Below are 72,089 nucleotides of genomic sequence, written 5' to 3' on the forward strand. Positions count from 1 at the left end.
AGATGATACCAGAAAACTACTAGAGCTAATCAATGAATTTGGTAAAGTAGCAGGATACAAAATTAATGCACAGAAATCTCTTGCATTCCTATATACTAATGATGAAAAATCTGAAAGTGAAATTAAGGAAACACTCCCGTTTACCATTGCAACAAAAAGAATAAAATATGTAGGAATAAACCTACCTAAGGAGACAAAAGACCTGTATGCAGAAAATTATAAGACACTGATGAAAGAAATTAAAGATGATACAAATAGATGGAGAGATATACCATGTTCTTGGATTGGAAGAATCAATATTGTGAAAATGACTCTACTACCCAAAGCAATCTACAGATTCAATGCAATCCCTATCAAACTACCACTGGCATTTTTCACAGAACTAGAACTAAAAATTTCACAATTTGTATGGAAACACAAAAGACCCCGAATAGCCAAAGCAATCTTGAGAAAGAAAAATGGAGCTGGAGGAATCAGGCTCCCTGACTTCAGACTATATTACAAAGCTACAGTAATCAAGACAGTTTGGTACTGGCACAAAAACAGAAATATAGATCAATGGAACAGCATAGAAAGCCCAGAGATAAACCCACGCACATATGGTCACCTTATCTTTGATAAAGGAGGCAAGCATATACAGTGGAGAAAAGATAGGCTCTTCAATAAGTGGTGCTGGGAAAATTGGACAGGTACATGTAAAAGTATGAAATTAGAACACTCCCTGACACCATACACAAAAATAAACTCAAAATGGATTAAAGACCTAAGTGTAAGGCCAGACACTATCAAACTCTTAGAGGAAAATATAGGCAGAACACTCTATGACATAAATCACAGCAAGATTCTTTTTGACCCACCTCTTAGAGAAATGGAAATAAAAACAAAAATAAACAAATGAGACCTAATGAAACTTAAAAGCTTTTGCACAGCAAAGGAAACCATAAACAAGACCAAAAGACAACCCTCAGAATGGGAGAAAATATTTGTAAATGAAGCAACTGACACAGGATTAATCTCCAAGATTTACAAGCAGCTCATGCAGCTCAATAACAAAAAAACGAACAACCCAATCCAAAAATGGGCAGAAGACCTAAATAGACATTTCTCCAAAGAAGATATACAGATTGCCAACAGACACATGAAAGAATGCTCAACATCATTAATCATTAGAGAAATGCAAATCAAAACTACAATGAGATATCATCTCACACCAGTCAGATTGGCCATCATCAAAAAATCTAGAAACAATAAATGCTGGAGAGGGTGTGGAGAAAAGGGAACACTCTTGCACTGTTGGTGGGAATGTAAATTGATACAGCCACTATGGAGAACAGTATGGAGGTTCCTTAAAAAACTAAAAATAGAACTACCATACGACCCAGCAATCCCACTACTGGGCATATACCCTGAGAAAACCATAATTCAGAAAGAGTCATGTACCAAAATGTTCATTGCAGCTCTATTTACAATAGCCAGGACCTGGAAACAACCTAAGTGTCCATCATCGGATGAATGGATAAAGAAGATGTGGCACATATATACAATGGAATATTACTCAGCCATAAAAAGAAATGAAATGGAGGTATTTGTAATGAGGTGGATGGAGTTAGAGTCTGTCATACAGAGTGAAGTAAGTCAGAAAGAGAAAAAGAAATACAGTATGCTAACACATATATATGGAATCTAAGGAAAAAAAAAAAAAAGGCCATGAAGAACCTAGTGGCAAGACGGGAATAAAGACACAGACCTACTAGAGAATGGACTTGAGGATATGGGGAGGGGGAAGGGTGAGATGCGACAGGGTGAGAGAGTGTCATGGACATATATACACTACCAGATGTACAATAGATAGCTAGTGGGAAGCAGCCGCATAGCACAGGGAGATCAGCTCAGTGCTTTGTGACCACCTAGAGGGGTGGGATGGGGAGGGTGGGAGGGAGGGAGATGCAAGAGGGAAGAGATATGGGAACATATGTGTATATATAACTGATTCACTTTGTTATAAAGCAGAAACTAACACACCATTGTAAAGCAAGTATACTTCAATAAAGATGTTTTTTAAAAAAAAAAAAAGTAAATCTGACTAGATGTATAACGAGTAAGGAAACTTGTAGAAGTAATTTTTAAAATTTCAAATGAAGAAAAAAGCTCAGGGTCAGATAGCTTCACTGGCAAATTATACCAAAAATTTAAAGAATAATTGATTTTAATTTTTCATAAAGTCTCCCAAAAAATAGAAGAGGAAGGAATACTTTTCTACTCATTCTATGAGGGCAGTGTTATGACAATACTGAAACCAGACAAAGCACCACAAGAAAACTGCAGGCTGATATCTCTTCTGAATACAGATACAAAAATCCTCAACAAAACACTGGCAAACTGAATCCAGCAATATATTAAAAGGATCACACACCATAACTAAGTGAGATTTATCCCAGAAATGTAAGGTTGGTCTAACATCCAAAAATCAATTAATGTAATAAGCCATATTAATAGAAAAAAAGGCCAAAAATCACAAGATCATCTGGATATCTACATAAAAAGAAGTTGACAGAATCTAACACTCTTTCATGATAAAAACACTCAACAAACTAGAAATGGAAAGTAACTTCTTCAACCTGAAAAAGGGCATCTATAAAAAACCCACAGCTGATATTATACTTATTGTGTGTAAGATTAGTAACTTTCCTCTAAGATCAAGAAAAAAAGATATGCATTCTTATTTCTATTCCACATTGTACTGGAGGTTCTAACCATAGTAATTACAGATCAGTCATCATACCAATGTCTCTTAAAAAGATGGAGTCATACTAGAATACACATGATTAGAATGGAGAGGGGCATTTCCCAGAAGACAGAGAAGGGAGAGAAAAAGGAGTAAGAAGTAACTCAGAAACATCCACTACAATGGATGGTTCCCATTTAAAAAGGACCTGTGTTATGAACAGGGAAGCAAGGCAGTAACATATCTGAGATATGACTTTGTAAGGAGAGGAGAAACATTAAATAATGTTAACACAAACTTATGTACTCCACACAATGTTTGGGAATACCATATGAGGACAGAATATCAATAAATGATAGAAAAGGAGAGACTGAAGAAAGAATATTAGGAAAAAATATATTTTGATCGTTTATCTGTGAGGGCCTCATCTCAGGCGAAGTCAATAAGAATATAAAGAAAGGGCTAAATTAAAGACTTATTTTGAAAGAAGAATCAATAAAAGTTGATGGATGATTGATTCAAGTTTGTGAAAATGATTTCAAAGCTGACATCAAATATATTTGTATTACTGACCAAAAACTGCTAATAGAAATAAGGAATTTATTTGTGTGTATGTATGTTTGGGAGGTCCATCTGGTGGGAGTGAGGGAAGCAAATGAAAAATACTTTTAATGAATTTCTCAAGAGTTTATACTATATTAATACAAAGATTTTCCTTCATTTACTTTTGTATTCATTTATATTTCTCCAAAAATAAGTAAATGGAAATATCAATAGATGAATGAATATATAAATATATGGCAACATTTCTATTTTACTGACTTTTCTATGATACAGCAAGTGAATGTAACCTTTAATTTAGTGAATGCTGCCCTAATGCAACAAAATATATTTGAAATAGAATGCATTCATTCTTCCACTGAGCAAGCTGCTACCTGCAAGCAAATAGGCACTTTTCAATATTGCATCAAACTATAATTTAAGGCCATGAGAGTAACATAATGCTTCTGATACTAAATGTATTCTCACATTCTGTGAGAATTGATTTGACTTTCAAAAGCAGCTGACACCTTGGAAATGGCTTACTTCCTGTAAAAATCCGGTTCTGGGTGTATCTCCATACTTTCTACCTTCTATTCAAGACCCCTAACTTCTTTGACATTCTTATTAGCACTGTTTAGAAATCAGAAATATGCAGAGAAATTTTATCTTCTTCTACTGAAACACATAGATATAGAAGCTACTTCATGTGTTTATTCCCTTTAAGGAAAACTTAACTAAAATGACCGCACATCGTAGCTCAAATAGATTTTGGCTTAATACATAACGTCTTTGTAATTATCTGGTTTTAAAATCATTTAACAGAAATAAATTTGTCATATTAGTTGGTAGTGTCTCAAGTGAGCCAGACTCAGTGACTTGTTTCCAAGGAATAGAACATAGAAAAGGAAAAGTAATAACTACACAGTGAAGACACCTGGCAAATACTACCTTATTCAAGTACCTGAAACAAGTACCTCAATACTACCAGTAATAAATTTTGTCAGTATTTTGCATACCCTAATATAATTTCATGAAAGGCACTTCACCCCAATGGAATTCATCAAAATCCATAATCCCAGTCTAATCATGAGAAAACATCAAACTCAAATTGAGATACATTCTACAAAATACTTGATCAGTACCCTTCAAAAGTACAAAGGTCTTGAGAAACAAGGAAAAACTGAAAAAAAAAAAAATCACAGACTAGAAAAATTAAGGAGAATGATAACTAAATGCAACATGCCATTCTAGATGGGATCCTGGAACATAAAAAAGAATATTAGTGGAAAAATTGTAAATCTGAGAAACTATAGATTAGTTAATAGTACTGTGCCAATTTTAATTTCTTAGTTTTGAAAAATATAAACTGGTTATATAAGATGATAGCTTTGGGAGAAAGCTTTCCTTTTCCTGTTTCTGGCAAGTGGCATGTGTAGATGACCTGCTTGGAAATGTTGCAATCATCTTGCCATCTGTTTGAGGTAGAAGAATGAGAAAGTAACACCACCTTTTGGATTAAAAGCCAACTTTCAATCATCATTCACTGTTGCTTGCAGCCAAAGGCTTCTAATCTGAAGTACTTAACTCATTCAGGCAAAAATCAACAGTCAGTATAGTTTGGCTTGTGCGGCTTACTTGTAGTAAAGTGGACACACTTTTTATATTGCATAAAAACTACAACTAAATAAAAAATCAGGGCATTATTTAGCCTGGTATGCTTAACAAACTGAAATGAGAACAAACAATAAACAAGAGGCATTTTTATGAAATTATCTAAATAAGTTCCTCAAAGAATGACTGATCTAAAATATGTGCCTTCCAAAGACTTTCTGCCTTTGCTTAGGATTGCTCTGAGGATTAAATAATGGGCAAAATACCCAGCACACAGCTTAGCATATGTTATTTGTGCGATACCTTTCATTCAGCTTATTCCTACCCATCCTTTGAATACTAATGTTATATTCAATCTCATTCATTTTACTTTCTTTAAAAGGAACATTCAAGAAATATATATTTTAAACTATTAATGGAAAATATTTAATTACATGGTTTTTGATGATGTTGCTCTTATCAATGAAATGAAATACATTATGTGTTTTATATATTATAGCAACAATTCAAGGGTACAAATATTAATGAAAGTTACAAATAAATATCCCTGTACACCAAAAGGAATGTTTTAAAAATGGTAAAATTTCTTTTGCTGAGAAAAAGGAATTATTTGCATAACAATTGTTATATTTCACAAAAATTGCCTACTGAAATCTTTGTTCAATGATCTGAAAATAAGTTCTACACTCTGAATCTGATAAATTGATACTACCAGTTATAGTCTATCTTGAAAAGTATCTCTTTGGATGGTAAGAAGATGTACATTGAGTGAAGAACACAAGAAAAAACAAGTATTTTTCTAACTTTATCAATATGTACCTCCACCTGTGCAGGATCCACTACATAAGCATAAACCATTAGTGTTCTAAACTTCACTTTATTCTTTAAAAGTGCATATGTTGAGTGTTTTTCTATTAGAAAACATTACAGAGATGGTAAATCTAATTCTTCAGGAAAGAACCCATAGATAACAAAATGTCTCATTTAAACATATTGAGAACTTTTATTGAGCCACATTTTTTAATATGAAGAAACTGTCACTAACTTAGGCAGAATAGAAATTTATTACAAAGCCTCTGATGCATTCTCAGAATCAATGGGAAAGTTAGAGAAAAGGCTTAGATATTGGTAGGAGCAAAAACTTATAAAATAGAAACTACAGAATTGGCGTATATGCAAGAACAGTTTTGCCAGGGAACTATTACCCAGACAAACTCCAGTCTTCTTCCTTTCATACTCCCTTCTGAGAATGTAAAAAATCCAGCACCAACTATTTGCAGTTTGCTCTGATAAGTTATCTGGACAGAGCACTTACAGAGAACAATTATAAGACACAGTTCTTACTCTCAAAACACAATCTAACAAAGACCATTTCTTGCAGGGGAAATAGCTAGTGAAGAATTAACATCAGCTAAATTTACTAAACCCATAGTCTATCATTAACTTGTCTTTTTATTGATTGATATTTTAATCCACCACCTAGATCTTACCATTAACATTTTATTATACACATGTATCCATCTCTTAACATTTTGTTACCATATGTCCATCTATCTATTGACATTCCTCTAAACTATCCATCTTATTTTTGATTCATTTTAAAGTAAATTAATTGCCAGGGCTTATGGAGAATAAGTAATGAAGAGTTATTGCTTAATGCCTACAGAGCTTCTGTTTAGGATGATGAAAAAGTTTTAGAAATAGATAGTGGTGATGGTTACATAACATTGAGAATGTGATTAATGCCCTTGAATTGTACACTTAAAAATGATTATAATGGTAAATTTTATTATACACACACACATATATGTATGCTTGTATATTTTTAAACCCTAAAGCATTTAAAAAATAAGTTGCAGATAATGATGTATTACTCCCTGAGCCTGAATAGCGTGTATGTATTTCTTTTTTATTATTCTTTATACTGTACACATGTTATAGATATTGCTGAGTAGAAAGACTTTTTAAAAGAATGAGCAGTATTCTTTAACTGCAGGAAAGTACTTAAGTGGTTCCTTATGTCAGGAGCACCTACACTCTTTACTTTCAGAAGTTCTACTTCTCTTTATGAATCATCATAACTTCAATTTTCTGAGGAGCCTCTCCCTTGATGCTGCAGCCACCATTAATCTCCCTTTCTTTGAACTTTTTTTTTTTAAACATCTTTATTGAAGTATAATTGATTTACAATGGTGCGTTAGTTTCTGCTTTATAAAAAGTGAATCGGTTATACATATACATATGTTCCCATATCTCTTCCCTCTTGCATCTCCCTCCCTCCCACCCTCCCTATCCCACCCCTCTAGGTGGTCACAAAGCACCGAGCTGATCTCCCTGTGCTATGTGGCTGCTTCCCACTAGCTATCTATTTTACATTTGGTAGTGTATATATGTCCATGACACTCTCTCACCCTGTCACAACTCACCCCTCCCCCTCCCCATATCCTCAAGTCCATTCTCTAGTAGGTCTGTGTCTTTATTCCCGTCTTGCCACTAGGTTCTTCATGACCTTTTTTTTTTTTTTTCTTAGATTCCATATATATGTGTTAGCATACTGTATTTGTTTTTCTCTTTCTGACTTACTTCACTCTGTATGACAGACTCTAACTCCATCCACCTCATTACAAATACCTCCATTTCATTTCTTTTTATGGCTGAGTAATATTCCATTGTATATATGTACCACATCCTCTTTATCCATTCATCCGATGAGGGACACCTAGGTTGCTTCCATGTCCTGGCTATTGTAAACAGAGCTGCAATGAATATTTTGGTACATGACTCTTTCTGAATTATGGTTTTCTCAGGGTATATGCCCAGTAGTGGGATTGCTGGGTCGTAGGGTAGTTCTATTTTTAGTTTTTTAAGGAACCTCCATACTGTTCTCCATAGTGGCTGTATCAATTTACATTCCCACCAACAGTGCAAGAGTGTTCCCTTTTCTCCACATCCTCTCCAGCATTCATTGTTTCTAGATTTTTTGATGATGGCCATTCTGACCGGTGTGAGATGATACCTCATTGTAGTTTTGATTTGCATTTCTCTAATGATTAATGATGTTGAGCATTCTTTCATGTGTCTGTTGGCAATCTGTATATCTTCTTTGGAGAAATGTCTATTTAGGTCTTCTGCCCATTTTTGGATTGGGTTGATTTTTTTTTGTTATTGAGCTGCATGAGCTGCTTGTAAATCTTGGAGATTAATCCTTTGTCAGTTGCTTCATTTGCAAATATTTTCTCCTATTCTGAGGGTTGTCTTTTGGTCTTGTTTATGGTTTCCTTTGCTGTGCAAAAGCTTTTAAGTTTCATTAGGTCCCATTTGTTTATTTGTGTTTTTATTTCCATTTCTCTAGGAGCTTGGTCAAAAAGGATCTTGCTGTGATTTATGTCATAGAGTGTTCTGCCTATGTTTTCCTCTAAGAGTTTGATAGTGTCTGGCCTTACACTTAGGTCTTTAATCCATTTTGAGTTTATTTTTGTGTATGGTGTCAGGGAGTGTTCTAATTTCAGACTTTTACATGTACCTGTCCAATTTTCCCAGCACCACTTACTGAAGAGGCTGTCTTTTCTCCACTGTATATGCTTGCCTCCTTTATCAAAGATAAGGTGACCATATGTGCGTGGGCTTATCTCTGGGCTTTCTATCCTGTTCCATTGATCTATATTTCTGTTTTTGTGCCAGTACCAAACTGTCTTGATTACTGTAGCTTTGTAATATAGTCTGAAGTCAGGGAGCCTGATTCCTCCAGCTCCATTTTTCATTCTCAAGATTGCTTTGGTTATTCGGGGTCTTTTGTGTTTCCATACAAATTGTGAAATTTTTAGTTCTAGTTCTGTGAAAAATGCCAGTGGTAGTTTGATAGGGATTGCATTGAATCTGTAGATTGCTTTGGGTAGTAGAGTCATTTTCACAATGTTGATTCTTCCAATCCAAGAACATGGTATATCTCTCCATCCATTTGTATCATCTTTAATTTCTTTCATCAGTGTCCTATCATTTTCTGCATACAGGTCTTTTGTCTCCTTAGGTAGGTTTATTCCTAGATATTTTATTCTTTTTGTTGCAATGGTAAACGGGAGTGTTTTCTTAATTTCACTTTCAGATTTTTCATCATTAGTATATAGGAATGCAAGAGATTTCTGTGCATTAATTTTGTATCCTGCTACTTTACCAAATTCATTGATTAGCTCTAGTAGTTTTCTGGTAGCATCTTTTGGATTCTCTATGTATAGTATCATGTCATCTGCAAACAGTGACAGCTTTACTTCTTCTTTTCCGATTTGGATTCCTTTTATTTCTTTTTCTTCTCTGATTGCTGTGGCTAACACTTCCAAAACTATGTTGAATAATAGTGGTGAGAGTGGGCAACGTTGTCTTGTTCCTGATCTTAGTGGAAATGGTTTCAATTTTTCACCATTGAGGACAATGTTGGCTGTGGGTTTGTCATATATGACCTTTATTATGTTGAGGAAAGTTCCCTCTATGCCTACTTTCTGCAGGGCTTTTATCATAAATGGGTGTTGAGTTTTGTCAAAAGCTTTCTCTGCATCTATTGAGATGATCATATGGTTTTTCTCCTTCAATTTGTTAATATGATGTATCACGTTGATTGATTTGCGTATATTGAAGAATCCTTGCATTCCTGGAATAAACCCCACTTGATCATGGTGTATAATCCTTTTAATGTGCCGTTGGATTCTGTTTGCTACTATTTTGTTGAGGATTTTTGCATCTATGTTCATCAGTGATATTGGCCTGTAGTTTTCTTTCTTTGTGACATCTTTGTCTGGTTTTGGTATCAGGGTGATGGTGGCCTCGTAGAATGAGTTGGGGAGTGTTCCTCCCTCTGCAATATTTTGGAAGAGTTTGAGAAGGGTAGGTGTTAGCTCTTCTCTAAATGTTTGATAGAATTCGCCTGTGAAGCCATCTGGTCCTGGGCTTTTGTGTGTTGGAAGATTTTTAATCACAGTTTCAATTTCAGTGCTTGTGATTGGTGTGTTCATATTTTCTATTTCTTCCTGGTTCAGTCTCGGCAGGTTGTGCATTTCTAAGAATCTGTCCATTTCTTCCAGGTTGTCCATTTTATTGGCATAGAGTTGCTTGTAGTAATCTCTCATGATCGTTTGTATTTCTGCAGTGTCAGTTGTTACTTCTCCTTTTTCATTTCTAATTCTATTGATTTGAGTCTTCTCCCTTTTTCTCTTGATGAGTCTGGCTAATGGTTTACCAATTTTGTTTATCTTCTCAAAGAACCAGCTTTTAGTTTCATTGATTTTTGCTATTGTTTCTTTCATTTCTTTTTCATTTATTTCTGACCTGATCTTTATGATTTCTTTCCTTCTGCTAGCTTTGGGGTTTTTTTGTTCTTCTTTCTCTAATTGCTTTAGGTGCAAGGTTAGGTTGTTTATTCGAGATGTTTCCTGTTTCTTGATGTAGGCTTGTATTGCTATAAACTTCCCTCTTAGCACTGCTTTTGCTGCATCCCATAGGTTTTGGGTTGTCGTGTCTCCATTGTCATTTGTTTCTAGGTATTTTTTGATTGCCCCTTTGATTTCTTCAGTGATCACTTCGTTATTAAGTAGTGTATTGTGTAGCCTCCATGTGTTTGTATTTTTTACAGATCTTTTCCTGTAATTGATATCTAGTCTCATAGCGTTGTGGTCAGAAAAGATACTTGATACGATTTCAATTTTCTTAAATTTATCAAGGCTTGATTTGTGACCCAAGATATGATCTATCCTGGAGAATGTTCCATGAGCACTTGAGAAAAATGTGTATTCTGTTGTTTTTGGGTGGAATGTCCTATAAATATCAATTAAGTCCACCTTGTTTAATGTATCATTTAAAGCTTGTGTTTCCTTATTTATTTTCATTTTGGATGATCTGTCCATTGGTGAAAGTGGGGTGTTAAAGTCCCCTACTATGATTGTGTTGCTGTCAATTTCCCCTTTTATGGCTGTTAGTATTTGCCTTATGTATTGAGGTGCTCCTATGTTGGGTGCATAAATATTTACCATTGTTATACCTTCCTCTTGGATCGATCCCTTGATCATTATATAGTGTTCTTCTTTGTCTCTTGTAATAGTCTTTATTTTAAAGTCTATTTTGTCTGATATGAGAATTGCTACTCCAGCTTTGTTTTGATTTCCACTTTCATGGAATATCTTTTTCCATCCCCTCACTTTCAGTCTGTATGTGTCTCTAGGTCTGAAGTGGGTCTCTTGTAGACAGCATATATATGGGTCTTGTTTTTTATCCATTCAGCCAGTCTGTGTCTTTTGGTGGGAGCATTTAATCCATTGACATTTAAGGTAATTATCGATATGTATGTTCCTATTCCCATTTTCTTAAATGTTTTGGGTTTGTTATTGTAGGTGCTTTCCTTCTCTTGTGTTTCTTGCCTAGAGAAGTTCCTTTAGCATTTGTTGTAAAGCTGGTTTGGTGGTGCTGAACTCTCTCAGCTTTTGCTTGTCTGTAAAGGTTTTAATTTCTCCATCAAATCTGAATGAGATCCTTGCTGGGTAGAGTAACCTTGGTTGTAGGTTTTTCTCCTTCATCACTTTAAGTATATCCTGCCACTCCCTTCTGGCTTGCAGAGTTTCTGCTGAAAGATCAGCTGTTAACCTTATGGGGATGCCCTTGTGTGTTATTTGTTGTTTTTCCCTTGCTGCTTTTAATATGTTTTCTTTATATTTAATTTTTGATAGTTTGATTAATATGTGTCTTGGTGTGTTTCTCCTTGGATTTTTCCTGTATGGGACTCTCTGTGCTTCCAGGACTTGATTAACTATTTCCTTTCCCATATTAGGGAAGTTTTCAACTATAATCTCTTCAAATATTTTCTCAGTCCCTTTCTTTTTCTCTTCGTCTTCTGGGACCCCTATGATTCGAATGTTTGTGCGTTTAATGTTGTCCCAGAGGTCTCTGAGACTGTCCTCAGTTCTTTTCATTCTTTTTTCTTTATTCTGCTCTGCAGTAGTTATTTCCACCATTTTATCTTCCAGGTCACTTATCTGTTCTTCTGCCTCAGTTATTCTGCTATTGATCCCGTCTAGAGTATTTTTAATTTCATTTATTGTGTTTTTCATCATTGCTTGGTTCCTCTTTAGTTCTTCTACGTCCTTGTTAAATGTTTCTTGCATTTTGTCTATTCTATTTCCAAGATTTTGGATCATCTTTACTATCATTATTCTGAATTCTTTTTCAGGTAGACTGCCTATTTCCTCTTCATTTGTTAGGTCTGGTGTGTTTTGACCCTGCTCCTTCACCTGCTGTGTGTTTTTCTGTCTTCTCATTTGCTTATCTTACTGTGTTTGGGGTCTCCTTTTCACAGGCTGCAGGTTCGTAGTTACCGTTGTTTTTGGTATCTGTCCCCAGGGGCTAAGGTTGGTTCTGTGGGTTGTGTAGGCTTCCTGGTGGAGGGGACTAGTGCCTGTGTTCTGGTGGATGAGGTTGGATCTTGTCTTTCTGGTGGGCAGGTCCACGTCTGGTGGTGTATTTTGGGGTGTCTGTGGCCTTATTATGATTTTAAGCAGCCTCTCTGTTAATGGATGCGGCTGTGTTCCTGTCTTGCTAGTTGTTTGGCATAGGGTGTCCAGCACTGTAGCTTACTGGTCGTTGAGTGAAGCTGGGTCTTGATGTTGAGATGGAGATCTCTGAGAGATTTTTGCCATTTGGTATTACGTGGAGCTGGGAGGTCTCTTGTGGACCAGTGTCCTGAAGTTGGCTCTCCCACCTCAGAGGCACAGCCCTGATGCCTGGCTGGAGCACCAAGAGCCTTTCATCCACACGGCTCAGAATAAAAGGGAGAAAAAATAGAAAGAAAGAAAGAAAGAGGATACAATAAAATAAAATAAAGCTACTATAATAAAAAATAAGAAAAAAAATATTAAGAATAAATTTATTAAGAAAAATTTTTTTTTAATTTTTAAAAATAGATTTATTAATTTTTTATAATAAAAAATAAAAAATTAAGAAAAAATTTATTAAGAAAAAATTTTTTAATTTTTTAAAATAAAAAATATGAAAAAACTTATTAAAAAAATTTTTTTTAATTTTTTAAAAATTATTAAGAAAACATTTATCAGGGAAAAAAATTTTTTTAATTAAAAAAAAAAAAAAAAAAAAAACAACGGACGGACCTATCCCTAGGACTAACAGTGAGAGCAAAGTTATACAGACAAAATCTCACCCAGAAGCATACACATCTACACTCACAAAAAAAAGGAAAAGGGGAAAAATTAATATATCCTGCTCCCAAAGTCCATCTCCTGAATTTGGGATGATTCGTTGTCTATTCAGGTATTCAACAGATGCAGGCACATCAAGTTGTTTGTGGAGCTTTAATCCGCTGCTTCTGAGGCTGCTGGGAGAGATTTCCCTTTCTCTTCTTTGTTCGTACAGCTCCCGGGGTTCAGCTTTGGATTTGGACCCGCCTCTGCATGTAGGTCGCCTGAGGGCGTCCGTTCCCCGCCCAGACAGAACGGGGTTAAAGGAGCAGCTGATTCGGGGGCTCTGGCTCAGTCAGGCCGGGGGGAGGGAGGGGTATGGAGGAGGCGGGGCGAGCCTGCGTCAGCAGAAGCAGGCATGACGTTGCAGCAGCCTGAGGCGCCATGCGTTCTCCCGGGGAAGTTGTCCCCGGATCACGGGAACCTGGCCGTGGTGGGCTGTACTTGCTCCCGGGAGGGGCGGTGTGTAGAGTGACCTGTGCTTGCCCACAGGCTGTTTGGTGGCGGCAGCAGCAGCCTTAGCGTCTCATGCCCGTCTCTGGGGTCCGCGCTGATAGCCGCAGCTCGTGCCCGTCTCTGGAGTTCGTTTAAGCGGCGCTCTGAATCCCCTCTCCTTGCGTGCCGCGAAACAAAGAGGCAAGAAAAAGTCTCCTGCCTCTTTGGCAGCTGCAGATTTTTTCTCGGGCACCCTCCCGGCTAGTTGTGGTGCGCTAGCCCCTTCAGGCTGTGTTCACGCCGCCAACCCCAGTCCTCTCCCTGCGATCCGACCGAAGCCCAAGCCTCAGCTCCCAGCCCCCACCCGCCCCAGCGGGTGAGCAGACAAGCCTCTCGGGCTGGTGAGTGCTGCTTGGCGCCAAGCCTCTGTGCGGGAATCTCTCCGTTTTTCCCTCTGCGGCCCTGTTGCTGTGGGATCCGCGCTGATAGCCGCGGCTCGCGCCCGTCTCTGGAGCTCATTTAGGCGGCGCTCTGAATCCCCTCTCCTTGCGCACCGCGAAACAAAGAGGCAAGAAAAAGTCTTTTGCCTCTTCGGCAGCTGCAGTTTTTTTCCCGGTCTCCCTCCCGGCTAGCACCGAAGCCCGAGCCCCAGCTCCCAGCCCCCGCCCGCCCCGGCGGGGGAGCAGACAAGCCTCTCGGGCTGGTGAGTGCTGGTCAGCACCGCTCCTCTGTGCGGGAATCTCCGCTTTGCCCTCCGCACCCCTGTTGCTGCGCTCTCCTCCGTGGCTCCGAAGCTTCCGCCCTCCGCCACCCGCAGTCTCTGCCCGCGAAGGGGCTTCCTAGTGTGTGGAAACCTTTCCTCCTTCACAGCTCCCTCCCAGTGGTGCAGGTCCCGTCCCTATTCTTTTGTCTCTGTTTTTTCTTTTTTCTTTTGCCCTACCCAGGTACGTGGGGAGTTTCTTGCCTTTTGGGAGGTCTGACGTCTTCTGCCAGCGTTCAGTGGGTGTTCTGTAGGAGCAGTTCCACGTGTAGATGTATTTCTACTGTATCTGTGGGAAGGAAGGTGATCTCCGCGTCTTACTCTTCCGCCATCTTGCCCCTACTCTCTTTGAACTTCTTTAATAGTTTTGCCCTTCTTTGTAGCTCCCACATTAACATTATTTCATTTCATAGTGCTTTTCATTTCAGGTAGAGAGAGAGCATGCTTGCACCGGCCTCAGACCCATCCCCACTGTTCCCATGCCTTGCTCTCCCAGGCTCTCTTGGCTGTTGATAGGTTAAAACAATGGGAAGCAGTATGCAAAGTTTGGAAACAGAGGAAGGGAGAAGCTTTCCCAGCTCGCTGTGCAATCTGGCAGGGTCCCATCCCTTCCTGGCTGCAGCTCTCCCTTGGGCAGCTCCTCCAGTGGTAGAGCTTCCTCTGCCTGGCAGCCTGGGCTTCTGGGCTCTGGTAACACCATCTTATCCCAGTGTCAACCAGTCTACAAGGGTGGCAACCTCCCAATTTTGCTAAATCTCCGGGTTACTTCACTATTCCCTTATTGGCCTCTTCACTCTTCCATTCATCTGCGTAACCAATCCTCTGTAAAAAATGTTCCCTCTTCTGAAAGACCTATTCATTTTCTCATCTAGATCCCAATTGGTATAATGTGTAGTAAAAAGAGTACAGGCTTGGAAATTGGAGAAACATGAGCTTGTTTGTTTTGTTTTGTTTTTAAGTGTAATTGAAATACGGTATTGTATTAGTTTCAGTTATTCCACCTAGTGATTCCATATTTTTATACATTATGAAGTCATCACCACCATAAGCATAGTTACTATCTGTCACCAAAGTTATTACAATATTATTGACTATATTTCCTATGCTGTCCATTACATTCCTGTGACTTATTTACTTTAAAACTGGAAATCTGTACCACTTAATCCCCTTCACCTATTTCCCCACCCAGACACCAACCCCCCTCTGGCAGCCACATATTTTTCTCTGCATCTATGAGTCTGTTTCTGTTTGTCATGTTTGTTCATTTGCTTTGTTTTTTAGTTTCCACATATAAGTGATATCATACAGTATTTGTCTTTCTCTGTCTGACTTATTTTACTGTGCATAATACCCTATAGATCCATCCATGTTGTCTCAAATGGCAACATTTCATTCACTTTTACAGCTGAGAAATATTCCATTGCATACATAATCACATCTTCTTTGTCTAATCATCTGTTGATGGACACTTAGGTTGTTTCCATATCTTGGTTATTGTAAATAATGCTGCAATGAACATGGGGTTGTATATATCTTTTTGAATCAGCGTTTTTGTTTTCTTTGAATAAACACCGAGAGGTGGACTTGCTGAATTGTATGGTAGTTCTACTTTTAGTTTTTTAAGGAAACTCCAAACTCTTTTCCATAGTGGCTGCACCAGTTTACACTCCCACCAACAGTGCATGAGAATTCCCTTTTCTTCACATCCTCATCACACTTGTTATTTCTTGTCTGTTTGATAATAGACATTTTAACAGGTGTGAGATGATATGTCATTGTGGTTTTGATTTGCTTTTCCCTGGTGATTAGTGATGTTGAGCATCTTTTCACTTGCCTGTTGGCCACCTGTACGTCTCATTTGGAAAAATGTCTTTTCAGGTCCTCTGCCCACTTTTTAATCAGGTTGTTTTTTTGATGTTGAGTTGTATGATTTCTTTGTATATTTTGGATATTAATCCCTTGCTGAACATATAATTTGCAAATATATATCTCCTAGTCAGTAGGATGCATTTTATTTTGTTCATGGCTTCCTTTGCTATGCAAAAGGTTTTTAGTTTGATGTAATCCATTTATTTATTTTTACTTTTGTTGTCCTTGCCTGAGGAGAAAGATCCAAAAAATATATTGCTAAGACAGATGACAAAGTGCTTACTGCCTATGCTTTCTTCTTGGAGTTTATGGTTTCAGGTTTTACATTTATGTCTTTAATCTATTTTGAGAGGGCTTTTGGTTTTTTTTTTGTTTTTTTTTTTTTGGTGGATGGTGCAAGAAAGTGGTCTTGTTTCATTCTTTGTTGCATATAGCCGTCCAGTTTTCCCAACATCATTTATTGAAAAGTCTGTCTTTTTCCCATTGTATACTCTTGGCTCCTTTGTCATAGGTTAATTGACCATATATGTTTGGGTTTATCTCTGGGCTCTCTATTCTGTTCTATTGATCTATGTCTCTGTTTTTGTACCAGGACCATATTATTTTGATTACTGTAGCTTTGAAGGAAAGTTTATAAGAAACATGATACCTCCAGCTTTGATCTTTTTTTATCAATATTTCTTTGGTTCTTCTGGATCTTTTCTGCATCCATACGAATTTTCAGATTATTTGTTCTATTTCTGTGAAAAATGCCATTAGAATTTTTATAGGGATTAGATTGAATATATATATTGCTTTGGACACTATAGATATTTTGATAATATTCTTAATATCTTACAAACACAGTATATATTTTCATTTATTTGTGTTGTCTTTGACTGTTTTCATCAATGTCTTATATTTTTCAGTGTACAGGTATTTCACCTAATTGGATACATTTATTCCTAGGTATTTATTTGATGCAATTGTAAAAGGAAATATTTCCTTAATTTCTCTTTCTGATGATAGAGTATTATTAGCATATAGAAATGCAACTGATATGTATACTAATTTTGTATCCTGGAACATTACTGACTTTATTAGCTCTAACAGTTTTTGGGTGGAGTCTTTAGGGTTTTCTATATATGGTATCATGTCATCTGCAAATAGTGACAGTTTCACTTCTTCCTTTCCAATTTGGGTGCATTTTATATCTTTTTCTTATCTGATTGCTGTGGCTAGGATTTGCAATACCAATTTGAATAAAAGTAGCCAGAGTGAGTATCCTTGTCTTGTTCCTGATCTTAGAGAAAAAGATGTTAGGTTTTCACAACTGGACATTATGTTAGCTGTGGGCTTGTCATATATGCCTTTATTATGTTGAGACATGTTCCCTCTATACTCACTTCATTAAGAGTTTTTATCATAAATATGTTGAATTTTGTCAAATGATTTTTCTGCATCTATTGAGATGATCATATAATTTTTCTTTCATTTTATTAATGTGATGTATCACATTGATTAGCAGATATTAAACCATCCCTGGAATAAATCCCACTTGGTAATTGTGTATGATCCTTTTAATGTATTGTTGAATTTGGTTTGCAAGTATTTCATTAAGGATTTTTGCATCTATGTTAATAAGAGATGTTGGCCTGTAATTTTTTGTATTATTATTGTCAGATTTTGGTATCAGGGTAATACTGGCCTAGTAGAATAAGTTTGGAAGCATTTCGCTCTCTTCAGTTTTTTGAATAGCTTGAAAAAGATAGGTATTAACTCTTCTTTAAATGTTTGGTAGAATTAACCTGTGAAGCTGACTGCTCCAGGACTTTTATTTGTTGAGAGTTTTTTGATCACTGATCCAATTTCATTACTAGTAATTGATCTGTTTAATTCTGATTCAGTCATAGAAGATTGTATGTTTCTAGAATTTATCCATTTCTTCCTGCTTGTGCAATTTGTTGGCATATAATTGTTAGGAGTAGTCCCTTATGATTGTTTGTATTTCTGTGCTATCAGTTGTAGCTATTTATTTATTTCTGATTTTATTTATTTGAGTCATCTCTCTTTTTTTTCTTGATGAGTATGGCCAAAGCTTTGTCAATCTTGTTTATTTCATCGTAAAACAGTTCTTGGTTTCATTGATATTGTCTATTATTCTTGTAGTCCCTATTTTATTTATTTCCACTCTGATATTTATTATTACCTTCCTTCTACTAACTTTGGACGTTGTTCTTCTTTACCTAGTTACTTAAAGGTAAAGTTACATTATTTATTTGAGAATTTTCTAGTATATACAGTAGGTCTGTATTGCTATGAACTTCCCTCTTAGAACTGCTTTTGCTATATCCTGTAGATTTTGGAAGGTTATGTTTCCATTTTCATTCATCTCAAGGTATTTTTTAAAATTTCATCTTTGAGTGCTTTAACTCACTTGTTGTTTAGTTGCATATTGTTTAGACTTCAGGTGTTTGTGTTTTTTACAGTTTACTTCCTGTAATTGATTTCATAACTTTGGGGGTGATATGATTTCAATATTCTTAAATTTATTGAGACTTGTTTTCTGGCCTAATACGTGATCTAGCCTGGAGAATGTTCCATGTACATTTGAAAAAAAAGGTGTGTTCTGGAGTTTGGGGATGGAATATTCTGTATGTATCTACTAATACAGTCTGGTATAATATGTCATTTAAGGCCAGTTTCCATTATCGATTTACTGGCTAGATGATATATCCATTGATAAGTGGGGTATTAAAGTCCCCTACTATTTTTGTACTACTGGCAATTTCTTCCTTTATGTCTGTTAATATTTGCTTTATGCATTTAGGTGCTTCTCTGTTGAGTGCAAAAATATTTATCAATGTAATATCATCTTAATGGATTGACTCCTTTAGCATTATGTAATGTCCTTCTTTGTCTTTTGTTTCAGTCTTTGTTTTAAGGTCTTTTTTTCTTATATGAGTATTGCTACCTCAGATTTCTTTTCATTTCCATTTGCATGAAATATCTTTTTCAGTCCTTTCACTCTCAGTCTATGTGTGTCTTTAGATATAAAATAAGTATCTTGTAGGCAGCATAAAAGTGGGTTTTGTTTTTAATCCATTCAGCTACTGTATGTCTTTTTAATTGGAGCATTTAGTCCATTTACATTTAAAGTGATTCTTGATAGATATCTACTTATTGCCATTTTGTTAATTGCTTTCTGGTTGTTTCTGTAGTTCTTCTCTGTTCCTTTCTTCCTTTAGTCTCTTGTTGTTTGTTAAATTTATTTTCTGTTATGTTTGGGTTTCTTTCTGTCTATATTTTTGTGTATGTATTGTAGCTTTTTGTTTGTGGTTACCATAAGTTTAATATCTATATACCTACATATATTAGCAATTTATTTTAAGCTGATAATCCCTAAATTCAAACATGTTCTAAAAGCACATTGAACTCCTCCTGCCCATGTTTTATGTTTTAGATATTATATTTTATATCTTTTTATTTTGTGTATCCTTTAACTACTCATTGTAGTTATACTTGATTGTATTACTTTTGTCTTTTAAGTTTCATACTAGCTTTTTGAGTGGCTGATTCACTGCCTTTACTATACTTACCTTTACCAGTTTGATTTTTTTGTATATTTTCTCATATCTAGTTATGACCTTTTCTTTTCCAGTTAAAGAAGACTCTTTAATATTTCTTATACGACAGGCTTAGTGGTGGAGAAATACGTTAATATTTGCTTGTCTGGGGAAATCTTTCTCTCTCCTTCCATTCTGAATGAATACCATGTCAGGTGGTGCATTCTTGGTTGTAAGATTTTTCCTTTGAGCAGTTTAAATATATCATGTCATTCCCTTTTGGCCTGCAAAGTTTCTGTTGAAAGATCAACTGATAGTCTAATTGTAGTTTCCTAGTATGTGACTAGTTGTATTCTCTTGCTCCCTTTAATATTCTCTCTCTATCTTTAGCCTTTGCCATTTAATTGTGTCTGGCTGTAGATTTTTTTGTGTTCATCTTCTTTGGGACTCTGTGCTTCCTGGAACTGGGTATGTTTCCTTCTCCAGACTAGAAAAGTTTTCAGCTATTTCCTCAATAAGTTTTTTGCCCTTTCCTCTCTCTCTTCCCATCTGGGTTTGCTATAGTAAGAATGTTAATATGTTTGAAGTTTTGCCATAGGTCCCTGAAATAGCCTCATTTTAAAAATTATTTTTTTCACTGTTCTGATTGAGCAGTTTCCACTATTGTATCTTCCAGATTTCTGATCTGTTCTTCTGTGTCATCTAATCTGCTATTGACTCCTTCTAGTTTATTTTTCATTCCAGTTATTGTATTGTACAGCTCTGATTGTTTCTTTCTTATATTTTGTAACTGTTTGTTGAAGTTCTCCCTGTGCTCCTCCATTATTCCCCAGTGTTAGGGGAGCATCTTTATGACCATTACTTAGAACTGTTTATCACTGAAACTACTTATATCTGTTTCATTAGAGGTTTTTATTCCCCCCTAGGATTTTATTTTGTTCTTTTATTTTGTACATGTTCATCTGTCTCCACATTTTTTTGGCTTTCTGTGTCTGTGTCTATAAATCAGGTGAAACAGCTACTTCACACAGTCTTGACGTTGTGACCTTATGTAAGAGTGAACCCTGTGTAGATTGCTTGTTTCAGGCAGTTTTGGCAGCCCAGCTGGTGTTGGAGTGGGCATGGCCTGGGGGTATCTGAGGTGTAGCATGCTGTTGCTTCCTTGGTGGGACGTCTGGAGCTGGTGCAGGCCAGGGGATTCCTGGGGTTCATTGTGCCAAGGTCACCTTGACAGGACAGCTGGAGCTATGGCCGGTGTCCAGGGAGGCTGGGGAACATCATTCTGGGGTGAGCTTGGGAAGATAACTATAGTTGGTGCTGGCCAAAGACATGCTAGGATGAAACATGCTAGGATGGCCTTGGCAGGCTAGCTAGAGTGCCTGGACCATACTCCTGTCTGTGATAAGTGGAAGCAGAAGGCAAAAATGATGCCCTCAATTGATTCCAAACCCAGAGAGAGTTCCAGCTTTTTCCTGCCCATTTGGTAGACACTCTAGAGATAGCAAAGGCATCCCCTTCACCTATAGTCTAGGTGCCCTTTAAACCACTGTTTTTCACTGTTCTCCATGGCAGGCAAGTCTGTGTATGGGCCCATCAGTGATAGCTCTCCTATTCAGTTTATCACATCTGGGCAGGGTTCCCATCAATACTGTGGTTCCTCTATCGTTTGTTGTGCAGCAGCTAGTGTTCAATCATCCCTCAGTTCTTCTTCAGTAAGAACTGCTCTATATGCAGGTGTTGATTTGATGTTCCATGGGAGGAGCTGAGTTCTGGGTCTTTCTAGGCCACCATCTTGGTCTCTATCTCATTAACTTTTCAATTTACCCTTTCTCATTACTCGCTCCCCAAAGTAAATCTACTTAATAACTCCACTCCTCTCTCAACACACCTTTTCCTTTCTTACTTGTTTTTATTTTTATTGAGGTATAATTGGTTTAAAATATTATTAGTTTCAGATGTGCAACATGGAGAGTCAATATTTTTATATATTATACTCCATTTAAAATTATAACAAAATAATGGCTATATTCCCTGTGCTATACAATATATCTTTGTTGATTTTTTATTTTATTCATAGTAGTTTGTAACTCTTAGTCTCATACTCCTATCTTGCCCATCCCACCTTACCCCTCCCCACTGGTAACCAGTAGTTTCTTCTCTATATCCATGAGTTTCTTTCTGTTTTGTTATATACATTAGTCTGTTTTATTTTTTTAGATTCTACATACAAGTAATAACAGAGAATATTTGTCTATCTCTGTCTGGCTTATTTCACTGAGCATAATACTCTCTAGGTCCATTCACATTGTTGCAAATGGCAGAATTTCATTCTTTTTTATGGCTGAGTAACATTCCATTATATGTAATGGAATATTACACACACACACACACCACATCTTCTTTATCCATTTTTTTTTTTGATGTTACCTTTCTTTCACATCTTGGCTATTGTACATAGTGCTGCTGTGAATATTGGAGTGCATGTATCTTTTCAAATTAGTGCTTTTTTTTTCAGATGTATACCCAGCAGTGGAATTGCTGGATCATATAATATTTCTATTTTTAGCTTTTTGTGGCACCTCCATACTGTTTTCCATAGTGGCTGCACCACTTTACATTGCCACTAACAGTGTAGTAGGGTTTCAGTTTTTCAACATCCTCACCAATATTTGTAGACATTTTGTAGACATTTGTTATTTGTAGACATTTTGATGATAGACATTCTGGGAGTTGTGAAGTGATATCTCAATGTGGTTTGGATAGGTGCTTCTCTAGTGATTACCAATGTTGAGCATTTTTCTGTTGGCCATCTGTATATCTTCTTTAAAAAATACCCATTCAGGTATTCTACCCATGTTTTGTTCAGGTTGTTTTTTTGATATTGAGTTGTATGTGCTGTTTATATATTTTGAATATTAATACATTATTGGTCATATCATTTGCAAATTTTTCTCTCATTTCTTTGCATTTTGTTAGTGGTTTACTTTGCTGTGCCAAAGCTTTTAAGTTTAATTAGATTCCATTTATTTATTTTTGCTTTTACTTATTTTGCCTTAGAAGACTGATCCAAAAAGATATTGCTATGATTTATGTCAAAGAATGTTCTACAGACATTCTCTTCTAGAAGTCTTATGTTTTCAGGTCTTATATTTAGGTCTTAAATCCATTTTGAGTTTATTTTTATATATGGTGTGAGAAAGTGTTCTGATCTCATTTTTACATGTAACTGTCTACTTTCCAAGCACCACCTATTGAAAAGATTTTCTTTTATTCATTGTATATTCTTGTCTCCTTTGTCATAGATTAACTGACCATAGGTGCATTGTTTTATTTCTGGTTGCTCTACTTTGTTCCATTGAGTTATGTGTCTGCTTTCTTTTTTTTTTTTTTTTTGGCCAGTACCATGCTGTTTTAGTTACTATATCTTTGTAATACAGTCTGAAGTCTGGGAGGGTGATACAACTTTCTTTGTTCTTTTTTCTCAAGATTGTTTTGGCAATTTGGGGTCTTTTATGGTTCCATATATATTTGAGGGTTAGTTGTTCTAGTTCTATGAAAAATATCATGGGCATTTTGATAGAGATTGCACTAAACATGTAGATTGCTTTTTGTAGTATGACCATTTTAAAAATATTAATTCTTCCAATCCAAGAGCACTGGATATTTTCCTATTTCCTTGTATCATTTTCAAATTCATTCATAACTGTTTTACAGGTTTAAGAGTATAAGTTTTTCACCTCTTTGGTTAAATTTATTCATAGGTATTATTTTTTGATGCAGTTTAAATGAGATTGTTTTTTGCTTTCTATTTCTGATAGTTCATTATTAGTGGATAGAAAAGCAATGGATTTCTGTATATTAATCATGTATCCTGCAACTTTACTGAGTTCATTTATTAATTCTAATAGTTTTTTGGTGGAGACGTTTTGGTTTTCTATATAGAGTATTATGTCACCTGCAAATAGTGAATTTTATTTTTTCCCTTCCAATTTGGATTAATTTTATCTCTTTTTCTTGTCTGATGGTTGTGGCTAGGACTTCCAATATTTTGTTAAATAGAAGTGGCAAGAGTGGGCATCCTTGTCTTCTTCCTGACTTTAGAGGAAAGCTTTCAGGTTTTCACCATTGTGTATAATGTTACTCTGTTTGTCATAAGTGGCCTTTATTATGATGAGATATATTCCCTCTATATCAACTTTGAAGAGAGTTTTTTTGATGAATGGAGGTTGAATTTTCTTAAATGCTTTTTCTGTGTCTATTGAGATGATCATTTCATTTTTATCCTTCCTTTGTTTACTGTGGTATATCACATTCCTTGAATTTTGAATATTGAAACATCCTTGCATCCCTGTAATAAATTCCACTTGATAATGTTGTGTGATCCTTGTTATATATTGTTGGATTCAGTTTCTAATATTTTGCTAAGCATTGTTTCATCTATATTCATCAGAGGTACTGTCCTATGGTGTCTGTCTGGTTTTGGTATCAGGGTAATGGTAGCTCCATAAAATGAATTTGAGAGTGTTTCCATTAGCTTCAGTTTTTTAAAATAGTTTGAGAATGAGAGGTATTAACTCTTCTTTCTTTCTTTGGTAGAATTCCTCTGTGAAGCTGTCCTGTCCTGGGCACTTTGGTTGGAAGTTTTTTTTTTTAATTACAAATTCAATTTCACTATTATTGATTGGTCCGTTTAGATTATCTATTTCTTCCTGATTCAGTCTTGGAAGGTTGCATCTTTCTAGAAATTTGTCCATTTCTTCTAGGGTCCAATTTGTTGACATATAACTGTTCTAGTATTCTCTTGTGATTTTTTTGTATCTCTGTCATATTGATTGTTGTTTCTTTTTCATTTCTTATTTTGTTTCTTTGAGTCCTTTCTCTTATTTTTTGATGAGTTTGGCTAAAGGTTTGTCAATTTTGTTTATGTTTTCCAAAATCATTCTTCATTTCATTGATTTTTTTATTGTTTATTTCAGTCTCAATTTTATTTATTTCCTCTATGATCTGTATTGTTTCCATCCTTCTGCTGAATTTGGGCTTTGTTTTCTGTTTCTTTTCTAATTCCTTTATTTGACAGCTTAGGTTGTTTATTTGAGATTTTTCTCATTTCTTGAAGTAGGCCTCTATTGCTATAAACTTTACTCTTTCAATAGCTTTTATGTATCCCATAGGTTTTGGAAAGTTTCGTTTCCATTTTCATGTGACTTAAGATATTTTCTGACTTTCTCTTTGATTTCTTCATTGACCCATTGTTTTTTTAGTACCCTGTCATTTAGTCTCTAAGTGTTGTGCTTTTCCCATTTTCTTTCTTTAATTGGTTTCTAGTTTCATACCGTTATGTTTGGAAAAAAAGGCTTGATATAATTTCTACACACTTAAATTTGTTGAGACTTATTTGTGGCCTAAAACATGATCTATCCTGGAGAATGTTCCATGTGCACTTGAAAAGAATGTGTATTATGCTGTTTTTGGATGGAATGTCCTGTAAATATCTATGAAGTCCAACTGATCTAATGTGTTATTGAAAACCACTGTTTCCTTATTGATTTTTTTGTCTGGTTAATTGGTCCATTGATGTAAGTGGGGTGTTAAAGTCTCCTACTATTATTGTATTTTACTGTCAATTTCTTCCTTTACGTCTGTTAGTATTTGCTTTATATAGTTAGGTACCCCCTTAGTATGTGCATATTTGTTAAGAAGTGTTAAATCATCCTCTTTTATTGATCCCTTTATCAATATATATTGCCCTTTCTTATTTTTTGTTGTAGAATTTCTTTTAAAATCCATATTGTCTGATATGACTACTGCTAGCCCCATTTTCTTGCTGTTCCATTTGAGTGAAATTTTTTCTTTCATCCCCATGTTTTCAGTCTGTGTGAGTCCTTAGCTCTGAAATGTGTTTCTTGTAAGCAGCATATAGATGGGTCTTGATTTTTTATTCAATCAACCACCTTATGTCTTTGATTGAAGCATTTTGTCCATTGACATTTAAAGTGATTATTGATAGGTATATAATTATTGCCAAGTTTTTACTTGTTTTCTGATTGTTTTGTAGTTCTTCTATGTTCTTTTCATATTCTTTAATTTCTTCCCTGTAGTTTGATGATTTTCTTAAGTGGTATGCTTGCATTCATTTCTCTCAACTTTTTGTATATCCACTGAGGCTTTTGATTTGTGGTTTTTATGGGGTTCATATATGTTGTCTTACAACTCTATCTACTTGTTTTAAACAGGTAATCATTTAAGTTCAGTCTCATTCTAAGAGATCAACATTTTAAAATTTCTTCCCCCATAGATCGTGTTTTTGATGTCATATTTTAAATCTTCATCCATTTTCTGATTATTGTATTTATAGCTGATTTTATAACTTTTTGTCTTTTACTCTTTGTACAAACTTATGTAAGTGGTTTTTTATTTGTGGTTTTCATGTGGTTCTGGATCTGAGCCACCTTTGCTCCTCACAGCTGAGCTCTCCCTTCAGCCATGGTAGCCTTTGTCCCTCTGTAGAGCTGCATCCTAAAGCACACAGAGCCAAAGTGTTTGCTCATCTCAGCCTGGGGCTTGCCAGGTTGGTTGTGGGGAAATAGGCCAGCCTCCCATGCAGTTTCAATCCATCCTCTCTTCCCTGTTTCAGAAGTGAGCAAGCATGTGCACACTCCTTGCAAGCAGAGTCCAGGCATCCCACAGCCCTCCAATTAGTCCCACCAGGCCCTCCAACCAGCCAAGGGGATTCATCCCAGGACTAGGGCGCCCAGTATGGAACTCGAATCACTCACTCTGCAGGGGGATCTCTGCCCGTTTAATCCCCTTCCTCTTCTGAGTCCCCCCCTCCCAGGGACACAGGTCCCAACTTGATCAGTCCTCTTTTCTTCTTACTTGATTCCACGTGGATCTTTCTTACAGCTTTCATTGTACAGGAGTCTTTCTGCCAGTCTCCAGTTAGTTTTCAGTGAGAATTGTTCCACATATAAATGTATTTTTGATGTGTTCATGGGGAAAGGTGAATTCCACATCCTCCTACTTTGCTATCTTGATCTCCTCCTCCCTTTTTTTACTATTTTCTTTCACTTTTCCAGCTGAATTTTCTCCCTACTTTCTTTACATATTAAAGCTCTAAGCAACCATTTACACCAAGCTCAAATCTAACCACTTCCATTAAGGAATCTGGACCATACAGCCATAAGTAACCTCTTCTTTTCATGAATAGGCCTAACTCATTTGAATATACCATGCTCTTGGCACTGATGTCATGCTGAACTGCACTGTTATTATTCATTCCTTTTTGTCTGCATATGCATTTTTCCTCAACCAAATTGCATTCTTTAGGAGAGCCAATTCATCCTCAATTCTTTTTTTACTCCCCTTCTCTCTACTCCATACCTCAACTCTTATTATCATGCCACAAACACCCCCAGTCACATCTATCTATTATACAGTACCAAAGTGCTTTGTAATAAACTTAGTAAATTTTATGCAAACATATAATTTTATGCATAGTCATTAGTATTGACAAGAATGGGAATCATTCAGCCAGCACCCTTTACTGCCATAAAATATAACTGTTAAATTTTTATTTTTCTTGACATTTTTTATTCCTCCTCTTGGGAAGGACATCAAAATGGTTTAATGCATTAAAACTAATTTCTCCTTCCTTTCCTACCTGATTCAAAGCTCTAGAAATCTAAATACCCTTAGCCAGTCCTTAAATGTCTTATAACATTCCATTAAATGCCATGTTCTCTACCCCATAAAAGCCCAATTAACTTTCTGCTTTGCATCTGCCAACACGCTATTGTTCTATGAGCAGTATCTTTGTACATTAAATGAACAATATGCCAATGTGAGTAAGGCAATTATTCCTTATTTTACTGGTGTAATATTTAGTTTGCCTCATGGAAATAGGCACAAGAAGTCTGAGTATTTCAGCCTAGTCAATTGGTATGTTAAAACAATTGCCTTGGGTGTATAAAATTTATTTCTTTGGGTGACATTTAATTTCTGGGAAATTACAGTATTCGTTTATATCTAGTGGATTGCTTATCCATAGAGATTGTTTTCACTGCTGAAAACTCCTTTAATTTATTATTATTTTCATTTACAGTATTTTATTAAAATAATCATTTTGTTCATAGTATAATACAATTATCCATTCTTCTGTGGATTTTAGATGCACTTTATTGCTCAGAAGTTTGTGTTTTAGACATTTCTGATAGAAATTACGGATAATTATTAAACTATTAAGTTGTTGAGGATGTCTAAATCTTCTATGTAAGTAGTTTCTCTTTTAACATCTCAAATACACTACAAAATAAGCATAGTTTTCCCTGACTTCACTGATTATTTTCTTAATGGGTTAAAAGCAATTTACATGCCTGTGTTCTTACACTTAACCTATTAATTCCATTTATTGACTGTGTATTTTCTAGAAAAGCATTTATTTTTATGCTTTAGCTTTCTCTTTGTAATATTCCTTTGGCTTCATTTTTCATGTGTATGTGCAGGGAAAATGCATGCTTACAAATTGGAATACATTCAACAAGTTTCTATGTAAATATTTCTTTTCAAATTAAATTTCAAAGGGGAAATCTAAGGAGAATATTAACATATTTGTGTAAAATATAGGACAGTCTTATATTTTTCATCTTTTTTATCTTTAGATAATCTTTTTATATACAAATCATATAATGATTGGAAAGGAATCTTCATTCTATACTTTTTTTTTTTTTTTTGGTAAGTAGATGCCAACTGTCTCATTGCCCTTTTTCAGTAGAAAATATTAGTATGTTTAGAATTTACTTCCATTTTTTTCTCTAGGAAAGAAAATTTACATACACGAGGTTAACCAGTAGTTGATTGTTTTTTTTTTTTTTGAAAAATCTCTCACTGAGATAATATATAACTCTTCCAAAATAGCAGTACTAAAATATTTGAATCTTTGAAATAGAGTGAAAATATCTCTTGAGGTCATTCAGTTTCTCTGATACCAAAACTTCAATTTCTTTTCATAGCATTTATTTTATATTGCTTTCATAGATACCACTGTAACCTGATGAACTGTAATTATTAAAGTTGTCCTATTTTTAATATCACAGTATTGGAATTCAGTCAAGAAATAAGTTATAAAAGAAAAAAGTCATGTAATAGAAATGTCTCTCTATTCAAGATCAGAAAAAAAGGAAAAATAACAATAACAACAAAAATACATACTACAGACTTCCGGACAATAGGATCCTAAATTCTAATGGAATATGTTTCTGTATCTTGCAGATTATTGCAGAAAGATTGCCTTTAAAAATACACAATTCCAAAGGGTAAAAACATATTATAAAAGGGTTAAAGAGGTTCATTTCAAAACCTTCCCCATGGAATTCTAGTTTAACGAGGGTGACCTGCGCTGGAAAACAATCTGTCAACATATATAATAAACAAGACATTTCTGTTAGAAACAAGGTTACACTATCCTGACTTTCAAAAGAAAATTTTAATGAACTTACACAACAAATTAAAGATTCTTTACCATATTTGTATAAATTACCAAATTATCAATATATTGTATTATGTAAATATAATTATGAATATGCTTTAGTTGTATATTTTCACTAAGCATAGGAAATATTTATTTCCAAGAAATAATCAGACAGAAAATGATACAGAACTTTTGGGGAAAATGGATAAGCAACCATTTGCATTTACTAGTTCTTTCCATAATCTCATTAAAATTAAAAATATTCTAGAAAAATAAGAATAATTTCACAGCCATTTTAGAAAGCTCCAGCTAACCACCCCCCCAAAAAAAAACCATTATCAGACTTAAAATTGTGAAGAATTTTAGAAGATATAAATTATATGGGACCAGAGGGAGTGTGAAATGAAATAGAAATAAAGATTCACAACCTCATTTATCAAAGAAGAGAAGTTTTTAAATATGAGTATTACTTGAAAAACTATTTTAAAAGTCTAAGTTCATAGGTGTTAGTTGATGGTAGGAGAAAATCTAAGGCAGGTGGAAAAGTAATTAGATTTTATTTAAAGGGTTGCAGAAACTGGTACTTTCTTGCAGGATAAAACAACAGATAAAACTTTTAAGCCACTGTTGCATGAAATTTTCCACTATATAGAGCTGAACGCAATGTGAACTGATAAACCTAGACATTTACACACTTACCTCTCATTTTCTCTTTCCATCAAATTATTTGATCCAGGGTGCCTGAAATTAGAAATGTCACCAACTGGAGACACTGCAACAGTAGTTGCAGAGGTAAAATTACCCTCCACAAGCCAGGCAAACTGAAGAACAAATCAGCATCCACTATCAACATATAGATAAATTATACTGTGGGGGAGACACCCTGAAATATAAAAGATGAATTCAAAGAAAATAAATTTACACTGGGATTTAAAAACAGAACAACAACAACAAATTATTAGAAACCAGAAAGACTGAGTTACATTCCTCTCCATATATCTCCTTAGGAGAAAATGGAGAGGTGTTCTGTAAGGACATATTGTCTGCTATTGAAAATAAAGACCTTCTTTTTTAATATTTTACACATTTGTAGAGGACATTGCTGGAACCCCGCCCAAATCTCTTTACCTGACTAGTACACAGATCTCCCAGTTTCTCTGTCTGTGTTAGTTTCTGGTGTACAGCAAAATGATTCATAAACAGATATGAATATATATATATATATCTATATCTATATATATCTATATATATATATATATATATATATATATATATATACTTTTTCATACTCTATCCCATTACGGTTTATTACAGGATGTTGAATATAGTTCCATGTGCTATACAATAGAACCTTGTTGTTTATCTATTCTATATATAATAGTTTGTGTCTGCTAGTCCCAAACTCCCAGTACAACTCTCCCCACCTCTCCTTCCCCCTTGGCAATCACTGGTCTGTTCTCTGTGTCTGTGAGTCTGTTTCTGTTTTATAGATAAGTTCATTTGTTTTATATTTTAGATTCCACATATAAGTGATATCACATGGAATTTGTCTTTCTCTTTCTGACTTCATTTAGTATGATAATCTCTACGTACATCCATGTTGCTGCAAATGGCATTATTCATTGTTTTTTATGGCTGAATAGTATTTTATACATATATATATACATACATATATATATATATATACACATACACACTACATCTTCTTTATCCATTCATCTGTTGATGGACATTTAGGTTGTTTCCATGGCTTGGCTATTGTAAATAGTGCTGCTCTGAACATAGAGGTTCATGTATCTTTTGAATTATAGTTTTGTCCAGATATATATCCAGAAGTGGGATTGCTGGATCATATGGCAACTTTATTTTTAGTTTCTTGAGGAACCTCCGTACTATTTTCCATAGTTACTGCACCAATTTACATTCTCACCAACAATGTAGCAGGGTTCCTTTTTCTCCATATCCTCTCTAGCATTTTAAACAACATTATTTTCCCCCCACCCCCCAGAAGCCACCATTTTACACTCTTTTTTACAGGCTTAAGTGTTTAAATATTCTACTTATAAATTATATCGCAAAGTATTTGTCTTTCTCTGTCTGACTTATCTTACATAGCATACTGTTTTCAAGGTCGGTCCATGACATCGCAAATCGAAGGATATCTTCCTTTCTCATGGCTGAATAATATTTCTTCGTGTATGTGTACCTCATCTTTTTTATCCATTCATTCATTGATGGACATCTCGGTTGTTTCCATATCTTGGCTATTGTAAATAATGCTGCAATAAACATGCAAGTGCATGTATCTCTTTGAAATCCTATTTTTAATTTATTTTGGGTATATATATAGAAGTGGAATTGTTGGATAAAAGTGTAGTCATATCTATACTTTTTTGAGGAACCTCCATACTGTTTTCCATAACAGTTGGACCAATTTGCCTTGCCACTGTAAATGTACGAGGGTTCACTTTTCACCACATCCTCACCAGCACCGTTTGTCTCTTGTCTTCTTGGTAACAGCCATTCTAACAGGCATAAGGTGATGTATCATTGTGGTTTTGATTTGCATTTCCCTGATTATTAGTGATGTTGAAAATCTTTTCATGTGTCTGTTGGCCATTTTGATGTCCTCTTTGAGAAATGATTTTTTAGTTATTCTGCCCATTTTTAAATTAGATTAATTTGCTTTTTATATTTTTTATATTTTTTGGATATTAACCACTTATCCAATATATGGTTTGCAAAGAGTTTGTCACATTCTTTAGGTTGTGTTTTCATTTTGTTAATGTTTCTTTTGCTTTGCAGAAACTTTTGGGTTTAACGTAGTCCTATTTTTTTTATTTTTTTATTTTGTTGTGTGTGCTTAGGGCTTCATGCCCCCCACATTTTTTCCAAGACAAGTATTGATAAGATTCTTACCTATGTTTTCTTCTAGGAGTTTTATGGTATATGGTTTTATGTTTAAGTAAAACATAAATCAATTTCACTTTAATTTTTGTGAATAGTGTGAGATGAGTTTTTGATTTCATGGTTCTGCATGTGTTTCTTCAGTTTTCCCAGAACAATTTGTTGAAGAGAATATTCTTTCCCAATTGGGTATTCTTGGATCCCTTGTCAAATATTAGATGATTGTATATGCCAGGGTTTAATTCTGTGCTCTCTATTCTGTTCCATTAGTTGATGTCTCTATTTTTGTGCCAGTACCATACTGTTTTTATTACTATGGATTTGTAGTATGCTTTGAAATCTGGTAGTGGGGATTGCATTAACTCTATAGATGACTTTGAGTAGTATGGCCATTTTACAATACTAATTCTTCCAATTTATAAACACAGTATGCCTTTTCATTTGTGTCTTCTTTGATATCTTTCAGCAAAGTTTTGTAGTTTTCATTGTATAGATATTTCACTTCCTTGGTTAATATTATTCCTAAGTATTTTATGTTTTATGCTATTGTGAATGAGTTGGTTTATTTCTTTTTCAGATGCTTCATCATTAGTGTAAAGGAATGCAGCTTATTTCTGAATGTTGATTTTGTATTTTGCCACTTCACTGAAGTCACTGAGTAATTCCAACAGTTTTTTGACTGATTCTTTAGTATTTTCTATATATAGCATTATATTATCAGCAAATACTGACAGTTTTGCTCTTCCTTTCTAATCTGTATTCTTTTTATTTCTTTGTCTTGCCTAAATGCTCTAGTATTCATCCCAGTATTGAATAGAAGTGGTGAGAGTGGGCATCCTTGCCTTATTCCTGATCATAGGGGAAATGCTTTCAATTTCTCTCCATTGAGTATAATGTTAGCTGTGAGTTTGTCATATATGAACTTTATTATTTTGAATTATGTTTCTTCTATACCCAGTCTATCACAAAAGCTATGTGTACTCTGTCAAATGCTTTTTCTACATCTATTATATGATCATGTGATTTTTATATTTCATTACATTGATGTGATTTTATTGATTTACGTATGTTGAACCATCCTTGAATCCCAGGAATAAATCTCTCTTGGTCGTGATGTATAATCTTTTTAACGTGTTCTTGAATTCAGTTTGCTAATACTTTACTGGGAATTTTTGCATGTATATTCATCAGGGATGTTGGTCTATATGTATGTTTTTCTTGTGGTAACCATATCTAGTGTTGGTATCAAAGTAATGCTGGCCTCATAAAATGAGTTTGGGCATGTTCCCTCTTCCTCCTCAATATTTTGGAAGAGTTTGAGAGGAATTGGTATTAATTATTTAAATATTTGGTAGAATTCTACAGTGAAGTCATCTGGTCCTGGTGCTTCTATGTTGGGTTTTTTTGTTTGTTTGGTGGGTTTTTTTGTTTGTTTGTTTTATTACTGTTTCAGTCTCTATCCATTATTGGTCTGTTTGGATTTTCTATTTGTTCCTGATTTAGTCTTAATAGGTTCTATGTTTCTAGAAATACATCCATTTCTTCTAGGTTATATAATTTGTTATCATATATTTGTTCATATAGTCTCTTATCATTCTATATATTTCTGTAGTAGTATCAGTTGTAATGTCTCCTTTTTCATTTCTGGCTTTATTTATTTGAATGTTTTCTCTTTTTTTCTCATTTAGTCTAGCTAAAGTCTTGTCAATTTGTTTATCTTTTTGAAGAACTGGCTCTTTGTTTCATTGATTATTCCAGTTCCTTTTCTGGTTTCTATTTCATTTATTTCTGCTCTGATCCTTATTATTTTCTTCTTTCTGCTAACTTTGGGCTTAATATGTTTTTCTTTTCCTAGTTCCTTGAGGTTTAAAATTAAGTTGTTTATTTAAGATCTTACTAATTTAATAATATATGTGTTTATTGTTATAAAATTTCCTCTCAGAAATGTTTTTTGCTACATCCCACAATATTTGATATGTTGTGTTTTCATTTTCATTTTGAGGGGATAATTTATTTCCTTTTTGATTTCTTCTCTGACTCAGTGGTTGTTTAGAAGTTTGTTGTTTACCTTCCAAATATTTGTAGATCTTTTCACTTTCCTCTTGTTTTGATTTCTAGTTTCATATCATTGTGGTCAAGAGAAGATAGTTGGTATGACTTCAATCTTCTTATATTTGCTAAGTTATGTTTTGTGACCAATATGATCAGTCCTGGAGAATGTTCCATGTTTTCTTGAGAAGATTATATATTCTGCTGCTGTTGGATAGAATGTTCTGTATATGTCAATTAATTCCAGTTGTTTTAAAATGTGGTTCAATTCCAAAACTTCTTCCTGATTTTCTGTCTGGACAATCTACCCATTGCTGATAGTGGAATATTCATGTCCCCTACAATTGTTGTATTGTTGTCTATTACTTCCTTAAGATCTGTTATTAATTGTTTAAGATATTTCAGTGCTCAAGTGTTGGGAGCATGTATATTTATGATTGTTATATCTTCTTGATGTATTGATCCTTTTATCATTATATAATGACCTTTTTTGTCTCTTGTTATCTTTAGGCTTGAAGTCTATTTTGTCTAAGTATGGCTACACCTGCCGTCTTTTTGTTTTCATTTGTTGAATATAATCTTCCAACCTTTCACTTTGAGGCTATGTGTGTTTTTAGAGCTGAAACAAGTATCCTATAGGTAGCATATAGTTGTGTCTTGTTTTTTGATCCATCCAGCCAATATGTGCCTTTTGATTGGTGAGTACAATTCATTTATATTTAGGGTAATTATTGATATGTAAGGATTTACTACTACCATTTTATATCTTCTCTTTCCTCTTCTTTTGTCTTCTGGTTATTTTGACTCTATCTTATCTCTCTCCTCTCTTTCTGTCCACCTTTGTAATTTGATGATTTGCACATTCTCCTACCCTCTGTGTGTGTGTGTGTGTGTGTGTGTGCACATGCATGTGTCTGTATGCTTTAAATTTTTGCCTTGTGGTTACCGTGAGGTTTACAAAAAAATCTCATAAATAAAATAGTAATTTTTCTTTTGTTAGAAATTTATCTTCATTAGTCTATTAAAGACTCCATCATTTTACTCTTCCCCTTTTATAATTTTTGTGTCACAAAGTATCTCTCTTTATGCTGTAATTTTGTTACCAAGTTGTGGTAGTTATGGTTATGTTTAATGCTCTTTTCATTTAAACTTTATGCTAAGAGTTCAACATACTATTTTAAAAGTTAGTTACAGTATTCTGAGTACACATTAACTTAATCAGAGTTTTGTGTAATTTTTTCTTTCCATTTTAGGTAGAAGATCTTCTTTTAAATAGTTCATGTTTAAAGGGGCAGGTTTAGTGGTGGTGAACTCTCTCAGTTTTTGTTTGTCTGGGAAAGGCTTTATTTCTCCCTCATATCTGAGGGAAGGTATGGCAGCAGAGGAGGGCAGGTGTGTACTTAACACTTGGAACTTTGTGTGTTCCCATGGTTCAGTAGAGGAATCCACAAGTGGGGACATCCCAGAGGTCTTTGAGTGGTCTTCATGCCTCATGGGGCAGAGAGCAGGAGATACTTTCCTTCAGTTCTCTTCATCTGCCTAGTTCCCTTTTCTTTCACTCCTCCAGTTATTGCAGTCTCTCTTCAAAGTACACAGCTTATCTTTCCAGCTGCAGTGTGACCAGCTGGGCAGATCCCCATCTACCACTTTCACCCTTCACCTCCTCTACCAGAAATGTCTTGCTGGCTTGCTCTCGGACCAGCTGTCACCGTCTCTGCTGCTGTTGGCTCTGCCACCACTTCTCTTGCTCTGCTGCCTCCTCACCTCCTCTGTGGTTCAATCCACCCCCTTTCTTGTCCATGGATGGATAGACTCGTGGGTGTCCTGGTATGCTGTGCAGAGCCACTTTTTTTCAGTTATGGATGTCCAAGTGTTATCAATCAAAGAGGAGAGAAAAGAGAAAAGACTCACACCTCCGTGATGCTGACATCACTCCTCTTTGGCTATTTTTTAAAAATTAAATCTTACAATGGGTGTGCAGAGGTGAATATGCATAAGCATTTTAAAATATGGAAACTGTTTAGTAAAAACAAGAGGAAAAATATACTTGCTTCTACAAAGGGCCTTATGGGGAAAAGCATAAGCCTGAGCAAAGGAAACTGACACAGCACATAGCAATGTATTGAAAATAATAAAAGGCAAAGAGGTACCTAAGTATCCAGAAGTAGACAATAATCAGATATAGAATACTGGGAAGAGCCAATGGGGAAAAGGGAATGTTTTTGGAAGATCAATGTAACAGTATTTTAAGTGATATTACTAATTTTAGACTGAGGAGAGAGCTAAAGTTCCTATTTTTAATTATTTTATGCTTTGTTTTCATTTCCTACTTTAAAATATAATTTGTAGTATTCTAGTATACTTTTTTCCTAAAAAAAGAGTCAGTTGGAGGGGACCTTCAAGATGGCAGAGGAGTAAGATGTGGAGATCACCTTCCTCCCCACAAATACATCAGAAATACATCTACATGTGGAACAACTACTACAGAACACCTACTGAATGCTGGCAGAAGACCTCAGACTTCCCAAAAGGCAAGAAACTCCCCACACACCTGGGTAGGGCAAAAGAAAAAAAAAAAAAAACAGAGACAAAAGAATAGGGATGGGACTTGCACCAGTGGGAGGGAGCCGTGAAGGAGGAAAGGTTTCCACACACTAGGAAGCCCCTTCGCGGGTGGAGATTGCGGGAGGCGGAGGGGGGGAAGCTTCGGAGCCACGGAGGAGAGCACAGCCACAGAGGTGTGGAGGGCAAAGTGGAGAGATTCCTGCACAGAGGAGCAGCGCCAACCAGCACTCACCAGCCCGAGAAGCTTCTCTGCTCACCCGCCGGGGCGGGCAGGGGCTGCGAGCTGAGGCTCAGGCTTCGGAGGTCAGAATCAGGGAGAGGATTGGGGTTGGCGGTGTGAACAGAGCCTGAAGGTGGCTAGTGCACCACAGCTGGCCGGGAGGGAGTCCGGGAATAAGTCTGGACCTGCCTAAGAGGCAAGAGACCATCATATCAGGGTACGTGAGGAAAGGGAATTAAGAGCACCGCCTAAACGAGCTCCAGAGACGGGCGCGAGCCACGGCTATCAGCACGGACACCACAGACGGGCATGAGATGCTAAGGCTGCTGCTGCAGCCACCAAGAAGCCTGTGTGCGAGCACAGGTCACTATCCACACCTCCCTTCTTGGGAACCTGTGCAGCCCGCCACTGCCAGGGTCCCGGGATCCAGAGACAACTTCCCTGGGAGAAAACACGGTGCTCTCAGGCTGATGCAATGTCACACCAGCCTCTGTCGCTGCAAGCTTGCCCTGCATTCTATACCCCTCCACTTCCCAGCCTGAGTGAGCCACAGCTCCCTGTTCAGACTCTCCTTTAACCCCCTCCTGTCTGGGCAAAGAACAGATGCCACGGGGTGACTTACATGCAGAGGCAGTGGCAAATCCAAAGCTGAAACCCAGGAGCTGTGCAAACAAAGAAGTGAATGGGGAATTTCTCCGGTCAGCCACAGGAGCAGTGGATTAAATCTGCACAGTCAACTTCATGTACCCTGCATCTGTGGAACACCTGAATAGACAATGAATCATCCCAAAATTTAGCAGTGGACTTTGGGAGCAACTGTAGACTTGGGGTTTGCTTTCTGCCTCTAATTTTTTTCTGGTTTTATGTTTATCTTAGTTTAGTATTTAGAGCTTATTATCATTGGTAGATTGGTTTATTGATTTGGTTGTTCTCCTCCTTTATATATATATATATATATATATTTCCTTTTTCTCTTTTTGTGAGTGTGTATGGGTATGCTTCTTTGTGTGATTTTGTCTCTATAGGTTTGCTTTTACCATTTGTCCTAGGATTCTGTCAGTCCGTTTTTTGTTGGTTTTTTTTTTAGTGTAGTTTTTAGCATTTGTTATCATTGGTGGATTTGTTTATTGGTTTGGTTGCTCTCTTCTTTGTTTCTTTTTTTGTATTACTTTTTTATTTCTTTATTTTAATTTTTTTTATTTTAATAACTTTATTATATATTTTCTTTCTTTCTTTCTTTCTTTTTTTATCGCTTTTCTTCTGAGTTGTGTGGCAGAAACACAGGGTCTTGGTGCTCCAGCCAGGTGTCAGGCCTGAGCCTCTGAGGTGGGAGAGCTGAGTTCAGTACATTTGTCCACCAGAGACCTCCCAGCCCCATGTAATATTAATTGGTGAGAGCTCTCCCAGAGATCTCTGTCTCAGTGCTAAGACCCAGCTCCACTCAACAACCAGCAAGCTACGTTGCTGGACACCCCATGCCAAACAACTAGCAAGACAGGAACACAACCCCACCCATTAGCTGAGAAGCTGCCTAAAATCATAATAAGTCCACCAATAACCCAAAACAGACCACCGGAAGTGACCCTGACCATCAGAAAGACAAGATCCAGCCTAATCCACCAGAACACAGGCACTAGTCACCTCCACCAGGAAACATACACAACCCACTGAACCAACCTTACCCACTGGGGCAGACACCAAAAAAAATGGGAACTACAAACCTTCAGCCTGTGAAAAGGAGACCCCCAAACACAGTAAGGTAAGCAAAATGAGAAGACAGAGAAACACACAGCAGATCAATGAGCAAGGTAAAAACCCACCAGACCAAAAAAGGAAGAGGAAATAGGCAGTCTACCTGAAAAAGAATTCAGAATAATGATAGTACAGATGATCCAAATTCTTGGAAATAGAATGGAGAAAATACAAGAAACGTATAAAAAGGACCTAGAAGAATTAAAGAGCAAACAAACAATGGTGAACAAGACAATGAATGAAATTAAAAATTCTCTAGAAGGAATCAATAGCAGAATAAATGAAGCAGAAGAACAGATAAGTAACCTGGAAGATAAAATAGTGAAAATAACTACCACAGAGCAGAATAAAGAAAAAAGAATGACAAGAATTGAGGACAGTCTCAGAGAACACTGCGACAACATTAAAAGCATGAACATTCGAATTATACGGGTCCTAGAAGAAGAAGAGAAAAAGAAAGGGAATGAGAAAATATTTGAAGAGATTATACTTGAAAAATTCCCTAACATGGGAAAGGAAATAGTCAAGTCCAGGAAGCACAGAGAGTCCCATATAGGATAAATCCAAGGAGAAACAAATGAAGACACATAGTAATCAAACTATCAAAAATTAAATACAAAGAAAAAATAATAAAAGCAGCAAGGGAAAAGCAACAAATAACATACAAGGGAATCCCCATAAGGTTAACAGCTGATCTTTCAGCAGAAACTCTACAAGCCAGAAGGCAGTGGCAGGACATATTTAAAGTGATGAAAGGGAAAAATCTACAACCAAGATTACTCTACCCAGCAAGAATCTCATTCAGATTTGACAGAGAAATTTAAAACTTTACAGACAAACAAAAGCTAAGAGAACTCAGCACCACCAAACCAGCTTTACAGCAAATGCTAAAGGAACTTCTCTAGGCAGGAAACACAAGAGAGGGAGAAGATCTACAACAAAAAAATGAAAACAATTAAGAAAATGGTAATAGGAACATACAGATCAATAATTACCTTAAATGTAAATGGATTAAATGTTCCAACCAAAAAACATAGACTGGCTGAATGGCAAAACAAACAAAAACAAGACCCATATATATGCTGTCTACAAGAGACCCACTTCAGACCTAGGGACACATACAGACTGAAAGTGAGGGGATGGAAAAAGATATTCCATGCAAATGGAAATCAAAAGAAAGCTGGAGTAGCAATTCTCATATCAGACAAAATAAACTTTAAAATAAACATTATTATAAGAGACAAAGAAGGACACTACATAATGATCAAAGGATCAATCCAAGAAGAAGATAAAAGAATTGTAAATATTTATGCACCCAACATAGGAGCAACTCAGTACGTAACACAAATGCTAACAGCCATAAAAGGAGAAATCAACAGTGACAAAATAACAGTAGGGGATTTTAAACCCCACTTTCAACAATGGACAGATCATCCAAAATTAAAATAGAAAAGGAAACACAAGCTTTAAATGACACATTAAACAAGATGGACTTAATAGATATTTATAGGGCATTCCATCCAAAAACAACAGAATACACTTTCTTCTCAAGTGCCATGGAACATTCTCCAGGATAGATCATATCTTGGGTCACAAATCAAGCCTTCATAATTTAAGAAAATTGAAATCATATTAAGTATTTTTTCCGACCACAATACTATGGGAATAGATATCAATTACAGGAAAAAATCTGTAAAAAATAGAAACATATGGAGGATAAACAATACTCTACTAAATAAGCAAGAGATCACTGAAGAAATCAAAGAGGAAATCAAAAAATACCTAGAAACAAATGACAATGAAAGCATGATGACCCAAAACCTATGGGAATCAGCAAAAGCAGTTGTAAGAGGGAATTTTATAGCAACACAATCCTACCTCAAGAAACAAGAAACATCTCAAATAAACAACCTAACCTTACATCTAAAGCAATTAGAGAAAGAAGAACAAAATAATCCCAAAGTTAGCAGAAGGAAAGAAATCATAAAGATCAGATCAGAAATAAATGAAAACGAAATGAAGGAAACAATAGCAAAGATCAATAAAACTAAAAGCTGGTTCTTTGACTCATCAAGAAAAAAGAGAGAAGACTCAAATCAACAAAATTAGAAATGAAAAAGGAGAAGTAACAACTGACACTGCAGAAATACAAAGGATAATGAGAGATTACTACAAGCAACTATATGCCAATAAAATGGACAACCTGGAAGAAATGGACAAATTCTTAGAAAAACACAATTTTCCTAGACTGAACCAGAAAGAAATAGAAAATATAAACAGACCAATCACAAGCACTGAAATTGAGACTGTGATTAAAAATCTTCCAACAAACAAATGTCCAGGACCAGATGGCTTTAAAGGCGAATTCTTTCAAATATTTAGAGAAGAGCTAATACCTATCCTTCTCAAACTCTTCCAAAATATAGCAGAGGGAGGAACACACCCAAACTCATTCTACGAGGCAACCATCATGCTGATACCAAAACCAGACAAATATGTCCCAAGGAAAGAAAACTACAGGCCAATATCACTGATGAACATAGGTGTAAAATTCCTCCATATAATACTAGCAAACAGAATCCAAATTAAAAGGATCATACACCATGATAAGTGGGGTTTATTCCAGGAATGCAAGGATTCTTCAATATACGCAAATCAATCAATGTGTTATGCCATATTAACAAATTGAAGGATAAAAACCATGTGATGATCCCAATAGATGTAGAAAAAGCTTCTGACAAAATTCAACACCGATTGATGATAAAAACCCTCCAGAAAGTAGGCATAGAGGGAACTTACCTCAACATAATAAAGGCCATATATGACAAACCCTCAGTAAACATCATTCTCAATGGTGAAAAACTGAAAACTTTTCCAATAAGATCAGGAACAAGACAAAGTTGCCCACTCTCACCACTATTATTCAACATAGTTTTGAAAGTTTTAGCCACAGCAATCAGAGAAGAAAAAGAAATAAAAGGAATCCAAATCAGAAAAGAAGAAGTAAAACTGTCATTGTTTGAAGATGAAAGTTTTGAAAGTTTTAGCCACAGCAATCAGAGAAGAAAAAGAAATAAAAGGAATCCAAATCAGAAAAAAAGTAAAACTGTCATCGTTTGCAGATGACATGATACTATACATAGAGAATCCTAAAGATGCTACCAGAAAATTACTAGAACTAATCAATAAATTTGGTAAAGTAGCAGGATACAAAATTAATGCATGAAATCTCTTGTATTCCTACACACTAATGATGAAAAATCTGAAAGAGAAATTAAGGAAACACTCCCATTTATCATTTAAACAAAAAGAATAAAATACCTAGGAATAAACCAACGTAAGGAGAAAAAACACCTGTATGCAGAACACTATGACACTGATGAAAGAAATTAAAGATGATACAAACAGATGGAGAGATATACAATGTTCTTGGATTGGAAGAATCAACGTTGTGAAAATGACTATACTACCAAAAACAATCTACATATTCAATGCAATCCTTATCAAACTACCAATGGCATTTTTCACAGAACTTGGACAAAAATTTTCACAGTTTGTATGGAAACACAAAAGACCTCGAATAGCCAAAGCAATCTTGAGAAAGAAAAATGGAGCTGGATGAATCAGGCTCCTTGAATTCAGACTATACTACAAAGCTACAGTAATCAAGACAGTACAGTACTGGCATGAAAACAGAAATATAGATCAATGGAACAGGACAGAAAGCCCAGAGATAAACCCATGCACATATGGTCACCTTATCTTTGATAAAGGAGGCAAGAATATACAATGGAGAAAAGACAGCCTCTTCAACAAGTGGTGCTGGGAAAACTGGACAGCTACATGTAAAAAAATGATATTAGAACACTCACTAACACCATACACAAAAATAAACTCAAAACAGATTCGAGACTTAAATGTAAGGCCAGACACTATCAAACTCTTAGAGGAAAACGTAGGCAGAACACTCTATGACAAAAATCACAGCAAGATCCTTTTTGACCCATTTCCTAGAGAAATGGAAATAAAAACAAAATAAATAAATGGAACCTAATGAAACTTCAAAGCTTTTGCACAACAAAGGAAACCATAAACAAGACGAAAAGACAGCCCTCAGAATGGGAGAAAATATTTGCAAACGAAGCAACAGATAAAACATTAATCTCCAAAATATACAAGCAGCTCATGCAGCTCAATATCAAAAAAACAAACAACCCAATCCAAAAATGGGTGGAAGACTTAAATAGACATTTCTCCAAATAGATATACAGATGGCCAACAAACAAATGAAAGGATGCTCAACATCACAAATCATTAGACAAATGCAAATCAAAACTAGAATGTGTTATCACCCCATACTGGTCAGAAGGGCCATCATCAAAAATTCTAAAAATAATAAATTCTGGAGAGGGTGTGGAGAAAAGGGAACACTCTTGCACTGTTGGTGGGAATGTAAAGTGATACAGCCACTATGGAGAACAGTATGGAGGTTCCTTAAAAAACTAAAAATAGAACTACCATATATCCCAGCAATCCCACTACTGGGCATATACCCTGAGAAAACCGTAATTCAAAAAGAGTCATGTACCAAAATGTTCCTTGCAGCTCTGTTTACAATAGCCAGGACATGGGCGCAACCTAAGTGTCCATTGACAGATGAATGGATAAAGAAGATGTGGCACATATATACAATGGAATATTACTCAGCCATAAAAAGAAAGGAAAATGAGTTATTTGTAGTGAGGTGAATGGACATATAGTGTGTCATACAGAGTGAAGTAAGTCAGAAAGAGGAAAAGAAATACCGTATGCTAACACATATATATGGAATCTAAAAAAAAAAAAAAAAAAGCTTCTTAAGAACCTAGAGACAGGACAGGAATAAAGATGCAGATGTAGAAAATGGACTTGAGGACATGGGGAGGGGTAAGGGGAAGCTGGGATGAAGTGAGAGAGTTGCATGGACAAATATACACTACCAAATGTAAAACAGATAGCTAGTGGGAAGCAGCCACATAGCACCGGGAGATCAGCTTGGTGCTTTGTGACCATCTAGAGGGGTGGGATAGGGAGGGTGGGATGGAGACGCAAGAGGGAGTGGAAATGGGGATATATGTATACATATAGCTGATTCACTTTGTTATAAAGCAGAAACTAACACACCATTATAAAGCAACTATACTCCAATAAAGATGTTAAAAACAAAAAAGAATTATTCTACCTTCTGAAACACTGATTTGGTGATAGATCATCTGAATTATTATTTAAAATCAAGCATTTTTAAACAGAAATAATAGCATTAACCCTGGTATTCTAATTTTATATGATCTCAAAATTATATATTTATTTAAATAATATTAAACCTTATTAATGACGTTAATAGCACTTGATAATCTTCTTCCTCTCCTGAGCAGGAACACTAATTTTGTTAAAGAATAGTAATGCTGTGTGTGCACTCTTTAGTTTGATAATCTTAGTCAATAGGTTAGTGGAGTTAATATTCGTTATGCTTTTTAATCAATGGTTATTTTTGTAAGAGGTAGTATTTTGTTAGAGAAATTACTGAAGATTTTTAAAGTTAAAGAAATAAACAACCATGAAATAAAGGGAGAAATTATGACTGGGTAGGGCATTTGAAATGAGAATTTAAATAAATCAGATTGGACCTGTAAGTTGTTTGTTATCAATATTAGGCAACAGAAAGATTGAACTAGAAAGGTAGGAGGAATAACACTGAATTGAAGGACAAAATCCTATGCCCTTCCAACTGAAAAAAAAAAAAAATCTGAAATCAATTGCTTGTAGTATCTAATCAAAGAAGGATGGAGTAAGTGCCAATACAAACAGACATTGCACCATATCTTTTCAATGACGGGTTCCGTAAAAAGTAAAAAAGTAAAAAGCCATTGTACTATGTGGCTTAAATAAACAAAAAGACCTTTAAGACCGTCATTCTAAGAGAAAATCAATGAACGAAATCATGGTGGTTTAGCGTGGTAAATAAGATGTTAGTGAATATAAGTGCGGTCACAAAATTAGAGTGCTTTTTAAGAACAGTACAGGATAAAAATGATGGCAAATATCTATATGTTATCCTTACAGTTAAGGTCATCTACAGTATTTCTGCTAATACTTTTCCTTGATTGGAGCATTGGGAAGAAGAAAGCATACTTTTTCAGTTAAAATTTTCATCAAGAAACATGTTTTATGGCCAAGCCTCAACTCTCTGCATATATAGCATAAGAAGAATATCATTTGCTATGACTTTTCTAAAGCTCCACATTTAGATTATTATGACGGATTTGATATATGTTATGTCTTCTAGGATTATTTTAATCTAATGTCTTCAGTAAAAGAATTTAACAATTCTAATACATAATGAAATTAAATGTCAGAAATGTGTAAGTATTTCTCATAACTTTTCTCAAAACATAGTACTTTTAAGTGAACACAAGTATTCATATGATTACACACTTCCATCATATTATTAGTTGAATACTGAGTCTTTCATTTGAAAAGCATATGCATATGAATAAGAGAGTAAATATACAGACATGTGCATGTGTTAACTCAAAGCAGAAGATTTCTATTAGCATAAGAAGAGCTATATATAACTTACAGGTCTTGAAGCAAATCTATCACAAAATTATATTTTGCATAAACTTCATATTTATTGTTTAAATTTTGTTAACATTTTGGAATGGTTCAGGAACATGAGTCACAAGGGAACTTCATTAAGAATTAAAAACCTATTGTTCTGCATAAAATACCATATACATGTGAATAACACTGTGCAGTCTGCATGCCTCTGAGGAAAAGTATCTCTGAAACATCCTGTGCCACCTGCAAGATTTAGCAGTTATTCTTTTTTAATTTGAAGGTTCAAAAATATAAAAATGGGAAGTCACTGCACAGATTCTACATATGGAACTGTAGCCATAGCAATCATATATGGCTTATAAATAACTGGTCATTAAAACTTGGATAACACAGTCTATCTAGAGGGGACAAGTTGAGATAATTATGTGGCTGATATTTAGGTACTTCTGTCCCCACCGTAATGGTTTCCCCACTGCATGCTTCTCTCCACATTCTCTTCAGTCTCCTGAGGAAGATGGAAAAGTAGTAGCTAGAGAGAGACAGTGACTCTTTAGGAGAATTTGGAAATTGACTCAGAGTTTGAAATTTGGCAGCCTGCAAATTCCAAGAGAGTCAGGTTGTTCATTACAGAGTTTACGTAGTATATTGGTTTTACATAACTTGACTTTAGTAAATTCATTCATTTAACAAGACACTGTTGACTGTTTACTTGTTTCAGGCTTTCTTGTCAATGCTTAGGCACCATGGGGACAAAGACAAGATACCTACTGTTACAGAGCCTAATCGTCTAGCAGGAACCGGTATATTTTTAAGAAATGATTCACCATGTAATTTCAGACAGTGATGAGTGATGAAGAAAATTAAGAATAGGTTAAATGGAGAGAAGGATATTAGAAGCTAATTTCAACTGGTTGGTGGGTAGTCCTTTCTGAGGAGGTGACCTCTAAGATGGCCTGGAGAAATGAGCTGTACGAGGGAGAGTCAAGGGCAAGGCCCAAAGGCATGAACAAAGTCAGTGTGCCCTTGTGACAGAAAGGTCATTGTGTTTGCAGTGTGGTGAGCTCCTGGCACAGTGCTACCAAACAGAGAAAAGCCAATACTGAAACATATTTTTTCTGCCTCAAAATCACCTTCAAATGCTTCCTTGGTGCACTTGTGGGTCCTGTGTAAGCACTGTTTCACCAGCATATGCTTTATAATCCATATCCCTGTGACTGTCAGAGCAGCTTAAATCTTGGGGTCACTAACTCAATTTTTAAAATTTTTATTGGAGTAGAGTTGCTTTACAATGTTGTGTTAGTTTCTGCTGTACAGCAAAGAGAATCAGTCATACATATACATATATCCACTCTTTTTTAGATTTCCTTCCCGTTTAGGTCACCACAGAGCACTGAGTAGGGTTCCTGTGCTGCACAGTAGGTTCTCATTAGTTATTTTATACATAGTAGTGTATATATGTCCGTCCCAATCTCCCCATTCACCCCATCCCCCTTCCCCCCCTCCCCCGGTAACCATAAGTTTGTTCTCTACATTTGTGACTCTATTTCTGCTTTGCAAATAAGTTCATCTCTACCATATTTCTAAATTCCAAATATAAGCATATACAATATTTGTTTTTCCCTTTCTGACTTACTTCACTCTGTATGCCAATCTCTAGGTCCATCCACATCTCTGGAAATGGCACTATTTCATGTGGCTGGGTAATATTCCATTGTATATATATACTGTATTTTCTTTATCCATTCCTCTGTTGATGGACATTTAGGTTGCTGCTGTGTCCTGGCTATTGTAAATAGTGCTGCAATGAACATCGGGGTGCATGCATCCTTTCGGATTATATTTTTTACGGATATGCGCCTAGGAGTGGGATTCCTAGGTCATATGATAGCTCTATTTTTAGTTTTTTTAAGGAACCTCCATACTGTTCTCCATAGTGGCTACACCAATTTACATTCCCACCAACAATGTAGGAGGGTTCCCTTTTCTCCACACCCTCTCCAGCATTTATTGTTTGTAGATTTTTTTGATGATTTGGGGCCACTCTAACTCATTTTTAAAGAGTCTTTCCTTCCATTCTCCTTTCCAAAAAACAAGAATGTCGTGGTCTGTTTAAGGGACTTTCAACAATCTGGAAGCTGCATGTGGGCTAAAGACCTGATAGCACAATGATAAGGCAGGACGAAGAGGAAGCAGCACTGCTGAAAGAACACAGCACATGGATGTAGAAATTATTAAGGTAAATAATATTTACAATCCCTATCATTTTTTAAAACTGTTTTCAAGATTGTGTGAGTCTGTCTCATTTAGAATATGTGGAATATTCATTTTTCAAAGTAAAGATAGTTTATATAGACAATAGATAAATGTAGCCACAATAAAATCACACTAAGTCCCCTACATACGAAAGACTTCCGTTCAGAGAGTGCATTTGTAAGTCCAATTTGTTCTTAAGTCCAACAAAGTTAGCCTAGGTACCCAACTAACACAATCGGCTATAGAGTACTGTACTGTAATAGGTTCATAATACTTTTCACACAAATAATACATAAAAAACAAACAAACAAAAGATAAAGAAAACATTTTTAATCTTACAATACAGTACCTTGAAAAGTACAGTAGTACAGTACAACAGCTGGCATACAGGGGCTGGCATCGAGTGAACAGGCAAGAAGAGTTACTGGCTGGAGGAGGGAGAGGAGGTGGGAGATGGTAGAGCTGAAGGATAGTCAGCAATAGGAGACGGAGGGCAAGCTGCAATTTCACTCACACCTGACGTTGATGGCACAGGTTCTGGTTCCTTGCTGGATTCAATTCTATCTACCCTCTTGAAACAATGATCCAGTGATATCTGGGTAGCAGCTCTTTCTTCTCATCATAGATGACATGGTAGCACTGGATTGCATTCTGAACGGCTGCTGCAACCTTCATGTACCATTCAATGTTCAGGTCCTGTGCCTCAAAAACTAACAGCGCTTCCTCAAATAAAGAAAATACACTTGCCATTTCCTGCATCGTGAATCTCATCGGTTTTTCAGTTACTTATCCTTCCTCCTGTCTCTTCATCCTTTCTCTGGGCCTCCAATTCCTGGTGCTTCTTAGCAGTACCAGCTACATCACCACTGCTTTTACACTTGCTTCCAGACATCCTGGGCTCGAAATAAAAATACTGTACTACAGTACTCTATACAGTACAGTACAGTAAAGTACACAAAAGCACAACCACTTGTAGAGGATGCAGGCATGTGACAATGTACACCAGACACATGAACTAACTTACGTGATTGGACATGGGAATGCACTTTCGCATCTTTGAAAGTTCGCAACTTGAAAGTTCGTATGTAGGGGACTTACTGTATAGTGAATATGCACATATATTTTCCCCTTGTGTAATAACATGGGTAACATAGTCTATCCACTTAGGAGATATATTAAAATCCTTAAACTTAAATCCAAATTTATGGATCAATCTATAAATTATGTATGTTTATATGTGCCTTTAATTTTTAAAAATATTTTGAGGTAGTTTAAATAATTGTAAATCCCATGTTTAATGTTTTTAATTTAATTTTTGTTAATGCAAATAAAATACTGTAACAAATAACATAAAGAGTGAATCAATGTACACTAAGTGCTATATTTTTAAACATATGTGCAGTCTTTGATATTATGGAATTGCTAATAGATTCTTATTAAACCGTTCAGCTGAGAAAAAAATTTAAGAAAAAGAGCAAGTGAAACTGCCATGTCCGTATGATAGGCAAATCTCTGGTGGCTCATAGGGGAAATCTTAGTGTTTTATAATTTTCTAGGAGAGAAGAAGGAGAAGTAGTTTAAAATCATTGGAAATCCTGCATAGGGGATTCACTGGAATATATTATTGAGCTAGATAAACCCTGAAAAGGAATTCAAAATGGCAGGTCCATGTCCAAGAGTTCACCACAAAGCAAAAAAATATGAAAATATGTCCTATTAGAACACAGCCTGTAGAACCAAATGTGCTTAGAAAGGCTACTGTCACAAGAGAGCATTTGTATATATATGGACATCTTTCATTTTGAGATGACTTTTTTTTTTTACTTTTTAAATGGATAATTGATATAATTTACAAACTCATATATTTAATATGAATAGGCTTATCAATCAGGAACAGGAAGAATTATTAGGAAACAGCATTATATAAGCAGATTAGAGTAAATACTGGTCATTATTTCCAGTTTGTAATACACAGACTTCTTTTTTCTAATTCTGGAGGGACCATTAAAATGCCAATTGGGGAGCATTAGTGTGAGATGCAAAAATGGAGCTGGAAAACAAAATATTCCAGAAATATATTTTAGAAAATACATTAATGTTGTGCCTATTTAATTTAGAACAAAATCTAGTGGGAACTTGTGCACGTAGTAAAGTCAGTGATTTGTTGCACAAAAATGTTAGGGCAAAGGCTATGTATGTGAGTATAGGTGAGGATTCTTCTATGAGGTGCCATATTTTCTATAAAATGTCTAAATTTTCATTAATAACTTCCACAACAATCGTGTCTTGTTTACATTAAGAAATTTAAAAAAATAGTACATACTACCATTCTTTCAAAATGAACAGAAAAGCAAATACTATTTTTTTTTACTATATGTAAGTGGTTTGATATTGAGCTCAACTTTAGAAAAAATTGCTTGCTTGCATTTTTCTTTATAGATATATATTTTCATAAAGTCATTCCACCTTTGACTGTAACTTATAACCTGACCTAACATGCATATCAAATTTCCAAGATTATTTTGATCCCAGGATCTTTAATCTATGAAAAATGGATGTTATAATAGAAAAACCAATCTAATTTTTTATTATAGTTCTGGTGGTATAATACTATTATGTTAAGATGAAAATTCTGTGGATCTTAAGCCTTTATGCATAAGGTCCAAGAAGAAGGTAATATAATAAAACATAGTCTTTCAGCAATCTTTTTGCCATTAAGTTCAAAGTCCCAGGTGTTAAAGGCTTTAAAGTTATGTTAAAGTCATTATAATAGAAGCCCACCCATAGGTAGCATTCTCACACAACTTAGATAAGAATTAGGAAAACAGGAAGCTCTATTCAGACTTGAAAATAATTTTTTTAATTTAATTAATTAATTTATTTATTTATGGCTGTGCTGGGTCTTCTCTCTCTTTTTTTTTAACATCTTTATTGGAGTATAATTGCTTTACAATGGTGTGTTAGTTTCTGCTTTATAACAGAGTGAATCCGATATGGGGATATATGCGCTGGGTCTTCATTGTTGTGCACAGGCTTTCTCTAGTTGCAGCGAGCGGAGGATACTCTTCGTTGAAGTGTGCGGGCTTCTCCTTGTGGTGGCTTCTTTTGTTGAGGAGCACGGGCTCTAGAGCGCAGGCTCAGTAGTTGTGGCGCACGGGCTTAGTTGCTCCACGGCATGTGAGATCTTCCCGGACCAGGGCTCAAACCCGTGTCCCCTGCATTGGCAGGTGGATTCTTAACTACTGGACCACCAGGGAAGTCCAAATAATTCTTTTTGAATAAAAATAAATAGTAATTAGTGGTTAACATCTGCACATATAATTTATTTCCCAACAAACTTATTGTTTTGTGGGTAACCAGTATAAAAAAGGCAAGTTCTTTTACCTTTAAAAAAAAATCAGGAGAATGGTAGGGCATGGCTTTAGGTGACATTTTTTATTTCTGGAAGCCCCAGTGGAATATTTTTCCTTCCCATTTATTACTATAATTAATAATACTTGAAGTATTTCTTCAGGGGAATTCAAAACATGTTACTATTTTTCATATCTACTCCTTGAAGCAAGAATATTTTCTTAATAACTTAAAAAATTTATCTTATACAACTCCTCCTTTATTCAAGGTCACTAGGATGAATCAGGGTTAAAAACCAGGAGTATAGCTAAGATTTACCATGAAGTGTCTATTCATAATGCACCACATTTTCCTCTCATTGATCCCTGTAAAGGCATGTAGAGAATCCCTGGAGTGGAAAACTGGCATTTTAATTTTGTGACCATGAAATTATTATTTTTATCCTACTGGAAAAGGAAAGTAAAATTGAACACTTTTTACATAAAATAGGGTCATTATGAAATACAAAACGTATAATGAATTGAAAGCCCTAAATGTATTTATTGGAAGCGTTTTAACCCAGTTCATCTATATCTATTCCCATTGACCGGTCAGGCTTTGAATTGGAATCAGAGTCCAGCAGGGGGATTGGAGGCCACACACAGCATCACCTCACCTCCATGTGCTCTAGTTCCAGTTAAATCTGGCAGTTCTGTAATACCAAAGGGACAAAGACAACCCACTCAGGGACTGTTCTCTGTCACCCTGTTACCTTTATTATTGGAATGAGTGCTGCAGCTGAATTCGTGGGAAGGCAAAGGAAATGTTGGTTCTTAAACTTAATCACCCCCAGACAGAAACCATCTAGAGGCCAGACCCCAGGCCGGGAAGCACAAACAATTTTTCATGGATTACCAATCACGATCGTCAACACAATTCACAAGTGATATGTTCAAATAATTTTATGTCTGCTTTTGTCTTTAGCAATTTGTTAATGACACCGTGTAAAATTTTTTTACTGAAATTTATCAAGTTACTGGATTACACAACCTGTAATGTAAAAGAAAAAAAAAAAGTTTCCTTCAGACAAGTATGGTTAATTTATTAGAGTGGTAACAGCATTAAAGAATTTAAAGCGCTAAAGAAAGAAAGTTGAAACGGTTTTATTAGGATGACTTTATATTAACTTACATGGAAACAATATATAAGTAATATAGTTAAATAAGTTAAAAATACAGAGTTCTATTGAATCAAAGGAGCTGTTCCTATCACAAGTGCTGGTGAAGGTATAGTTCTCAGAAGTAACTTTACAATTAAAATTCAAGGGGATAATTATATTTTTATATTCACCCTAATCTGCAGGAGTTTAGACAAATAAGTGTGTTAAGAAAATGGCTTGTGAAAAATTAAGCACAGTGGAACAGTGAAATACATCACCCAAAACAATTTAGATAATAAGGAAAACAAAAAGGACATTTGAGAGCTCCTCTGTTGATCACAAAGTTTTCATAGCACCATATTTTTGCAGTGCTTTTGTCAGCTGAATATTGTGCTTGCTTTTTCATTGTTAATTGCAAAATCCATGCTCCTCCTTTCTCTCCAATCCCGTCGTTATGTTTTCAGAGATCAGATTCATGTTGATTTCAAACTGTAACATCAGAACGGAATAGGCTTTTGCATTACTAAACTTGTATTGCCAGAGTTCAAGCAGCTGTTCACCATTTAATAAAGCATTCACCATTTCTGATTATTTCAGAATGCCAGGCAAACAGATACATAGGCTGCCTTATCACCTAACCAAACATCCTTTTTTAATGACAAAGCTGTGGATACATTACTATAGCAAATGTTCCAAGTACACAATTTGGCTTCTATACAGGACTTGCCCTAACAGTGGCATTTACGATTTTTTCTATGTACTTAAATCAACAAAAGAGGTAATATTTTAAAAAGCAAGTCCTACTCATGGCATAGAACTAGGGAAAGAAGAATTGACTTTACAAAATTGAGGTGTCAAGACAATGTCATTATATTTTTGAGACTAAATTATGAATCTTACCTAATACTTAAAGAATACTACCTAATACTATATTTTGAAACAAAAAGCAAAAATATGCTGTATGTGAACTTTTCTTCTTATAGACTGCAAAATAATTAATTGCTGACACAATACTAAATAGAATAAATATATACATAGAAAACGACAGCATTACTGAAATTCTTATGATACTTCAAAGCTCTTTTCAAATTAGATCACCTGTAGATAACACTTTCAGTGCAGTTTTAAAGGGAAGGCACAGGGGCTTCCCTGGTGGCACAGTGGTTAAGAATCTGCCTGCCAATGCAGGAGACAGGGGTTCGAGCCCTGGTCCAGGAAGATCCCACATGTCGCAGAGCAACTAAGCCCGTGTGCCACAACTACTGAGCCCGTGTGTCACAACTACTGAAGCCCGTGCACCTAGAGCTCATGCTCTGCAACAAGAGAAGCCACTGCAATGAGAAGCCCACGCACCGCAACAAAGTGTAGCTCCTGCTCACCGCAGCTAGAGAAAGCCCACACGGAGCAAAAAGACCCAAAGCAGCCAAAAATAAATAAGTAAAATTTTAAAAATAAATAAACAAGAAACCCTTATTAGTTATAGATGCATGTAAGTGCAATGACTGATGTCTGGGGTGTGCTTTAAAACACTCTGGGAAAAAGCTGGGGGTGTGTGATATTGTGATAGGAGAAATACATATTTAAAAAAATAAAAAGGGAAGGCACATATGCTACCTTCAGTATATACATATCAAAAAGTGACAAAATTATACTTATTTCTATCTTTTTTGTGTTTTAGTCTCTGTTTTCAACCTCCATCTCTATTTTCTGGTACAACTCCTCAGGTTGATCATTTACTTACTTCTATTTAATGTAGGTAGCTAACATTTATAAATTAAAACATATTCATATCCTCATGGTTATAAAAAAGATGATTAAAGTACATGGTTAAAAGAAAGAAGCAAACATATATACATGGAAAAAATTACCAACTTATTTTCTAATATTAATAATAATTTACATACTGAGATATTAAATCTCTATATCTCAGAAGATTAAAGGAAATTAGATTGCATTATGGCACATGATACTATAGGAAAATTAGGCAGCCTTGTCACTGTAATGAGGTTAGACACAAATATCACTTAGCTTTTGTGGATCCCTAATGAAATTTAGAATGACATTTTTTTCCAAAATGTTAATTCCACTGTTTTATTATAATGATATAAAAACTAAGTATAATACATAGTTTACAGTTTAAGTTTAATAATAAAAATTGCAATAAACCAAAGATTAACAGGCTTGTAGAAGTACAATTGGCACAAAAAATAAATAACTCCATGTTAAACCCTTCTCATCATTTTATGATGCTGTGAGAAAGATTGGTTGATACAAAAATCGTTTGTATGTCCATTGCAAATTAAATTTTATATATACATATGTGGATTATTGAATATACCTCATAATTCCAACAAAGCAGGAGAATTGCATATTATTTGCTCATGATTTATTACTTTCTGTATTTTTTACTTTGTTCATTTATGGCTGTTCCTCAAATTAGGAAAAAACTTGGGTGACTGACTTTCAAGAATCTTGTATAACAAGCCAAATCGAGGAGCCATAATAGCTTTCAGCAAATGGTTCTGTATAACACACTTTTGAAGTTTCACAGTTTCACAGTTTCACAGTTTCACATCAGGAAAAATTCTGTAGTCTATGTCCTCTAAGAAATCCAACATTAATTAGTTAGGATTTTCCATTGTGCAGGATGATTATTTACATATCTCAAATTTTTAATACTTTAATTTAGAGGTTCATCCTTTTGTAAAGTCTTTATTCTTGTATAGAGAATATATATATACATATATATATATATATGTATATATATATTCTGTTTCTTTATTTCATTTTTATTTTACCTGATTTCTTTTTTATTTGTCTTTGCTTCGCTTAGTTTATTTTTAATAATTTCAGACAGGAATGGAGGAAGAACACAGTGTACTAATACTCTGATTGTGTGTGGGGGGCAATCCTCCTCATGACCTCTCCAAACAGGGCTGAAAGCCCCTCACCTAAATGCTTTCTCAGCTTTCTGCCTAATTTCAACTAAAAATACGCTCTATAAATACAATACCCCTACCTCTAAAGATAACTCAGAAGGGCTAAGGGAAAATAACTATTTTCTCATATTCAGAACTACCATTTTAATGTTGAAAATAAGGAGTTATAGTTTCAATTTACGCAATTATTTTATGCCACTTAATCTAACCATCCTGTAACTTACAGTCCTAGGACTTGAGTGGACAACCATATCTAAAGAAATGGAGGTAAAGGCACACATTCCCTATAACTTAAAAGTGTTCTTAAACATGCTTTCCTTTGACTAAACAACTTAATGGGCATGTGGGAGGATGCAAAAGCAAATTCGAACCTATAAATCTTATAAACTCTTTACATGGACTATTTACTATACAAAAGAGACAAATGCTGTCTTCATTCTTGTGAAACTAAGTTTTCAATCTTTTAAGTAGGAAAATTTCTATAAAGTGAAATTTTCTCTTATCTATTGAGAATCTTAATGCATGTGACAAATTGCAAAATAAAAGGTGGAGATGATGAAATGCTCTGCGTACTTTAATGTGGGAATCATTTTATTTTTAGGAGAGAAGAGTTAGGTGTATTTAATCGTTCACCTTGTTTTGCTTGTGGAGCGTCAAGTCACGGATCTCTGCAACACATGTTTTAATTTCCACATGATGAATTCTCTATGTCATCTAAAAAATCCAACTTTTCTTTTTTGTGTGGTGAAGGAATGTATGGCATTTATTGCAGGGCACCAAGCAGGGAGAATGGGCAGCTCATGCTCAAAAAACCCGAATACCTTTATGGCTTCCAGGGAAGGGGTTTTAAAGGCAATGTAAGGGAGGGTGCTGCAGTGTGTGATCAGCTTGTGCATAGTTCTCAGGTTGGTTGGCATCAAGGTGAAGTTGCAAGCATCATCAACCTTCTGGTTTCAACCAGTCTGAGGTCTGTGTTCTTGCAGTCAGCAGTTTTCTTCCAGTGGGGGGTCTGTTTCCTGTAGAAACAACTTAGGAATGTGTGTCCGGCCTTTATCTACATCTTTCTGGGAATTGAGTTCAGTGATTCTATGTGGCACATTGATTTTTTTTTTTGATTTCCATATTTTTTTCATCTTTATTGGAGTATAATTGCTTTACAATGTTGTGTTAGTTTCTGCTGTACAACAAAGTGCGTGAGCTATATGTATACATATATCCCCATATCCCCTCCTTCTTGCATCTCCCTCCCACACTCCCTATCCCACCCCTCTAGGTCGTCACAAAGCATTGAGCTGATCTCCCTGTGCTATGCAGCAGCTTCTCACTAGCTATCTATTTTACATCTGGTAGTGTATATATGTCAGTGCTACTCTCTCACTTCATCCCAGCTTCCCCTTCTCCCTCTGTGTCCTCAAGTCCATTCTCTACGTCTGCATCTTTATTCCTGCCCTGCCACTAGGATCATCAGTACCATTTTTCTAGATTCCATATATATGCACTAGAATACAGTATTTGTTTATCTCTTTCTGACTTACTTCACTCTGTATGACAGACTCTAGGTCCATCCACCTAACTACAAATAATTCCTCTCCTTTTTATGGCTGAGTAATATTCCATTGTATATATGTGCCACATCTTCTTTATCCATTCACCTGTTGATGGACATTTAAGCTGCTTCCATGTCCTGGCTATTGTAAATAGTGCTGCAATGAACATTGTGGTACATGACTATTTTTGAATTATGGTTTTCTCAGGGTATATGCCCAGTAGTGGGATTGCTGGGTCATATGGCAGTTCTATTTATAGTTTTTTAAGGACCCTCCATACTGTTCTCCACAATGGCTGTATCAGTTTACATTCCCACCAACAGTGTAGGAGGATTCCCTTTTCTCCACATCGTCTCCAGCATTTATTGTTTCTGGACTTTTTGATGATGGCCATTCCCGACCAGTGTGAGGTGATACCTCATTGTGGTCTTTACTTGCATTTCTCTAATGCTTAGTGATGTTGAGCATCTTTTAATATGTTTGTTGGCAGTCTGTATGTCTTCTTTGGAGAAATGTCTGTTTAGGTCTTCCACTCATTTTTGGATTAGGTTGTTTGTTTTTTGATATTGAGCTGCATAAGCTGCTTGTATATTTTGGAGATTAATCCTTTGTCAGTTTCTTCATTTGCAAATATTTTCTCCCATCTGAGGGTTGTCTTTTTGTCTTGTTTATAGTTTCATTTGCTCTGCAAAATTTTTAAGTTTCATTAGGTCCCATTTGTTTATTTTTGGTGTTATTTCTATTGCTTTAGGAGGTGGGTCAAAAAGGATCTTGCTGTGATTTATGTCATAGAGTGTTCTGCCTATGTTTTCCTCTAAGAGTTTCATAGTATCTGGTCTTACATTTAGGTCTTTAATCCTTTTTGAGTTTATTTTTGTGTATGGTGTTAAGAACTGTTCTAATTTCCTTCTTTTTCATGTAGCTGTCCAGTTTTCCCAGCACCACTTATTGAAGAGGCTGTCTTTTTTCCATTATATAATCTTGCCTCCTTTGTCAAAGATAAGGTGACCATATGTGCGTGGGTTTATCTCTGGACTTTCTATCCTGTTCCATTGATCTACATTTCTGTTTCTGTGCCAATACCATTTCAATGACAGTTAACAAGAGCCAGTTGGTTCTATAATCCTTATAAATACCATTGCTCTCATCCTGTATCTCATCCAAATTCAGCATATGTGTAAATCTTAGGAATACTGATACCATAACTCACCATGGATCACCACCACCCTGCTTATTATTAGTAAGAGATCCTTGTAACCTTCTGGCTGGGTACAGTGGAATTGAAATCCAATTTCCAGAATTCCATTCACAAGGTCCAGTTGCCTGGTATTAAGTACCTTATACTGGATCCAACTTTTTATTTAAGTCAGATTTTCAATTGTGTCAAAAGTTCAGAAATAACAGAAGTAAAACCAATGAATCACCAAGGTAGAAATTAGTAAAAGGTTTAATGTGCGCATACCATGAAACAGTTCCCAAACCAGGAGTGCTCAAACCAAAACAGGGAATGTGGCTTAGGGACATATTGTTATAAAGCAGTTTATATAGTGGGAAGGTAGTGATTGTTTATTTTCACAGTGGTTGGTTATAGTGTTAGAAAAAATTTTAATTATAGGGAATTGGTTACTGATTACCTCATATCAATCTTGGGAAGCAGTTTGTTTTCCTTATGATTTTTCAGAGGCATAAACAAGAAATGACCTAGTCAAGTTAGTCTTGCAAAATAATCTAAATTAAGCTTTGATTGTATGACTGAACTGGTTTCATTTCTCCAAGGAATTTTTAAGGCTGGTTTTCATTTGTTTTGTTTTTTTTATTTTAACAATTGCAAAAATTGGTTATTTACATCTCTCAAATTGGAAATATATTTTAATTTATGTGTTCTGCTTTCCTTGGGCCTCATTAAACTTATTCCGCTGCTTTCTACCACAGCAGTTTCATCTGATTTTTCTTAATTGTTAAAACTTTCAAATTTTTTCTATTTTAGAAGTAAATCACACAGCAAAATGCACCAAATGTAAGGGCCCAATTCCGTGAGTCTAGGTAAATACATAAATGAGGGAACCACTACCTCAACCAAGATATTAAACAACGTCACTCTTGAAAGTTTCCTGTTCCAGTCAATCCCCACCCAACAAAGGCAACCAGTATCTCTGTGGATTAATCTTGTTTGCCCTAGAGCTTCATATAAATGGAATCATACAGTGATTACTCTTTGGTTTCTGACTTTTTTATCCCAATATTCTATTGATCTGTAGCCATATTGTAAGGTGTATCATTCATTGTTGTGTAGAATTCCATTGTATGAATAAACTGTAATTTGGTTACCCATTATTCTATTCATATATATTTGATTTGTCTCCAGTTGGTGGGTAATATTATTAAAGTTTTTATAAATATTTCTGTACAATTAATCTTGAGGATGTTTTTATTTCTCTTTCTTTTTTAAAAATACCTTTTGAGTAAATAACAAAGAATGAAATCGGGTTAATTATACCTAAGAGTGTGTCAAAGGATAGATGTATAATTACCTTTATGAGAAACTGCCAGATTGTTCCAAAGTGGTTGCAACATTTTAATTTCCCACAAGTAATCTATGAGAGCTCCAGGTGCTGCATGTCACCACTCATGTTTGGTGTTACCAGTCTGAAAATTTAGCCATTCTAGTGACTCTACAATTTTATCTCATCATGATTTTTTAAAAATAAATTACATTTAAAAAAATATATTTATTTGGTGCACTGGGTCTTTGTTGCAACACACGGGAACTTCATTGCTGAGTGCAGGATATTTCTTTTGGCATGCAGGATCTTTAGTTGTTACATGGAGGATCTAGTTCCCTGACCAGGGATTGAACTTGGGCCCCCTGCATTGGGAGCACAGAGTCTCAACCGCTAGACCACCAGGGAAGTTCCTATCTTATTGTGATTTTCATTTGAATTTTCCTGGTAACCAATGGTATCAAGCATTATTTCACATGCTTATGGGCCATGTGAATATCTTTTCTTGTGAAGTGTCTGTTTAATTATTTTGCCCATTATTGATATGTAAGAGTTGTTTATATATTTAGGATACAAGTTCTTTGTCAGATACATATACTGAAAATATCTATACTGCTTTTATATTCTTAAAAGTTTTTTTCAGAATCAAAAGTTGTTTAGTGTGAATGAATATTGAATTTTACATAATTCTCATTCTTTATTCTGTTAGTGCGGTAAATTTACTTAGTTTGTTTTTAAGTGTTATATAAAGTATGGTTTTGTGGAAAACACCCTACTTGATCAATATATAATTTGCAATAGTTTTATTGATGTATCCACAGTTGTTGGATGGAGTGGCCTGTAAACATTAATTAAGTAAAGTTTCATCTCTTGTTGTTGTCTTAATTGCTCAGGGAGAGGTTTGAAAATATCTTACTATGATTGTAGATTTCTAAATGTATCTATTTCTGTGAATTCTGTTTCATTAGTTAGGAAATACTGTTATTAGTTTTGTACAATTTTATGATTTTATGTCTTATGATAAACTGTCTCTTTTATCATTATAAATGTCTCTCTTTGTATCTGATAGTTTTCCTTGTCATAAAGGCTAATTTATTTGATATTAATATAGCTAAGCAGCTTTCTTATGTTTACATATGATTGCATTGTATATCTTGTTTACAAACTTTTGCTTTCAACCTATACCTGCGTTTATATCTTATAGGTAGCATATAGTTTGGTCTTGCTTTTCTATCTTATCTGATAAAACACCTTCTAATTAGGGCCATTAGCCCATTTACTTTAATTTATTTACATGCTTAGTATAAACAAAATATTTTAATAATAGTATTTAATTTCCTTAATTCACTTTTTTTAAAAAAATTAATTTAATTTTTATTTTATATTGGAGTATATGATTTACAATGTTGTGTTAGTTTCAGGTGCATGGAAAAGTGATTCAGTTATACATATACATATACTCATTCTTTTTCAGATTCTCATCCCATATATGTTATTACAGAATACTGAGTAGAGTTCCCTGTGCTATACAGTAGGTCCTTATTGATTATCTATTTTATATATAGTAGTGTGTATATTTTAATCCTAAACTCCTAATTTATCCTTCCCCCACATCTTTCCCCTTTGGTAACTATAAATTTTCTTCAAAGACTGTGAGTCTATTTCTGTTTTGTAAATAAGTTCATTTGTATCAATTTTTTTAGATTCCACATATAAGTGATATCATATGATATTTGTCTTTCTCTTTCTGACCTACTTCACTCTGTATGACACTCTCTAGGTCTATCCACGTCTCTGGAAATGGCACAATTTCGTTCTTTTTTATGGCTGAATAATATTCCATTGTATATATGTACAACATCTTCTTTATCCATTCCTCTGTTGATGGACATTTAGGTTGCTTCCATGTCCTGACTATTGTAAATATTGCTGCAATGAACACTGGTGTGAAAGTATCTTTTCAAATTATGGTTTTCTCAGGTTATATGCCTAGAAGTGGCATTGCCGGATCATGTGGTAGCTCTATTTGTAGTTTTTTAAGGAACTTCCATATTGTTCTCCATAGTGGCTGTATCAGTTTACATTCTGAGCAACAGTGTAGGAGGACTCCCTTTTCTCCACATCCTCTCCAGCATTTATTGCTTGTAGCCTGTTTGATGATGGCCATTCTGACCGGTATGAGGTAGTACCTCATTGTAGTTTTGATTTGCATTTCTCTAATAATTAGTGATGTTGAGCATCTTTTCATGTACTTTTTGGCCATCTGTATGTCTTCTTTGGAGAAATGGCTATTTAGGTCTTCTGCCAATTTTTGATTGGGTTAGGGGTTTTTTTGGATATTGAGCTGCATGAGCTGTTTGTATGTATTGGAGATTAATCCCTTGTCAGTTGCTTCATTTGCAAATATTTTCTCCCATTTTGTGGGTTTTCTTTTCATTTCATTTATGGTTTCCTTATTTCACTTTTTAAATTATATTTTTTCATATTCTTTTTTTTTTGTTTCAGTGTGGTTCTTCAAACACAAGTCTGTATTCTTCTTTTTAATACCAGGCATTAAACAAGCTAACATTTTTGTCAGACTTACTAAATCTCAACTTATTAAAAAAATTTTTTTAATTACAGATAATTATTTTCAATTACTATTATTTTCTTTAATTACTTTATATTTGAAGACATGAGAACTAAGGAAATAAAGAAGAAACAAAATATAAAATATAAAGACAGAGGAATTTGGAGTTTCACATGCAGTTAAGTATGAACTTTTCTAGTAAAAGACAAGAAATACTGCTACTAACTTATAAATAATTAAACAACAGTTGAATTAATCAAAGCTTCATGTTGCCTTATTTAAAACAAAATAATTATTCCCCTTATCTTTGATCTAGTTAGTTATTTTTGTGTTGTCTCTGCTGCTAAATCTGAATCCTTATGGAGAGAGCGAATATCTTATTTCCCTTTAGCTCCCCACAACAGGACACACAGGACACCTGGTAGTGCTCAACACATTATTTGTTGAATTAATAAAGTAGGAAATTCAGTTTTTCCCAATCATCGGCTTTAGGCTGTTGGAAAGAAAATGAGAAAAATTTTATTTTGCAGTATTTCTGCCTGGGGTAGTAAAAGGATTGGTGGTTCCTCTAATTTTTTGTGCATATATTGTCCCAGTTGACAGAAATTCATTACCATCCTGCACTGGAGTCACCAATGTTTCTATTTTAGGATCTCAGAGGAAAGCTATTAACTCTAACTTGACTCCTTTATGTCAGACTTGCCTTTGGAATATTTGTGTATTTTAAACTACAAAAAGTCATTTTACATTTTACAAGACTTTATGGTATAAAGCATTTCACATATATTATTTATTTAATCTTCATAATATCATGGCATCACTGCTGTTAAGAAAAAATATGAAAAACTTGGAAATAAGAAAGAAGGATTATTACATGTGCTTTCAATATCACACTGGAGCATTGTTTAATAGTCTCACCCAAAATTATTGAAATCTTTAGTGTAATGAAACTTTTATATGCTTTTTATTACTGATCAGAGACGAAACTATCCAATGTTACATGTTACCTTAGAGACTTTGGTAGAGATGCAAATAATTTCTATCTGCTTGAAATTATAACCAAAGGAAATGGTTTTATTGCCCTTTAGGATATTACCCAGGATTCTATATAACCTAGAAATCTAAAAATTTTTGTTTAGTGCATATCAATGCTAATTTCCTAAACCTCCTTTTGAATCAGTTTACCATCCTGCTTCCCTCATTAATGAGTTAAATAAATCTATCACATATACTTATTATTTATTTGTATAATACTGATTTTATCAAGGTTCTTGAAAATTGTTCTTTGATATCGCCCTTCTCATTCTCAGTTAACTTCCTTGAGTTGTTTACAAATATATATATAAATAGAGATGAGCTATTATATTCAAAAGGGGCACATAATGATCACTTGAATCAGTGTGTCCTAATTATTAATTCATGGAGGACAACTACTCACAGGTCACAGATTTCATAAAAATTAAAAATGAAACTATCCAGCATTTGCCTATGGGAAAATACATATAGTACCGGGCTCTACTAACAAAAATCTGGGGTGGGGGTAGGGAGAACGTAATGAATAATGTCAAGCGCACAGAGCCATCATTTCATCTTTCCTCTACAAGTGTAGAGTGAAACACATGTGATGTATGAACACATCAAGGTATAGACAAAGAAATGAATGTCAATTTATGAAACAGAGACATCAGCAATTTCTTTAAATAGTTACAGATCAAAAGCAAAACCTAACTCTGGTGAGAACAACGTCGCTTCACCATTATTTTGTTCTCAGCTCTGTCTTATTTTAATTGAGGTATAATTGACATATAATATCAATATAGTATTATGTATACTATTATACTAGTTTCACATGTGCAACATACTGCTCCAATATTTTTATATATTGCAAAATAATGATCCTAATAAGCCTGCTTAACACCCATCACCATACATCGCTACAAAATTTTTCTTGTGATGAGAATTTTTAAGATCTACACTTTCAGCAAATTTGAAGTATGCAATGCAGTCTTAAAAACTATAGCAGTGTCCTCTACATTACATCCTCCTCATTTATTTTATAGCTGGGAGGTTGTATCTTTTGATCCTCTTCTTCCATTTTGCCCATCCCCAAACCCCCACCTCTGGCAACCACCAATTGCTTCTCTGTATCTATGAGTTTTGTTTTTGTTTTTGGTTAGATTCCACAAATAAGTGAGTTCATATGGTATTTGTCCTTCTCTAACTTATTTCATTTATTTCACCTAGTATAATGCCTTCAAAGTCCATCCATGTTGCCACAAATTACAACATTACCTTCTTTTGCATAACAATGTTCCTCTGTAACTATACTAAATTTACTTCCTCCATTCATCCATCAATGGATACTTAGGTGGTTTTCTTATCTTTGCTACTGTAAACTGGCCTGCACTGAAAATGGGGTTCATATATCTTTTTGAGTCAATGTTTTTATTTTCTTTGGATAGATATCCAGAAGTAGAATTGCTGGATCATATGGTAATTCTACTTTCAACCCTAAGAGAAACTCCATACTGTTTTTCACAGTGGCTGCACCTATCTACATTCCCACAAACAGTACAAAAGGGAACCCCCTCCTTTTCTCCACATCTTTACCTACACTTGTTATGTCTTGTCTTTATGATGACAGTCATTCTAACAGCAGGGAGGTGATATCTCATTGTGATTTTGATTTGCATTTCCCTGATGATTAGAAATGTTAAACACTTTTTCATGTACCTAACGGATATCATTTTTTGAAAAATGTCTATTCAGAATCTACCTATTTTTAAATTGGATTATTTGGTTTTTGCTACTGAGTTGTGTGAATTCTTTATGTATTTTGGATATTAACCCCTTATCAGATATGTGATTTGCAAATAATTTTCCCATTCAGTAGGTTGTCTTTTCATTTATTTGATGGTTTTCTTTGCTGTGCAGAAGCTTTTTAGTGTGATATAGTCTCCCTTATTTAGGCTTTCGTTGCCTTTGCTTTTAGTGTGAAATTCAAAAAATCATCACCAGGACTGATGTCAAGGGCCTTACTGCCTGTTTTCTTTTAGGAATTTTATGGTTTCAGGTCTTATATTCAAGTCTTTAATCTAGTTTGAGCTAAATTTTGTGTATGATGTAATATAATAGTCCAGTTTCATTCTTTTTCATGTGCCTGTCCAGTTTCCCCAACACCTTTTATTTAAGAGACTGTCCTTTCCTTATTATATATTCCTGGCTGTTTTGTCATAAATTAAATGACTATATGTGTGTAAGTTTATTTCTGGGTTCTCTTTTCTGTTCCATCGATCTATGTGTCTGTGTTTATGACAATACCACACTTTTAATTACAGGTATACCCTGTTTTATTGCACTCCACTTTACTGTGCTTGGCGGATGTCATGTTTTTTGCAAATTGAAGGTTTCTGGCCACCTTGCTTTGAGCAAGTCTGTCTGAACCATTTTTCCAATGGCATTTGTTCACTTCATGTCTCTGTGTCATTTTTTAGCAATTCTCACAATACTTCAAACTTTTAAATTTATCATTACATTTGTTATGATGTAATCATATGATCAATGATCTGTGATCATTGATTTCCGATGTTACTATTGTAATTATTTTGGGGGCCACAAACTGCACCCATATAAGACAGTGAACTTGATAACTATTGTGTGTGCTCTGACTGTTCCACCAACCAGCCATCCCCCCATCTCTCTCTCTCTCTCTCTCTGGGCCTCCCTATTCTCTGAGACACAATAGTATTGAAAGTTGGTCAATTAATAACCAAACAATGGCTTCAAAGCTTTCAAGTGAATGGAAGAGTCACACATCTCTCACCTTAAATCAAAAGTTAGAAATGATTAAGTTTCCTGAGGAAGGTATGTTGAAAACAAATATATGACAAAAGCTAGGCCTCTTGCACCAAACAGTTAGCCAAGCTTTGAATGCAAAGGAAAAGTTCCTAAAGAAAATTAAAAGTGATACTCCAATGAACACAAAAATGATAAGAAAGCGAAACAGCCTTGTTGCTGCCATGGAGGAGTTTTAGTGGTCTAGATAGAACATCAAACCAGCCACAACATTCCCTTAAGCCAAAGCCTAATCCAGAGCAAGGCCCTAACTCCCTTCAATTTTTTGAAGGCTGACACAGGTGAAGATGCTGCAGCAGGAAAGTACAAAGCTAGCATAGGTTGGTTCATGAAGTTTAAGGAAAGAAGCCGTACTCATAACATAAAAGTGCAAGGTGAAGCAGCAAGTGCTGATGTATTATAAAAGCTGCAACAAGGTCTAGCTAAGATAATTCATGAAGGTGACTACATTAAAGAACAGATTTTCAATGTAGAAAAAACAGCCTTCTATACTACAAAGCTACAGTAATCAAAACAGTATGGTACTGGCACAAAAACAGAAATATAGATCAATGGAATGGGATAGAAAGTCCAGGGATAAACCCACACACCTATGGTCACCTAATATATGACAAAGGAGGCAAGAATATACAATGGAGAAAAGACAGCCTCTTCAATAAGCAGTGCTGGGAAAACTGGACAGCTTCATGTAAAAGAATGAAATTAGAACACTCCCGGGCTTCCCTGGTGGCGCAGTCATTGAGAATCCGCCTGCCAATGCAGGGGACACGGGTTCGAGCCCTGGTCTGGGAAGATCCCACATGCCTCAGAGCAACTGGGCCAGTGAGCCACAGCTACTGAGCCTGCGCGTCTGGAGCCTGTGCTCCGCAACGAGAGGCCACGACAGTGAGAGGCCCGCAGACCGCGATGAAGAGTGGCCCCCGCTCGCCGCAACTAGAGAAAGCCCTCGCACAGAAATGAAGACCCAACACCGCCAAAAATAAATAAATAAATAAAATAAATTTATAGAACACTCCCTAACACCATACACAAAAATAAACTCCAAAGGTATTAGAGACCTAAATGTAAGGCCAGATACTGTAAAACTCTTAGAGGAAAACATAGGCAGAACACTCTTTGACATAAATCACAGCAAGATCTTTTTCAATCTACCTCCTAGATTAATGAAAATAAATACAAAAATAAACAAATGGGACCTAATGAAACTTAAAAACTTTTGCACAAAAAAGGAAACTGTAAACAAAACAAAAAGACAACCCTCAGGTTGGGACAAAATATTTGCAAACAAAGCAACTGACAAGGGATCAATCTCCAAAATAGACAAACAGATCATGCGGCTCAATATCAAAAACAACAAACAAACAACCCAATCAAAAAATGGTGGAAGATCTAAATAGACATTTCTCCAAAGAAGACATACAGATGTCTAAAAAGCACATGAAAAGATGCTCAACATCACTAATTATTAGAGAAATTCAAATCAAAACTACAATGAGGTATCAGCCCACACTAATAAGAATGGCCATCATCAAAAAATCTACCAACAATAAATGCTGGAGAGGATATGGAGAAAAGCTATTTTTAGCTTATATGTGGAATCTAAAAAAGAAAAAGGGTACAAATGAACTTATCTACAAAACAGAAATAGAGTTATAGATGTAGAAAACAAACTTATGGTTACCAGGAGGTAAGGACAGGAGGGATAAATTGGGAGATTGGGATTGACATATATACACACTACTACGTATAAAATAGATAAGTAATAAGGACTTACTGCATAGGACAGGGAACTCTACTCAGTACTCTGTAATGGCCTATATGGGAAAAGAATCTAAAAAAGAGTGGCTATATGTATATGTATAACTGATTCACTTTGTTGTACACCTGAAACTAATGCAACATTGTAAATCAGCTATACTCCAATAAAAAATTTTTAAAAAGATGCCATCTAGGACTTTCATAACTAGAGAGGAGAAGTCGATGCTCAGCTTTCAAGCTTCAAAAGACAAACTGATTCTCTTGTTAGGGACTAAAGCGGCTGGTGACTTTAAGTTGAAGTCAATGCTCGTTTCCCATTCCAAAAATCCTAGGACCCTTAATAATCATGCTAAATCTTCTCTGCCTGTGCTCTCTAAATGGAACAACAAAGCCCAGATGACAGCACATCTGTTTACAACATGGTTTACTGAATATTTTAAGCCCACTGCTGAGACCTACAGCTCAGAAAAAAAACAATTTTTTTTCAAGTATTACTGGTCATTACCAAGAACTCTGAGAGAGATGGACAAAGAGATTAATGTTTTCATGCCTGCTAACACAATATCCATTCTGCAATCAATGGATCAAAGAGTACTTTTTACTTCCAAGTTTTATGATTTAAGAAAAACATTTTGTAAGGCTATAGCTGCCATAAATAGTGATTCCCCTGATGGATCTGCACAAAGTCAATTGAAAATCTTTCAGAAGGATTCACCATTCTAGATGTCATTAAGAATATTTGTGATTCATGAGAAGAGGTCAAAATATTGACAGTAACAGGAGTTTGGAAGAAGTTGATTCCAACCCTCCTGGATGACTTGGAGGGGTTCAAGACTTCAGTGGAGGAAATAGCTGCAGATGTGGTGCATATAGCAAGAGAACTAGAATTAGAAGTGGAGCCCAAAGATGTGACTGAATTGCTGCAATCTCATCATAAAACCTGAAGGGATGAGGAGTTGCTTCTTATGGATGAGCAAAGAACATTGTTTCTTGAGATGGAATCTACTCCTGGTAAAGACGCCGTGAAGATTGTTGAAATAACAACAAACGAATTAGAATATGACATAAACTTAGTTGATAAAGCAGCAGCAAGGTTTGAGAAGAATGACCCCAATTTTGAAAGAAATTCTAGTGTGGGTAAATGCTATCAAACAGTGTTACCTGCTACAGAGAAATTATTAGTGAAAGGAAGAGTTCCACCCTGATCAGTCAGTAGCCATCAACATTGAGGTAAGTCCCTCCACCAGCAAAAAGATTACAATTCACTGAAAGCTCACGTGATGGTTAGCATTCTTTAGCAATAAATTATTAGAATTTCGAATTTAACATTCTTTAACAATAAATTATTTTTTAAGTTATAATATTTACATTGTTTTTTAGATATAATGCTATTGCACACTTAATAGACTACATATAGTGTAAACATAACTTTTATATGCACTGGGAAAACTAAAAATTCATTGCAATATTCAATCCATTGTGGTGGTCTGGAACTGAACCTGCAATATCTCTGAAATATTCCTGTACTATATCCATGTAATATAATTTGAAATCAGGAATCTCACATATTGTTTTTTATTTCTTGTGGTATCCTTGTTTCGTATGGTGAATTTGGAACTTTTCCCTCCTTTTCTATTTTTGGAAAGATTGAGAAAATTTGTATTAATTTTTCTTTAAATGTTTGATGGAATTCACCAGTGAAGCCTCCTAGTCCTGGACTTTTGTATGTTGGGAAGTTTTTGATTACTGATTCAATCACCTTATCAGTGATCAATCTGTTCAGATTTTTTATTTCTTCATATTCATACTTGGTAGGTCTTATGTTCTTGTCCATTTCTTCTAGGTCGTCCAAATCTTTGGTGTATTATTATTCATAGTAGTCTTCTTTGACCTTTTGTATTTCTGTGTTATCAGTTGTAACATCTCCTCTTTCTTTTCTGATTTTATTTATTTGAGTGCTCTCTCTTCTTTTTCTTGGTGAGCCTACTTAAAGGTGTCAATTTTGTTTATCTTTTCAAAGAACCAGCTCCTATTTTCCTTGATCTTTGGCATTGTCTTTTAATCTCTATCTTATTTGATTACACTCTGATCCTTGTTATTTCCTTTTTTCTACTAACTTTGGGCTTCATTTGTTCTTCTTTTTCTAGTTCCTTGTGGTGTAAAGTTAGGTGGTTTATTTGAGATTTTTCTTCTTTCTTGATGTAGGCATTTACTGCTATGAACTTCCCTCCTAGTACTGCTTTTGCTGCATCCTATAATTGTTGGTATGTAGCATTTCCATTTTCATTTTTCTCAAGGTATTTTCTGATTTCTCTTTTGATTGTTTCCTTGACCATTAGTTGTTCAGTAGTGTGTGTTTAATCTCCAAATATTTGTGAATTTTCCAGTTTTATTTTTGTAATTGTTTTTCAGTTTCATACCATAAGAAATGTGCTTAATATGGTTTCAGTCTTTTTTTAATTTATTAAGACTTGTTTAGTGACCTAACATATAATGTTTCCTTGAAAATGTTCCATCTGTCCTTGAGAAGAATGTTTATTCTGTTGCTTTTGGATGAAATTTTTTAATTGAGGTGTAGTTGATGTACAATATTATATAAGTTATATGTGTTCAATATAGTGATTCACAATTTTTAAAGGTTATACCCCATTTATAGTTATTATAAAATATTGGCTATATTCCCTGTGTTGTACAATATCTTTGTAGCTTATTTTATACATAATAGTTTGTACCTCCTAACTATCAGGCCTAATGTGATGTCTAAGTCCTCTTTTACATAACATCTGGGTACCTCTTTCACATAAAGTATGAGCACCTCTCAATTGGCTGCCTCTATGCTGGTCTCTGGGGTGAGTGAGTCTGAGTGTGCTGGCCCTTTAAGAGCCTTTCTCAGTTTGCTCTAGTCTTTTTGGTCTCGTGGCACAAACCCCATTGTTTTTTAAAGCTAGATATTTTGGGGGACTTTTCTCTCAGGTGCAGGTCTTACAAGTTGGGGTGCCTGATGTGGGGTTCAAACTTTCTGCTTCTCAAAGAATGACTTGGGTTTTAGCTCCCTCCTGATTGTGAATCATGGGACCTTAAGTGGGGTTAATGGTGAGATTGCATCACAGCCTCTCCTACACACTTCATTTTGGTTTGCTTTTTGTTTTTTTTCTAATTTGCCTGATGTGTAGGGGTCGCTCATCTAGTTTTTAGGGTTTTTCCACAAGAAATTCTTCTATATGTAGCTGTAGATTTCCTGCATCTGTGAGAGGAGGTAAGTTCAGGATCTTCCTATGTCACCATCTTAAACCAGAATTTCTCTTTATATTCTTAACTCTTTGTTCCAAGGATTACCATATATTGTCACAAATTACCACACTTCTCTTATAATTAATATTATACCTCTTCAATTAAATGTAAGAAATGACATTTTATGTGAACAACTTCATGAAAGTGTAAAACAATTCCGCTTATGCCTCCATTTTTTTGTGATTTGTTTTCACATATTTAACATGTACATGACATTATTAACACCAACATACAATTTTGTAATTTTTCCTTTAAGTAGCCAGCTGACTTTTAAAGAATTAAGGAAATAAAAAGATAGCCTTTTATATTTAACCACTTATTTTCCATTTCTATTGTGCTTTATTCCTTCTTGAAGGTCTGAGTTTCTTTCTGATTGTTTTTCTCTTCAGCCTGAAGAACTTCTATTAGTGTTTCCTGTAGCACAGGTCTTCTGGTGATGAATTATCCCAGCTTTCATTCTTCTCAAAGATAATTTCATTTCACCATTACTTTGAATATTCCTTGTGTTGGATGTGGAAGCTGGGATTGCCATGTTTTGTTTTGTTTTGTTTTTTCTTTCTACATGTTAAAGATAGTGTTCCATTGTCTCCCAGGCTTCATTGTTTCTTATGAGAAGTCCACTGAGATCTATGTCATTATTCTTCTGTATGCAATGCATTATTCTTATCTAGCCAGTTTTAAGACTTTCTCTTTACCTTTAGTTTTCATAAATTTGATTTTTTACTTATCCTGATTTCAGTTTATTCAGTTCCAGGATTTGTAAATTACTATTTTCCACCAAATTTGGGGAAAATTTAACCAATATTTCTTCAAATAATTTTTCTCTTTCTCTTCTACTTTTTGGATTCAAATTGCATTCTACTTATCACAAAGGCTTTATTTATTTTGGACAATTTTGCTTTGTTTTATTTAGGTTAGATAGCTTCAAATGGCCTTCTTCAATTTCACTGACTCTTTCTTTTGTCATCTCCAATTTGATTTTAATCCCATGCCATAAAATTTTCATTTCCTGGGACTTCCCTGGTGTTCCAGTGGCTAAGACTCTGCACTTCCAATGCAGGGGGCTACATCCATGACATCAGTGTAGGCAAAGAACTTTAGTCTCTCAAACAAGAGCAAGACAAGCCTTCAGTATTACAGGAACTAACAAACTACAATTTGTGTAATTGGGAGATATGTGCTGATATTTATGTTTATGACCAAAAACCATCATCCAAAAGATTAATTTATTAGATGCTCTGCAGTATTCTTTGCTGTTAATTATGCTAAAGAAACCTTGCAGATGGGACTAAGGTCTTCATAATAAGATAATGCAAGCTATTGTGCAATTGTATTATGGATAAATGATAAAATTAACATTTGCTCTAAAAATTAGAAAGTCATAGCAGTCAATCTTTTCTTACTATTTGCTAAAGAATATAGAAACTTACTCAAGTGCTTCTGAACTGCTTGATAAGATTCAAAGCTTCTGTGTAATGGAGAATATTAGCTCCATTTAAAGTTATTTCTACTGGTCTTCCTGGGTGATAAAATGTCAGGTTTCTAAATATTGAAAACAAAGAACTTTTTACTTCATGTCTAATAGTCTAAACATCTGACTTTCTCTTACAGA

This window comes from Eubalaena glacialis, chromosome 12 (assembly GCF_028564815.1).
Source record: "Eubalaena glacialis isolate mEubGla1 chromosome 12, mEubGla1.1.hap2.+ XY, whole genome shotgun sequence".
Lineage (NCBI taxonomy): Eukaryota > Metazoa > Chordata > Mammalia > Artiodactyla > Balaenidae > Eubalaena > Eubalaena glacialis.